This window comes from Vipera berus, assembly GCF_964194415.1.
Source record: "Vipera berus genome assembly, chromosome: 1".
In the NCBI taxonomy this organism is placed as follows: domain Eukaryota; kingdom Metazoa; phylum Chordata; class Lepidosauria; order Squamata; family Viperidae; genus Vipera; species Vipera berus.
Window position 1 is genome coordinate 103,167,166 of NC_138202.1, and position 72,089 is coordinate 103,239,254.

The window sequence follows — 72,089 nt, forward strand, 5'->3', positions numbered from 1 at the left end:
ATTTTATTAGGTTTTAAAGATGTATTTTAGTATGTGGGCATTTATTTAATCTTGTTTTAACTTTTGTAATTTGTATTTTTATTCTTTCCCTGTTCACCGCCCTGAGTCCTTCGGGAGAAGGGCGGTATAGAAATAGTATTAAATAAATAAAATAAATAAATAACTTTCATGAGTTGCATCAGATGCAAAGAGAAGGGAAGAAAGACACAACTCAGGGCAGTTTGTACCCACTCACTTGCCTTGTTTATTCCCAGGCAGGGATGAAATAATTGAAGATAATGTTCATTACAATAACTCTTTTGTCCTATTAATGGGTTGCCTGAGTAACCCAAGGTTTATTTTGAACACTAAAACAAAAAACAACTCTAATCCCTTGATAACCAGTGTGGGGATTAGAAAAGGTAGTGATTATAGATTTGGATTAATGGATTTTTCCATCACCAATTAAATTGTTTTTTGCTTTAAAAGTGTTTAAAGATATTTGAAAGTTAAGATACATCGGGTAGTAACTGATGATTCCCGACCCAGAGATGGAAGCATACAATTGCTTATTTTCAAGTCCAACACGTCCCAAGCCAAGAATCTGTTAATTCAGAAAATGAGAAAAAGCAGGCTTAAGTTTAAATTCCATGGCTGTGAATCTTTTGCCAAGTCAAGTCAAAAAGTCAAATTAAGCAATGAAATATTAGATCTGCCAAGCTCAGCTTGTAAATCATGACAAGCATCCCTTTGGTTAATTTTACTACTCATGAGAATATGGACTACCACATAGACATGTGGCCCAAGGTACAAAACAAGGATACAAGAGGTTTATATTTTATGACTAAATGGGAAAAATAAAGCACTGAAATTTAAAACATTTGAATTGTTTTTGAGTTTGTCCTAGTGGAATGCAGTTAGTATCCTGAGGGTTATTTCAAAGGCATATATTGTGTCCTAAATTTGAAACTCCTCTTTTTTGTTGTGCACAACAGGAAATGGATGGATGAAAAGCCATACAGGATGCAATCAAATCTTTTTTTAAGGATAAGGGTTGAATGAAAAATAATGCTTCTAATGTCACCAAACATACTGTTTGTATATTTCAGTTGACAGAATGTTGCTGTGAGAAAAGGTTATACTGCCAATGTTCCTGAGAACTACAATGGATACTTATCAGTGTGCTTTAAGCAACATGCCTCTTGTGAATTTTGATCACTGAACGAATCCCTCCAAATGAAATTGAGCACCAAATGCAGGTTGTGTTTTTTTGGTAATGACTATGTTGATATGAACATTGTGAATTGTTGGGCCAAAAATATAAAGATGGTGAATTATCTTTGTGTAATCAAGAATGAAATGGATGATCTGTGACAGCAACTGATATGGTTTGCAGGAAAAAGGTTGAACTGATAAGAACAATTAACAGGACACTCATAAGCAAATTGCTGTCAAGCTTGGTGTTTCACAGGAATGGGTCTTGAATACAGCCATGTTGTACAGTGGATCCTTTCAGAATAAAAGTAAGATAAGATCTTTTTTCACAGCCATGGCAGTGTAAGTCCATTGCTTGGGATACAGTAGATACATAAAACATTTGTTGCTGGTGTATGTAGGTTGTTGGTTTTTTTTTCTTACATAAAATAACATTTTAAATGTGCCCACTTTTCAGATAGAGGCACTCAGTTCAAGACAATGTGAGTTAGCTTAGGGCTAATGGAGGAAGGCAAGAAAGTAGAAATAAAAAGAATGCTGGGTAAATGTTCTTTAAAAGAGCAATATTTATCAAAATATCATCGTCTATTGCTCTAGATTTTTCTTTTGATGTTGCATTTAAAATAATCAAAGGCATTTTCTTTAATAGGGTAGCCAGTAGTAAATGGCCCCATGAAAATATTAAAAGCTTATCTTTGCAAAGTCATAGTTTGAAGAATAGACATTCTTCAAAAGTGAATTCAAAACACTTATTTGTAGTGTGTGGTTGTTGCAAGAAAAGAAAACAAATAAAGAATTCTTGGAGCAATCTGCTGTTTGTGTTTGAAGGTCTGTGGCAGAATGTGAAAGACAAAAAGGGAAATAATTGATTAGTGAGGTCTTTGATCTGTTCAGGGATCAAAGGGACAAATACTGTCTCCTAGGATGAAAGAAAGGGAAGTGCTCCCTGCGCTGATACAGTTATCTGCTTAATCATGCACTCTTTATTGTGCATTACAGAGTTGCTGCTTCCTGACCCTCTGTCAAACCTGTTTCAAATATAGTATCTAAACACATTTGCTGTAGCTCTACAATCATTTGTAAATTGGTGGCTCAAGTATATTGATGAGAAGTAGGTAGAAATCAGTTGCTTATTTTTCAAAATATAGAACAGCTGTGCCTGGCATTAACAGGTTCTTGTCTGAATATGAACTTCAATCTGAAAAAGAAGGGTTTACATCCCAGTTAACAAATGATATATGCATTCCAGAAGCTGGGGTCTTTTCCTAAAACCCAGAAAGCCATAGGGTAAGCAATGATAGGGGTATTCACAATATCAGAAATGTTGACATAATTTCACAGAGTGCGCACATAATTTAAAATTTTTGTAATCTATTCAATTTGATCTAAATAATGCTTGTTTCCATGAATGTAGTGGAACACAGGGGCATAGGGTGGAATATTGAAGATTTGCCCAGAAACCTGAAGGTCTTCATTCCTTGTTCCTTCTTCCTAGTTTAAAATAGGGACTTGGTAAGACTTTTGCATCCACTACCTAGAGTATCTTCTTTTTTTTTAACCCCAGGGTGCGAGAGAGTTAAGGCTCTCACCATCTGTGCACCTTTCTGGTGATAAAAGATTGAAATAATATCAATAATGCCAATTCCTAGCTATATGACATATACACCTTAATTGGAAAATTTAGCCATTCTGTATCTCACAAGATGTAAACAAAAGCAATATTTTTTTAAAGAAAGAAAATATAGACTATTTTTAACTTTAAATATTAAATGCAAACTTATATATGTTATGATTAAGGGACGTGGTGGCTCAGTGGGTTAGGACGCTGAGCTTGTCGATCAGAAGGTCGGCAGTTTGGCGGGTCGAATCCCGAGTGCTATGTAACAGAGTTGAGCGCCTGTTACTTGTCCCAGCTTCTGCCAACCTAGCAGTTCGAAAGCACGTAAAAATGCAAGTAGAAAAATAGGGACCAGTCCGGTGGGAAGGTAACAGCGTTCTGTGCACCTTTGGCGTCTAGTCATGCCGGCCACATGACCACGGAGACGTCCTCGGACAAGCGCTGGCTCTTCGGCTTTGAAACGGAGATGAGTACCGGCCCCTAGAGTTGGAAACGACTAGCACGCATGTGTGGGGGAACCTTTACCTTTTATTATATGTTATGAACTGTTCACAGCTATTTTAAATGAACTTAAAAAAAGAATAGAACAGTTTCAAAGGAAGGTATAATGCTCTTTGCACAATGCAAGATGGTACTAGTTTGCTACAATGAACACTCTCTACAGCCTTGGAAGAGACTCCCATGTTCAACAGATTTCAAGAGGTCCAGATGAGCAGTAGACCTACCTTCTCTTCATATGTGTGCTCTCGGGTGCACGTTCTAGAGAAAAGTGCTTTTTCTGAGCAAGCCAAGTCCTGAGTTAGCACCTTAACTTCCAACTTGGTTTCAGTTGGAGTTCTCAATATTTCCCTCTCTGTGTAGCTGTGGCTAGGTATGCAGTAAAACAGGGATTGCAGAATCCGAGCCCTGCCCATATTGCCCTCTTCCCTCAGAACTGGAAGAAGATAATAAATCTGCACGTTTGTAAAACTGTATGTACTTCATCATCCGAGCCTAGGGCAAGGTTATTTGAGGGACAGACTCTCTTTTTACTCAGTTGTTTCTAGCCATCTCATCAGATCTGGAAGGAGATCCGTTGCTACGGTTCTCGTCAATTAAAGGATGTCACCTTGCAGACCCAGAAAGGGGACCTTTTTTGTCTTAGTGCCTCCCCTTTGGAATGCCACACTCAGTAAAGTTAGGTTGGCCCCAAATCTGCTGTCCTTTCCTAAAGCACTAAAGACTTGCATATGTTTTTGAGCACAGGGGTGTGGATAGGTGGAGACCATAGGGCATCTTCAGGTTATTAGACCTGCTTTATCGGTTGTTTCCTGCTTAGATTTTCTGTGGTGAGTTGGTCAACCATGAAAAAAATAGATGATAGATAGATAGATAGATAGATAGATAGATAGATAGATAGATAGATAGATAGATAGATAGTATATCATTGGAGGCTTTCAAGAAAAGATTGGACAGTCATTTGTCTGGGACAGTCTGAGGATTCCTGTTCTAGGCAGGACATTAGATTAGAAGACTATGACTCTATGATTCTAAGTGTTTCTAGTAATAGAGCAGTGATGGCAAACCTTTTAGAGACCGAGTGCCCCAAAACTGGCCCCGGTCCCACCCCACCCCCTGCCCTGCCCCCCAGCCCACCCACTCCACCCCTAGCCCACCCCTGCCCTGCCCACTCTCAGAGCCACTCACTGCCTCTATAGCCCACAGCAGTCTTTGCTTCTTTCCCAGAATTTGGATAGTTTCATTTTTTTGAGACATAATGAAGGGTAAGTATTGTTTGGAATTAAGTTGGCCAGACTCATAACAATGCATCTAATAGTTTCCCCTTTTTTGTCTGTTTATAATTCTACCTCAGCCCTATCATGCTATATTCACAAAATGAAGGGTTCTAAGATTTATACTAACTTTAAAAAATGGGACTATTGGCTGGTGATAGCAAGGTTATTCTGGACTCTGAGAGACTTCAATTACTGATTTTCACAGCATTCTTAGAGTGCTGAAGGGTAAAATTCCATTTTGGCTGCTGAGGATTCTCTAGCTTTCCATCTCATAAGGGGATGAGGCCGATACAGTCTTTACCATTTTCAGACAGAGCTATATTAGAGGTTGAATGGACTGTTTAAGGTCCAAAGTTCAAAGGTCAGAGCAGCATGTTTTCATAGTGCTTTACAGCCCTCTCTTTAACTGGTTTACAGAGACAGCACTCTGGGTCCTCATTTTACTGACCTTGGAAGGATAGAAGGTTGAGTCAACCTCGAGCCCTGTCAGGATTGAACTCCAGGCTGTGGACAAAGTTTGCCTTCAATACTGCATTCTAACCTCTGCACCACCTTAACTCATAGAAGTATTTGCCCATAATGTTTTGAATCTGCTAAAGTGGCTAAATTTTAGAGAAGCTGAGAGGATATTTGGTAGAAATCGTATCAACAGCAAATTTCCATCTCACAATTCTCTAGTGAGACTATAATTTCCATTAGAGCACCATCATGTCAAAATTTCACAAATATTTGGGATTCCCATTGTTTCCAGAAATCTTCAGAGATGAACCAACTTAATTAGTCTGTCAGCTCACAAGTCCACCAGTTCTAGCTTCATCATAAAATGTGCTAACAATGGCAAAGGAGAGTTCAAACCTTTATCACCAAACCTATAGGTTACATTTCTCTCAGCTTATTTACCTAATTTGCAGGTGCATGCACAGGAATACAGACGCATGTTGGCTCTTTTGTGCACAATTAAACTATAGGAAAGAGAGATCTTATTAGAGCTTATCTTACACAAATAAGTAGCGCCTCACATCAAAGATCTGAAGAAATCGCTCTTAACTAAAATGAAAAAAAAAATTCAGTACCATCAGCATATTGATGATCCAGCACTTCAAAACACTAGACAACCTTCCCTCCAAGAGAAGACAGATTATATATTTATGTATAAATTCATTCCCTTGGGATATAGCATTCCAATTGTAACAACTGGCACAAAGCCACGATGTACTGTAGTTGCATTATATGTATTCATGTAATATATTAGAGATACTGCAGAATACCATAACACACATTTCCTTCTGGAATTTTGAGATCCAGCATAACTTATTTTGTTTCTGAAATGGAACTTGTCCTAATTTTTACTTTTAAATATTGTAAAACAGATTAGCTGAGTATAGTTCACTGAAGTTTACACTACTTCAGTTAAAATGTATGATTCCCCCCCCCGCAAGTATACTTTAGTAAAAAAAAATTAAAAAGCAATCTTAATGTCTTTGTAGAAACAATTACATTAATATTTATTTTTTATTGCTTTGTCAATATTTGTTTGTTTGTTTAAACCATTTATAAAGCCACGCTCTTCTAAACAACTCTGGCTGCCTCCCAACATATTTGTGCTTTACTAAAATAATACACAAACAATAATTTTGATGAAATACCTGAAGTCCACAGTGGGATCAGAATACTAAGGACTTCACATATATACTGATGAGAACATTTTAAGGGCTGATTGTGACAAAGATCCTTGTTAAAAGTGAAAGAAAAGAGAGCAAAAGACAAGCTGCCTGCTCAGTATTACAAAACAAACAAACACCCTCCAAGATAACTAACCTTAATGTCAACAGGCTATGTTAATGCAATGCAAATTTAGTGACAAACTTCATTTTTCAAGATTCAAAAATGTACACAGAACTCAGATTTTTAAAGTTGAGGTTTCAGGATCACACCAAGCTCTATTCCATAGCATGAAGTATGGCCTTGAAATATTCATATTAAGAATTGTCTTTATGAACAATTACCATGAAGGGGATGTTCTGCAAGGTAAGTATTCTTTTACTTTGCATATGTTTATACCCTTCACCACAAGACTGGGTAATCTTTTTTTTTCCCTATTATGGTAGCAACCCTCAGGAATAAGAAGTCAAGAGTTACATGTCAGTGATTGATGCCTCTTAAGTGGGGAGGACCAAGACCAACGTTATTGGTTTGAACACATCATTGCCTCTTTTTCAAACCTCCACCTTTTCTTTTTTCTAACATGCTCCCTCCCCTTTTTACTTTTCTTTCATTTTTGGTAACCAGTCTTCCCTATTTCTCTCCTTGTCTCACTGGAAAAAGGATCGAAATTCATAAAAATTAGGTTAATGGATGGATGTAGGCCATTCAACCTTAGGCTAACACTTATGTTACCTAAGGTTGGCTGATGGCTCAACTGGCAATCTGGTACCCAAGCCAGAATTCATAGTATCCCATGCATCTAGACCTTCCTTCCCTGCCTCCCTCCTTTTCATTTCCATCTCCTCCTTCCCTCCCTCCCTCCCTCCCTCCCTCCCTCCCTCCCTCCTTCCTTCCTTCCTTCCTTCCTTCCTTCCTTCCTTCCTTCCTGTTTCCCTCCCCTCCTTCCCAGTCTCTGTGCCCAGGAAGGGATAAGGGGAGGGGTAGAGGTTGGCAGCACTTCTCTCAAAGAATAACAGAGTTGAAAGAGACCTTTGAGGTCATCTAGTCCAATCCCCTGCTCAAGCAGGAGACCTATACCATTCCAGACAATGGAATATCCAATCTCTTTTTAAAAGCCTCCAGTGATGGAGTATCCACAACTTCTGAAGGAAAGCCTTTTCACTGGTTAGTTTTCACAAGTCCTTAGTTCTAGGCTGGTTTTCTTCTTGATTAGTTTCCATCTATTATTGCCTTCTGATGCTTTGGAAAATAGGTTGACCCCTTCTTCTCTGTGGCAGCCTGTCAAATATTGGAACACTGCTATCATGTACCACCCCTAGTCCTTTTCACTAGGCTAGATGTACCCATTTCCCACAAACATTTGTCATATGTTTTAGCCTCCAGCCCCCTAATCATGGGGGGGGTTACCATCCATTAAGACCAGATGGTCCCCCTGGTTTTGTTTATAGAACAGTGGCCATGAGCAGAGCCTTCTCAGAGACAGCAGCCCAATTATAGAACTTTCTATAGAACGGTGCATCCCTCACCCGTTTAGAGGAAACTCCAAACACACTGTTCAGCCAGGCATATGTAGAACAACACCACATTTTATGGTCAAAGAGCAAATTTCTACTAATATTTTTCTTTCATAAAATACACACTTTTAATATTGTTGTAAGCAGTGCTGGTGATGCTTTACAATAGCTGTCTTTGAGAGTTTTCTTGTAAACCACCTCTGAAATATTTAATTTTGAATTAATAAATTAGGCAGAATTAATAAACTAGGCAGAAGAAACAAATGTTTAAATACATCTAAATCCAGTGGTGGGATTCAAATAATTTAACAACTGGTTCTCCGCAGGGGGGGAGGTGGGAGGAGGCGCTGGCACCAGGCAGGTGGGGGAGGGGGGAGCTGCCCCATGCATCCCGCAACTGTTTACCATGCCGAAGGGCCCCCACAGCCAGGCTTATCACGCCCCAACACCTGTCACGTCTCACCTTGTCAGTAGTGACTTTTCCCACTTTCTCCTTCTTCCTCCTCCTTTGAACAGCCCTTCGCTCCTTGCTGCTTTTTCAGTCCCAGAGTTTTCTCTGGAGCCTGTGCAGAGGGTCTTTGGAAACAAAGCCCTGCAGCGATCAGGTGGGGTGGGAACCATTCCCTTTGCTTTGGACAAGCTCTGAAATAAGATGGAAGGAGCGGGCCGAGGACTCCAATCTGGCTTTGCAGCAAGCAAGGAATTGGAGGCACATGAATGCATGCCAGTCTGGTGTCTTAAAAAAACAGTTTTTTCCCTCGCTGCTGGATTTTCGCTGCCATACTGTTTAACTTTCTTTGACGATTACTTGATGCTGAAAGCGGATCCTTCCCATTCTGTAACAAGTAAATTTTAAAGAAAGTTAAACAGTATGGCAGCAAAAATCCAGCAGAGGGGGGAAAAAATCCTGGTCTCACATACGGGAAATCTGCACAGCCCGCCTCCCCTTCATGCCTCTGCCTCTGCCTGCACGCTCAGCCTGCTAAACCTTATTTCTAGCCAGTTGATCAATTTAGCAAAGGTACGGAGGGGGGGGCACGCCACCGAAAACAGCGGAGTCTGTGTGTGCACCTGCCTTGCCCGCATCAGCCATGGCGTGGTATTGCTGATCTGAGGTGGCCAGCCAGACACCGAAGTACTGACGAAAACAGCAGAGTCTGTGTCTGCGCCTGCTACGTACTCACCTGCCAGGCTGCCAGGCTTGTAGTGCCAATTGTGCCAGTTCTGCCACTCATGGCTGCAGGCCTTGAGGCCAATCCGGTGCCTGTCCCAGCAAAGTGGAGCCGGGTGTGGTGAGGTGACACCCAGAAAAGCAAAGCCAGATGAGGAGAGGCCCAGTAAAGCAGGGCATGGCCAGGCGTGATGGGGCAAGGCTGGGAGGGGTGGGATGGGGTGAGGCAAATGAGCTGCAGATGCTCCTCCACACCACCAGCCCCCGAGCGCTCGCTGTTTCCTGTGCATGCACCAGGAGGACGCCCAGCTGGGTTGGGATTAGCCAGTCCCTTGCCATTTCTGGAACAGCCTCAGGGGCCAAATCTAGGCCCTTTGCAGGCTGAACTCACCCCACAGGCCTTGTGTTTGACATGTCTGATCTAGACCCAAACAACTAGGCCCAGGTTCTCTTGAAGAAAGTAGGAAATACCTCAGGTTTCAGGAGAAATTTGACACCCTAACTGAATCTCCCATCTTTTTACAAAGATGAATCCTCTGGAAACCTACTTATTCCTGATAGATGGCCTTTCTACTTGTCCATAAAATAAAGGACAGCTCATCCATTTGCCAAACATACTGTACTACTCTAAGAAGTTTGCGATTTTTGTAAGTGCTTCTAAATGAAACTTCCCTTCCTTGGCATTTGATTCTATTGGCTCAGGATTAATCTCCGCAGTAACAGGCAACACACTTGCTCTTCTGTATGACAATCTTTAAATATTTTAAGCCAAGCTATCATGTTCTCTCTTTATTATATCTTCTCTAGGCAAAACACACTAGTCCTTCAAATAGTATTTCAATAATATCTACAATGTGAATGAACTGACTAATGGGCTTGACCAGAAGACAGCAGAGCCAGTCACAATTTGATTTTTAGTATATTTTGCAAGCCAACAGCAGGCACATTCTTTACCAGAAAAATCCAGCTCTACTATGTGAAAAACCATCAACTAGCTTATATTTACCTTGATTTGTTGTGCCTACTGCAAAAAGGAAGAAAACTTTCTCCTGATCTGCAAGAGTATGGCTGAAACCAGGAGATTCTTAGTATGGTTGCTAGAGTGGATTTTACTTGGAAGCGGTGGCATCTGCAGTGATGCTCAAACTGATCCATCTGATGAAGACATCATCATAGTAACATGATACAATTCCTGTCCCTTTTAAATGTCCATTATATGACACCATGCGCATGTTGAAAAGGAGGACAGTTTGTGGCACAAAACTACTATTATCATTTTAACAAAAAACAGTCACCATGTTTTATGGTCACCCATAAGGTAAAGGTAAAAGTAAAGGTTCCCCCGCACATGTGTGCTAGTCATTTCCAACTCTAGGGGCCGGTGCTCATCTCTGTTTCAATGCCAAAGAGCCAGTGTTTGTCCGAGGATGTCTCCGTGGTCATGTGGCCGGCATGACTAGATGCCAAAGGCGCACGGAACGCTGTTACCTTCCCACCGTAGTGGTCCCTATTTTTCTACTTGCATTTTTACATGGTTTCAAACTGCTAGGTTGGCAGAAGGTGGGACGAGTAACAGGCGCTCACTCTGCTACACGGCACTCGGGATTCGACCCACCAAACTGCCGATCTTCTGATCGACAAGCTCAGCGTCCTAACCCACTGAGCCACTGCGTCCCTCATGGTCACCCATAATGTTTGCTTATTAAGAAGAATAAAAATCCTAATAGGAAGTTAGATGCAGCATTCTTTTCCCTTTGCAATCAAATGTTGAAAGTAACAGTCATTTCTTAAGACTGTCAAAGAATTTTTTCCATCTCTGGCACTATGCAAGATGGAAAAAGATAAGTCCACTATCCACGGTTGCTGCCATCGCTACTTGTAGTAGATGTAAGGGTTGGAGGGAAGGAGAACAATCCCCCTGGAAAAGAAGAGTCCACAAAAACTTTAATAAATTACTGGAGAAATTCTTTCTCCCAAAAGAGAACTCCTGCAATCCCCAATTTCTCTGACTCAATATATATAGATAGGCAACTTTCCAAATTTTTACCTATTTACATGCATCAATGTTCATATTCAGATATGTTATTTTTTTGGATTCTTATGCATAATGTAAAAATCTAAGTAAATGACAATTCTTTTGAAACCTTTCTGTTCATGGTCAACATCAGCATCAACAACGACAACAGAAATTCCATTCCTGATATTTATTCTTTATAAGAGCTGCTTAAGCAGCTGTTAAGATACTGAATGCCAAATTCCCATATAAAGCTTCATGGTAGCAGGAAGTTGGAAGAATTTTGAAACTTATTCATCAGAAAAGATAAACTTCAGCTTATCTTCTCTCTTTTAAAAACAACTGACAGAGCCAAAAGATTTTCACAAAGTCATAAATGAACAAATATTTTTATAGCATTCTATTTTCTGTCTTCTGAGTTTTGGATAAGTCCTATTGATTCAGTGGTCATTCAGTGATTATGTTGTCTTGACTGATCAGAACTTGGCTGGTTTACCCTATTTTATGTCTTTTGTGAAACTTGGTAGCATCCTGGAGTGTTTCTGTTGAAGGTGTCCATTTAATTTCTTCCTTCTTCTGATTTTACATCTTCTTCAATAGTCAATCAGCAACCCATACTCACCAAGGATATTCAAACACCACTGGTTTCTTTTAATATGCCTTCACTTATTTATCACTTTTTTTCAGAATTCGGCAACTCCTGAGGATTCTCCCAAATCTTATAGTCTTTTGCATGTGGATGCTGCCATTTCACCTACCTAATAGTCACCCTGTGAAAATTACACACAACATTAGTTTATGTGCTTTAATGTATCATTTTGCTATGACAAAAGGGTGGGAAATAAAAAAACATAAATATGCCACAATGGTCTATTGTTTCATTATCCTACCATAGATACATCTTAGATTCAGTATGCCATGCTTTTCCAACTTGCTATATCTACATTTCTTCTCACAAACATATCCCAGGAAAGAATCTCCAAATAAGCATAATTTTGCACTTTTTCCAATTACTATAGTAGGCCAACAAACACCTACTGCTTTCCCAAAGCTGCTGTTCCAAAAGACAATTGGACTTCCTTGGTTTTTTTTTCCCTTGAAAGTGTTTCACTTCTCATCCAAGAAGCTTCTTCAGTTCACTTCTTAGATGAGAAGCGAAATGTTTTCAAGGACAAAATTAAAAACTAAGAAAGTCACTTGAATGAATGAGAATCTCCATAGATGCCTTCTGTTTTCAGTGAAGTTAGAACTGAAGAATTTTGATTATACTTTCTTTTAATAGCAATTATGCTATTAAATACTTTGAAATATTTTGTTACTTGAAGATATATTCTTAGAGAATCCATAACAGATGTCAAGATCTATAAGATGGTGGGTATGGCATTATTATTAAAGCTTCACTCCTTTTGCATGGGCAATGCACACATATGCAAAAAAGGGTCAAGGCTTGATTTGTGATGCTCCATCTACCATCCTGAAGATTTTGAAATCCCTACCTCCTCTGGATACCACTGTACTCCTAAAGAGTTTAATACAGTTTTATTTTAGAAAGCATCCTTAGTTTTATTCTATTTTGCCTTCTGTTTAATGTTAACCTGTGATATAGTGGGTCCGACGCAAGGAAGAGACGCCAGCCGGAGTACAGGTTAAGCTCTTTATTGAGGGGGGTTCTGTACTGGAGAACAAGGGCTACCTGGCCTCCTTATATACCTAGCCAGGTAGGTGGCTAGCCAATTGGGTTGGCCCTAGGTTTCCCGCCGAAACTAGGTTTTCCCGCCAAACCGTCCAGGCCAATGCCCCCTTGTGGCCGCTGCTATACAGGTGGCCTGCACCTGGATACATAACACCCCTGCCCCCTTAGAGAAGAACCTCCCTCACAACTATGCAACACAACACAACTATAAACAATGTGTAACTATATACATATTCAGCGAGGTTGATGGGTCACTTGCAAACATAGTCTGCTAGGTACGCTGGTGTCCTGTGGGGCCTGGTGGATCGCCTGAGTGGGGCTTTGCCCTGGCCCGGGTCGTGGCCCTGGTCATCTGGCTCCCGGTGTCCCTGGGCTGGGTTGGGTCTGGCCGCCGGCTCCCCGCCACCGATGATGCCTTGATGCTGCTGCAGGGCCGGCTGAAGGAGGCCAACCTCCACTAGTTCAGGGTACGTGCTGTTTCCAGTTGGTCTGGCCTCTTCTGGGGTGTGGTTGTCTGGTTGGGCGTGGGTGGTGCACTCAGGGGCCCTTCCTCTGAGCTGGTCGATGTGTCGCCTGATGTGTTGATCCCCTTCCACCCCCACGATGTAGGAGAGAGGCCCAGTTTTCTCAATCACGGTCCCCGGAATCCATGGGTGTCCTGCCCCATAGTTCCTTACCCAAACCAGGTCCCCCACGTTGAGCGCCCTAGGTGCCGAGGGCTTCTCAGTCTCTGCCGCCACTCGGTCAGGGTGCAGCCGGTCAAGCTTGGTGATGAGGCACCGTCCCCATCGTAGTTCTGCTGGGCTCTTTCCTGTGGCCACGCACGGTGTGGTGTGCTGGGCGAGCAAAAATTTAGCCAGCCAGTGATGCCAGTCCCCGCTGATGATGCGCTGCAGTGCGTCCTTGGTCGTCCTTTCCATCCGTTCGGCTTGCCCATTAGTCGACGGGTGGAAGGGCACGAGGGTGGCATGTCTAATCCAGTTCGCCTTCAAGAACGCCTGGAAATCATTAGCGGTAAACTGAGGCCCATTATCAGACACAATTACATCGGGGAGGCCGTGTGTGGCAAAGAGGGCCCTGAGCACCTGGATTGTCCTTGCTGAGGTCATGTTGGGAACAGGGACTACCTCCAGCCACTTAGAGTCGCTGTCTACTACTACTAGGAACAGTTGGCCCTGGAAGGGCCCCACATAGTATATGTGAACGTGGGACCAGGGTGTGTGTGTTGCCTCCCACCTGTGCACGGGGGCATGGGGCATCTCTGGCCTGGATCTCTGGCATGTGTAACAACCCTTGACCCATTCCTCAATGTCCTTGTCCAGCCCTGGCCACCAGAGGTAACTCCTGGCCAGTGCCTTCATCCTAACCACCCCCAGATGTCCCTCGTGCAGAGAATCCAACACTCTGCCCCAGAATGGTGTGGGAATGATGACCCTGCTTCCCCAAAGGAGGCAACCCCAGTGCGTGGAGAGCTCGTGCCGCCTGGTGAAGTATGCCTGGAATTCGGGTCCCGGAGACTTGTCCTGCCAGCCTGTGCAGACCCACGAGTGTACCCTACTCAGGATGTTGTCAGAGGCTGTCTGGGCTGCAATGTCCTTGGCATGTACTGGGCATTCTGGAAGTTCCTGCAAAGCTAGGGCCTGTGATGCTGGGGCCGGGTCTGGTTCTGCAGTGTCTATGGGTAGTCTACTTAGGCTGTCTGCGTGGCCCATCTCCTTCCCTGGCTTGTGCACCAGCTTGCAATTGTAAGCTGCAAGGAAGATGGACCACTGGAGCATTCTGGGAGATAGTATTTGTGGGGTCTGCTTCTCTGTTGTGAACAAGCCAAGCAGTGGTTTGTGGTCTGTGTAGATTGTGAACTCCCTGCCGTATAGATAATCATGGAACTTTTTTACCCCTGCCACTATTGCCAGGGCTTCTTTATCTATTTGTGCGTAGTTCCTCTCTGCTCCAGACAGCGTTCTTGAGTAGTAAGCAATTGGAATTTGTGCCCCATTAGGCTCAAGGTGGCTTAGTATAGCGCCCACACCGTAAGGGGATGCATCACACGTGATGCATATGGGCTTTGCTTCTATAAAGTGTGTCACTGTGGACTTGTCAGACAGTAGTGCTTTTAAGGCTCTGAAGCTTTGGTCGTGGACAGGAGTCCAGACCCATGCTGCCTTCTGGTCCAATAACCTGTGTAGTGGTTCTGTGATTGCTGCCTTGTGGGGAAGGAAGGTGTGGTAGAAATTGAGCAGGCCCAGGAATGCCTGCAGCTCTGCTTTGTTCCTTGGTGTGGGTGCCAGTTTGATAGCCCTTACCTTTGTCTCTGTGGGGTGGATTCCCTTGGCATCTATCTTGAACCCCAGGAACATTATGTGTTGTTTATAGTGTTTTAATTGCCCTGTACACCGCCCCAAGTCCCTTCGGAGAGGGGCAGTATATAAATCCAAATAAATAAAATAAATAAATAAATAAATAAATAAATAAATAAATAAATAAATAAAATTCTGTGGAAGGAACTCCAATGCTGCACTTCTTCCTCTTTAATTTGAGGCCAGCAGCACACAGCCTGTCTAGAACCTCCCTGAGCCTACCTGCCAGTTCCTCAGCTGATGCTCCTGCAATCAGGATGTCAGCAAAGTAAGGGCAGACTCCTGGGATGCCCTTAAGGGTTTTTCCCATGATTTCCTGGAAAATGCCAGGAGCTACGCTGATTCCAAACTGCAGCCTGTTCACCCTGAAGGCTCCCCTGTGTGTTACTATTGTCTGAGTGTCAGCCATTGCCCTGGTGACCGTGAGCTGCTGGTACGCCTGCGCGAGATCCAGCTTTGCAAAGATGGCGCCACCTTGGAGGGAAGCGAGAACGTGGCTGACCGTGGGGACCGGGTAAGTGTGCAGGTTGAGGGCGCGGTTCACCGAGCACTTGTAGTCGGTGCAGATCCTCACCTCCACGTTGGGCTTGAGTGGGGTGACTATTGGGGTTTCCCACTCTCCTCCATCTACGATTCCCTGGCCTACCAGCTTGTCCAGTTTGCTCTTGATTTTGTGCTTGAGCACGAAGGGGACTCGCCATGGCCTGACTCTGATGGGGGGGACGCTTGGGTTTAAATTAAATGCAATGGGGGCCCCTGTGTACTTTCCCAGCTTCCCATCGAAGACGTCTGCAAACTCCTTGCAGACGGCCTCGATGGATTCTCCCTGGACCCAGTGTATCCCTGTAACTGTGATTCCCAGGACCTCAAACCAGTCTAGGCTGACTAGACTGGCTCTCCGGCCCTCTACCACTACTACCTCCAGGTGCTCTACGTGACTCTTAAACCCCACGGAAATGGTGGCCTCCCCCCTAACCTTGACCGGTGTGTTTTGGAAGTTGGTCAGGGCTAAATTTGAGGGCCATAATTGAATCCGCTGCTTGCTTTAGCTGTTAATGTAGTTAAGGGTCTCGTCAGAAATGACCGAGACCGCAGAGCCAGAGTCAAGCTCCATGTTGCAGGGGATGCCCTGCAAGCGGATTGTTAATTTAATTTTGGGTTTGAGTAGCCGGTGGCTTCCAGTGTTGTGGATGCTCAGCCGGCTCTCAAAATATCCAATTCGTAATTGGGCCGGGGCCCTAGTACCTCTCAATGGCGACTCTTCCGGGCGCAGCTCGTGGATCTCTTCTCGGGGGCGGCGGCTATGACAGACCATGGCTATGTGGCCTGTCTTCTTGCAGGCCTGACACGTGGCCGACCGGAACTTACAGAGAGTGCGCACGTGGTTTCCGCCGCAGCCTGCGCACTTCTGTGAGCTATTAGTCGGCTTGGGCTTGTCCAGACATCTGTCTCGTCGGTCAGGGGTCGCCTTCCACCGGAGGAGGTCGATGCTTTGTTCGTCCTCTTCATCCTCGGCCGTGGTGACCTGCTGGTGGATGCTGCCTGTCTGGCTGCCAGCTCTGGATTCCTGGACGGCCTGGACAGCTCCGCAGGCCACTTTGTGGGCCAGGATGGCATCCTGGGCTTCCTGGAGCAAGACCTCATCCTTCGTGAACAGGCACTCCTGCAGCCTTGTGTCCCGTAGGCCGCAAACCAGCCTGTCGCGTAGCCACTCCTCCAGATTTGAGAATTTGCAGGGAACGGCAGCTTCTTGCAGGGCAGCGATGTAGTCAGCCCCAGACTCGCCACTTCGCTGGTCCCTCTTCTCAAACTGTGACCTCCAGGCCAGCGCGGACATGCGGGGTTGAAAGTTTGCGTTCAGCTTGGCGACGAGGTCCCGGTAGGAGATGGTCTCCATGGGCTCCGGGGAGAACAGGTTTGCAGCGACCTCAAGGAGTGCGGGCCCGCCGATACATAGCAGGGCCGCCACCTTCGAGCTGTCCTCCGAGATCTGATTAAATCTCATGTACAGCTCGGCGTGCGACAGGTATCGGGGCCATTTCTCTGGGTGGCAGGTGTCGAATTCGCAGGGTTGTCCCGTTCTCGCCATCGATCCCCTGGTGGTTGCTGCGGTGGCTGGTCTCGACTCGTGGTTGCAGTGGCCGGGGCCGGTCGCAGGTCGCTCACAGCGGCTGGGTTGCAGTTGCTGGCGGTCGCATTGAGGGGGGAGGAAAGATGCCTCTTTTCCTCCAGCACGCGGTGCGTTCCCCTAGTGACTTCAGCTCTTCTGTCGGCAGTATCCCACCTTCGTCGCCACTGTGATGTAGTGGGTCTGACGCAAGGAAGAGACACCAGCCAGAATACAGTTTCAGCTCTTTATTGAGGGAGGTTCCGTACTGGAGAACAAGGGCTACCTGGCCTCCTTATATACCTAGCCAAGTAGGTGGCTAGCCAATGGGGTTGGCCCTAGGTTTCCCGCCAAAACTAGGTTTTCCCGCCAAACCGTCCAGGCCAACGCCCCCTAGTGGCCACTGCTATGCAGGTGGCCTGCACCTGGATACATAACAAACCAATTCAGGATAAATATTTCTGGTTGCATACAATGGAAAGCAGCGTTTTGTCCATGTATGTTTGGATTTATTTTGCCAAGTTCAGTTAGTAACCTTTAAAAAAAAGCTCTCAAACAAACTAGCTGTTTTCAAGCATTACAAAAAGCATTTCTCAGAATTCCCATTAGGACAGTGGTCCCCAACCTTTCCACCTTGGTGGCCTGGCACGGGCAGAGCGTGTGAGTGGCAGGCGCATGCATGCACGCAGCTCCACTTGTGCTAGCGGTGCAAGGGTGTGTGCCCTCCAACTGCACGAATAGAGCTTTGTGCACAAGAAGAGGGTGTTAGCACTTGCATGCAAAGCTCTGCTCAGGGAAGCAAAGGGTGCTCTTGCATGAAGCTCCATTCTTGTAAATGGAGCTCTGTAAACCAGCACAAACACCCTCCACATGCTTGCCCATTTCTCCCACAACCTGTAGTGGGCCACGGTCCAGGGGCTGGGGACCCCTGCATTAGGATATGCAGAAAGTTATTGGGATTTCTGATAGAAATGTCAAAAGAAAGACATGTCTAATCTTACGCATAAAAGAAAATTAGCAATATGTCTAACTATGGCTTTCTGTTCCTAATAGTATTTTCTTTCTGATTTTGGAATCCAGATAACATAGGCTAAATCAGTTGTGAAAGAAATGTTGCTTTCTTGTAATCTTTATAAAAGAATTCAACAATCAAACCTAAAACAAATTTGTTCCTGTCCAAACATTATTTTTTATAATAATTGAGATTATTTTCTTCATCTAGTAAGTTGCTAGGTTATAAAAAATGTGATAATTATATTCATTTTTTTCTGTTCTCCCTGCTTTTTTCTGTAAAATGTGAAAAGGACTTCACGTGATAGACATATAACGCGTTCCAGTGCTTTTTTTTGTAAAAGAAAAAGGTGCCGGAACTCACACATGTGAGTTCTATCCTACAAGGTTCCATCCAAAAAAGGTGCCGGAACTCCGTTCCGAGCATTCTATGACAAAAAAAGCCCTGACTCGTTCTATGCATTATATTAATAGAGATGAATAATGAAAAATACAAATCTCCAAATTTCTGTGTGCCTTTATACATTTATAATTTTGAACTAGCTCCATGATTTGTGTGAACTAATCACAGAGAAGATAAGCAGGATGGAAGAGTATATGCTAAGTGGGTAACTTTATATTATTCATATTTATGTCTACTGTGGATGCTTTATGTTTTTTTAATCTATTGTACATCAGTGAGAGACAACTGGATTGCAGCAATTTAGAAATTAGATAAATAAATATAAACCTCATGTTTTATTTCTATCCCATTTTTGCATCAACCAGTAGCAAATAGATGATGGGATCCCAGAGGGACATTTTGTCAGGATCCCTTATTACCCGTCCCCTTTCATCTACCAGAACTTCCATCCATGCAGGTGAGGGATGGAGAAGACATGCTTAATAGCAAGTCTACTCCATTGAATTTAATTGGAGAAATTTAATAGTGAATTTCTGTGGATGGAGGGCTTCCCTCAGTAAATGAAAGGATTACCATGTCTTATTCAGCCTCTATATATTTGCTGAGATAGCTTTACAAGATTGCTCAACTTTCAGCTCGGATTTTGATGATATACAGAGGAAAGTATGAAGGAACAAATATTGTTATTGCAAAAAGCACGTACAATTCTGCAGCACTGAATTACATTCAATAGAATGAAACCTTTTTTGGCCTAAATATACATAAATCTTCACTTCACATCTCTTCTATTGAAGTGTGAGATGGAGATTATTACATAAGCATTTTTTGTAGGGTTATACCCCAAAGGTTTCGGATAATAAACTATGATGTGCTCTGTGTTTGAAGAGGAAAGAAAAGGAGAATGCACATATATAAACTTATCCTGTGGTCATTACAAGATGTTAATCATTAGTAAAAAGTATAGATCATTTTGTGTTTTACCCCGTTGATTAAATTGCTTGGGAAAACATTGCATTTCCTATACAAGTACAGTAACAGAAATAGGTTGTCTACAATTTGCCAGTTGTCTCTCGACAAAGAAAAAGTAAGCTGTTTTCTGCTATTTGTATACAATGAATCTATTTTTTTCCATTAGAAAAAAGGGAAGCCATTTAATGAACATTCAAATTTATTGCTCTTCTGGATACAAACATAAGCTTGGGCACTTCATATACTCTGCAAATAAACCTCATTTACTGCTCTGTGTCAGAGAACAAATGATTTTAGTTTTGCATGTAAATTTTAAGGGGAAAATATTTCAAATAGAAACAGGTAGTTTCATTTCACCTCCATAAACAAACATTTTCCAAATATTTAGACATCTGTATATAATAGACTTTGTAAATTGTTTGTTCTGAGCCATAAATAGACCTCTCTGTGTTTGAGTTACTACCTATGTTTCTCATTTTAAAACACACAGCAAAACAAAACAAAACAAAACAAAATCTGTGAATAGTAGGAACTCACATGTTGTTTTGTCTTTATATTAAATATGTTCACAGTGGATATTTATTAGTCAAGTAATCTACTTCTGCATAAGGCTTAATAAACACAAGTGGTATATATGCACTGGACTGCATGTAGAAGATCCACATGGATATGGAATATGTGAAGTAGCTCTCCTAAGAAAAGCCCTGGAATATCAAGCAATTAAAAGGGCTGATAGGTCTGGCTTCTCAAATACCCTGGCCATGCATACCACAAACAGAACAGAATAATAACTTTGTCACTTTAAATGTATACTGATCAGCATATATTAAAATGAGATTTCATTGCATATAGCTCTCAAAGGGTAACCACCTCCAATATACACTGCATAAACAGGACCAGAAAAAAATTTATGTGTATGCCCACAAACACTCACATATATGACCCAGAGAAACAACACAGTATAGTTCAGATGTATGATAAGCGTGGTAGTTCCCGTGCTTCTTGAGAGCTCTGAAAATCCACATCCAATTTAACCAGGTTTTTTAGCACCTGTTCTTCCAATGGGCACAGCAAAACAGGGTTCTCTTGTAGGGCTGCCATAAGACACAGGATCTCAGCCACCACCCCATTTTTTTGGGCAACCTGCTTAGAAAAATTAGAAGTTTTATCTGCGTGCTAAAGCACAACAACCTTTCTCTCTTTAGAAGTGCCTAAAAGTGATTCCCATGTACTTTAGGACAGATTCAGTTGCAAATTTATTTTTATAACTGCAAGCAGCAGAAAGCAGAGATAAGTTACTTTTGGTACAGACCTTTTGGAATTTCAGAATTATAAAAAGAAGCCAAGAAGCAGAGCAAATACATCTCAACCCCTCTGAACGCACAAGGCGCCTTCTTCAGGTTTTACCAAAAGACCTGAATTAGGGAATCGTAATAAGTTCTAAGACTTTTTTCTTTCCTACTTAATTTTACGTTTCTTAAAAGGAATATATTTTATTCATTGGCATATCGCTGGGATATCAGGCTTCATCCTTTTGTGAATCATTAAGATTAAGCCTTTTGTGAAATAATGTAAGATCAACCCTGGGAGAAAAGGACATTAACCAACCACTTGTGCTTTTGAGCCAAAACTTATCTAAAGAGTTGTTCTGTGAATCTAACTCGCCCCCGCCCCTTATTTTGCTTTGATATGGAGGGTGCAAGCATTCCATCTGCAGCCTACAGAAGAAGGGGGGGGGTCGTTTTCTTAGCTGCCTGAGAATTAGTTACTTTTTAACAAAGTTCACTACTTAAAGACTTCACATGGTACAATCTTGCTGGGAGCAGGAACCTGACACCTCCTTCCCCTCCCCTGCCTTTTCTTTCTTCACATATTTGCTTTTATCATGTCAGTTTTACTCAAGTGACATTGACATATGGAGATTTTTCTGATTCTTCCTTTTTCCGAGAAGGAGCTTATCAGTTGTAAAGCCTACATTTTTGAATCTGGCTTTGATGTTAATGGCACCGGTGCTTTTCTTTCTTATTTGGGGCATTAAGTTTAATTACATATTCCAACTATCTTTCAACACTTTTCCTAGATTTTTCAATAATTAAAATGGCTTAAGATTTTTTTTATTATTATTGGTAATTCATACGTTTCACAGATCTCAGGTCCGGTCCATTATCTTCTATCAGTTTCTCTGGTTTAATATGTTTTCCTGACCAATGTGGAATGTTTCTTTTTATTTATTTATTTATTTGTATTTATTTATTAAATTTCTACACCACCCATCTCACCTAACTGACTCTGGGCAATTTACAATATCATAAAAGTCACATCGACCCATTAATAAAAGCATAGATTAGAAAAAAAATTAAGAAGTTAGTACGTAGAAACGGTTTAACCAGTTAAGACTTACGAGTAAAAATAAACATCATAGTTAAAAATTCAAAAAGCTAAAAGATTGACAAGGCAGCAGAGATTCCTCAACTCACCAGCCATTCCCAGGGCTGCATAATACCCCCATTCTAATCTGCAAAGCTGTATTTTCTAGAAAACTGGAAGAGAGGAGTCTCACCTCACCAGTGGGTTGAGATATTCCAAAGGGTGGGGGCAGCAGCTGAGAAGGCCTGCCTACTAAATCCCACCAGTCACAATTCCTTGACCAACTCGATACGCAGCATGCCCCTCCCTGCTTCACTGAGAGAGAGAGACAGGTGAGTGTAATTAATAGAATTAATGGAATAACGGAAGGGACCTTGGAGGTCTTCTAGCTCAACCCCCTGCTCAGGCAGGAAACCTATACCACGGGTCTGCAACCCGCGGCTCTGGAGCCGCATGCGGCTCTTTTAGCCGTCTCCTGCGGCTCCCAGTTCTCTGCCATGTGCAGTCCAAAAAAAAAAGTGGGACTAAAAAAGTTTAACCAATCAATTCAAATATGCTGGGTAGGTGCATATCTCGCCTTGGCTCCACTCTTCAGTCAAACCCTGTTCTGCGCATGCACGCATGTACGCGCAGGCGCACACATTTTTTTGCGGCTCCGAGTTTTTCCTTTTGTGAGGGAACTGGTTCTGAGTGGCTCTTTCACTGTTTCAGGTTGCTGACCCCTGCCCTATACCATTTCCAACAAATGGTTGTCCAGTCTCTTCTTAAAAACTTCCAGTGTTGGAGCATTCACCGCTTCTGGAGGCAGGTTGTTCCACTGATTAATTGGTCTAACTGTCAGGAAATTTCTCCTTAGTTCTAGGTTGCTTCTCTCTTTGATTAGTTTTCATCCATTGCTTCTTGTCCTGCCTTCAGGTGCTTTGGAGAATAGCTTGACTTCCGCTTCTTCGTGGCAGCCCTGAGATACTGGAACAATGCTATCATGTCACCCTTACTCCTTATTTTCATTAAACTACTAGACCTATCCAATTCCAGCAACCGTTCTTCACATGTTTTAGCTTCCAGTTGCCTGATCATCTTTATTACTCTTATCTGCACTCTTTCTATAGAGAGAGTCTCAACATCTTTTTTACATCATGGTGACCAAAACTGGATGCAGTATTCCAAGTGTGGCCTTACCAAGGCATTGTAAAGTGGTATTAATACTTCACATGATCTTGATTCTTAATTAGGATGATTCTTAATTTGGATGGGGCCCGTGCCTTAAAAGAATAGCTTTAGTGCATGCAGAATACAAAACAAAACTAAACTCTGGGGAGATGATTTAAGTGCCTTCCTTCTCCAAATATTAGAATCTGAATCTAAACCTTGGATACATTGTTAATAGAGTTCAATAAATTCCAAAGCAATCCCAAAGAAGCCTACCTGTTTATAGTCTGATGCAGATTAAGAGCTCTGTACTTTGCAACAAGGAGAAATTCTTTAAACTTTCTCATGGTCATGCCCTGACCATAATCTCAGTGATTTGGGCTTTCTTCAACTATCATCTAGGCCAGGGGTGTCAAACTCAATTTCATTGAGGGCAGCATCAGCATTGCGGTTGCTCTCAGGGGGCCGGGTGGGTGTGGCCTGGGTGGGTGTGGCCTATTGGGTAGGCGTGGCTAAAGTGCATATGGCCTGCTGGGTGGGCGTGGCCAGCTCTACATCGTTCGCATCAAGGGTGCCTATGGGGGCCTGGGCAGGAGTGGGACAGATCTGAGGGTCTCTGGCAGGAGGAGGGTCTCTGGGCCAGGGCCAAGGCAGTGGGGGCCGCTCCCTCACTGTTTCCAGGATGGCTTCACGGGCCGCATGAAACCACTTCGCGGGCCGGATCTGGCCCCCGGGCCTTGTGTTTGACGTGTCTGATCTAGGCGCATAGAGGCACAGTGGTTCAGTGGCTCAATCCTGCTGGAGATGTCTCGGCTCTGGTGGTTTGAGTCCATGCATGGCAGGGTGAACTCCTGCCACTCACCTTAGCTTCTGTCCACCTAACAGTTCAAAAGTATGTTCTATCCAAGTAGAAGGGGACGCGGTGGCTCAGTGGGTTAGGACGCTGAGCTTGTCGATCGGAAGGTCGGCAGTTTGGCGGGTCGAATCCCGAGTGCCGCGTAACAGAGTGAGCGCCTGTTACTCGCCCCAGCTTCTGCCAACCTAGCAGTTCGAAAGCACGTCAAAATGCAAGTAGAAAAATAGGGACCACTACGGTGGGAAGGTAACAGCGTTCCGTGCGCCTTTGGCGTCTAGTCATGCCGGCCACATGACCACGGAGACATCCTCGGACAAGCGCTGGCTCTTCGGCTTTGAAACGGAGATGAGCACCGGCCCCTAGAGTCGGAAACGACTAGCACGCATGTGCGGGGGAACCTTTACCTTTACCTTTACCTTATCCAAGTAGATGGATAGGTACCACTTCAGCGGGGAGACAACTTGGTGCTCTGTGCAGGCTCTGAGCCTTCCTGTTTGCAGCACCCATTTGCAAGGCAGTTCCAGGAAGGAAGGGGGCCTTGGGTGATGCTGCAAGAAGAGCTACTTGTCTTTCTCTCTGATGCAAATCCAGCTTACTCTCCTCTGGCTCACTTTGGGTAGCAATCAAGTGTGTCCAAGATACAGGGCTGGTTCCTTGGTAAGCCAAACTACTACTCTGCAACTTTGCTTAAGAATGAATTAGTAGGATCTATATTACACATTCAATTGTGTTTCATGTAAGGTTTCTGTCCCTTCACTGTCTGTTGATTCTTCTTCTTCCCATCCCTTTGGTGTGTGGGATGGGAATTTTCAATGTATTTTAAGTGTGCCTCAGTTTGTGGGTATTGTTTTTGTATTGAATGAGCTGCCTCAGGAGTTTCTAGAAAGATAATGTGTAAAATCTTTAAAATTTAAACCATATGAACAATTCATATGTTTGATATAACAGCAATACAAAAATATTTAATGGAATGCATTTTTGGTGTACTAGGGGAAGAGGTTTAACTTCCACTTCCTTTCTGAAAATTAAAACCAAAAAAGATGTTTCTTTCTTGATGATTTCCTTAATCAAGTACTGGGAAGGAAATTTTTCCTTCTACTATAGTTGGGATTGTCTTGTGACTGCCAACTCAATGCCTTTTACAAAAGTCTTTTAGCCCAGAACAGCATAAAATAGAAGACAACTAATACAATAACCTAATCACCCAGCTGCAGATTTACTTGTAACAAACATGCTGTCATGTTACCATTTATTCTGTTGAAGGGAGAAAAAGGACTACAAAACTGACCGTTCTTTAGTATGAAATATTACATGCTGAAAACTCTCTAATGCTAGAAGTTTCTTTCACATTCCCAGTGCCATGTTGCTTATTTGTTCTTCCGTGACTAATATGGACTTTTCTCTGGTTTGATCAAAAATGCACATGCATAATAAGAAGGAAGTGGGATTGGCTTGGGCAGTGTAGTATTGCCCAAACTTGTCTTCCATAAAAAATATGTTCTTGGCAATTCTATTTTATCTTCCATCTTCTCATATGTTTTTCAAACTTCCCAATCTAACCAACTGCTCTGGATTTTCTAGTACACCTATATACCAAAGAGGTCTAATCCTGCCTTTTTGAAATCACCTAAATGGTCATGCTGCTGCCATGAAATTGGGCATAGATAACAAAGTCAATGCATGAATCCCTAGTTCCATTCATGAAACCATATTGTTCATTATTCTCAGTCCATTCAACATGACTCCACTGAAAATGAATTCTTGATGTGAATCTCCAATTGTAACATAAAGAAGACCAGTTTTAATGCATGAAAGGGATACAATTGTTCTGATATCCAAATTTGTCAAATATTTCATGTAGCATTGATGATGAATTAGATATTTTGCTAAACACAGATAAAACTTCGTAGCTATCCAAGGAATACAGGTTGTCCTCGGACTTACAACCACATTTGAGCCTAATATTTATGTTGTTGTGAGAATTTGCTAAGTGAGTGTTGCCCCATTTTATAACCTTTCTTGCACAGTTGTTAAATGACTCACTGCAGTTGATAAGTTAGTAACCTGGTTGTTAAGTGAATCTCGCTTCTCCATTGACTTTGCTTGTCAGAAGGTCGCAAAAAGTGATCACATGACCCCAGGATGCTACAATGTTCATAACTAAGAATTAGTTGCCAAGCATCTGAATTTTGATCACATGATCATGGAGATGCTGCAAAGGTGTAACTGTGAAAAATGTTCATAAGTCACTTTTTTAATGTTGTTGTAACTTTGCATGGCCACTAAATGAACTGTCGTAAGTCGAGGACTACCTGTACTTAATTTAGCCAATATGGCATGAAATGCAGAACATTCCTATAGGCCAGAGACAAATTCATAGAAAATCTGGCTAACGTGAACATTGTGACAAGAAGTAATTGTTATGCTGAAATCATAATTGTGCACATCTGCTATATTTTTATGTAGTAACAATTCACATCTGTTTGTTACTTAATTTTCTAATGAAAAACTGACTTGGCCTGTGGAAAAATCTAAAGCAAAGGACCTATTTCTTTTAGGGAAAAATGAGCTTTCTATGTTATATATATATACTGATCAAAAAAATAAAGGGAACACTTAAACAACACAATGTACTGTATTTAATAGTAGGATGTCTTATCTTGTGTTCCCTTTATTTTTTTGAGCAATATATATATATATATATATATATATATATATATATATATATATATATATATATATATATATATATATATATATATATATATATATATATATATATATATATATATATATATATATATATACTGTATGTACTGTATGTACTGTATGTACTGTGTATACTGTGTATACTGTGTATACTGTATATATATGCGGTGGCTCAGTGGGTTAGGACGCTGAGCTTGTCGATCAGAAGATCGGCAGTTTGGCGGGTCGAATCCTGAGTGCCGCATAGCAGAGTGAGCGTGCCTCTTACTCATCCCAGCTTCTGCCAACTTAGCAGTTCGAAAGCACATAAAAATGCAAGTAGAAAAATAGGGACCACTACGGTGGGAAGGTAACAGCATTCTGTGCGCCTTTGGCATCTAGTCATCGAGACATCCTCGGACAAACGCTGGCTCTTTGGCTTTGAAATGGAGATGAGCACCGGCCCCTAAAGTTGGAAACGACTAACACGCATGTGCAGGGGAACCTTTACCTTTACATACATACATACATACATACAGACAGACAGACAGACAGACAGACAGACAGACAGATAGATAGATAGATAGATAGATAGATAGATAGATAGATAGATAGATAGATAGATAGATCTTACATTTCTTGTTAATGCACTGAGTTTTCTTTCTAAAATCCATAAAATCTCATTCAAGCAGTTGACTTGATTGAAAAATGGATTCTTTTCAACAGCAGCCTTTAGAACCTAAAAAAAAGCACCACACTAAAAGAAGAGCAGGATTGTTGTATGGTCTTGCATCTGAATGCTAGTCTGGTTTAAGTCCAGGAGTAGTTCTGTACTGTACCAAAACTTCCTTTGCTGAGATTAATATTCCTTTCACAATTTGTTTGAAAAGTGTAAAAGGGAGATGGGAAGTTAACAGTGAACATTAGTGTTAATGATACAAGGAAACTATTCATAAAGTACCTGAATGTGGGTCATAATTCAAGTGAGAACCTAGCAGAGACCTACTTAGAAACCTACAGACTGAGTCATTACCAAAAGTCCATTTCTGGGTCAAATGAAAACATTTGTTGGGTGTAGGAGTTCACATTTGCCTTTCCTTAGTCTGCGGTAAAAATTGTTTCCACATCTTATCTAATTCCATGAAGAATGCTTCAGATGCATGAATACTTCTCCATCCAAAGTTATGGACTGCTACCGGGTTGACTTTTGCATTACTTGCATAAACGGTATATACTGTTTCGACTTCCGCTGGCGGCGCGGCGCTGAAGACAGCCTCCCCTGGCTGCCCGCGGCTCAGCTGTTTGTTTTTTTGCCCGAAACAGCGCCGATCAGCTGTTCGGGCGAAATTGAAGCCCCCTCCTCGGGAGAAGAGGAGGGGGTGAGGCCCCAGGTAGGGGTAGAGTTCTCCGAGGCCGCCTGAGCTTTGAGCTTGGGCGGCTGAAGGATTGAACTCCCCCGAAGCCTGGGTTGCTCCCAGCTGGCCGTCGTCTCTGCTCCGAACTTCCTGGAGCAGAGCCAGGCGTCTGCGAACCAGCCCTGCCTGAAGAAAGGACTATGATTTAAAGGAGCAGGCAGAGCGGTACAAGAGGAAAAGGTGAAGAGGACTATTTTACTGTACTCTCTAACTTGTTGGACTTTTTAAACTTTAATTGAAAGTGCGTCATAATTGAGGATTAAAAGATGGCGGCTAAACCTCCCTCTAAAACTCTTCGGAGTGGAGGATCCTCGCCGGTGCAACAATCATCACTACAGGCATTGCACCCTCCTGAAGTGCTGACATCGAAGGATTTGCGAGATGCCTTGGATAAATATGCCCAGGTACTTTTGGAATCAATTAATCAATCAATTGCTGATAAATTTGCACAGATGGAGGAGAAATTGGAGAAATTTGAGGAAAGAATGGAAGAGAGGATGGAACAGAAGTACAGCGTGATGAAGGTAGACATTTTGACTTCAGTGCATAAAGTGGCGGAATGTGTGGAAGATTTAGATGAAAAAGTGGATGATTTGGCTCAAAGGAATGCTATACTAGAAGTAAAAGCACGGGAGAATGAAATTGAAAGAGGCAAGTTGGAAAGGGAGTTAAGCCATGCCCAATATTACCAGATGCAGTTTGCTGTCAGAATTAGAGGCTTAAAAGAGAATGTTAAAGAAGATTTAAAGCAGCTGATCTCTGAGGCTCTCGAAGGGGTATTGAACCAGCCAGCATCTGAAATAAGAGCAGCTATGGATAAAGTGTTTCGGGTGAATTCATGGATTGCCAGACAGAGAAAGTTGCCTAGAGATGTGGTGGTTTATTTTGCAAAAAGAGAAATTAGAGATCAAGTTATACAAGCTGCCTATGATGCTAAGGTTGTGATTGCTGAACAAGAAGTCTTGGTTTTAAAAGAAATTCCTCCAAGGATTTTAAGGGGAAGAAAGGACTATACATTTCTTGTGCAAGAGCTCAAGCAAAGAGATATAAGGTTCAGATGGGAGATTCCAGAGGGGCTGATGGTGATGTATGAAGGTAAAAGGTATAGGCTGACTACTGTGAAACAAGCACGTGATTTCTACAATAATGTCTTAAAAGCAACCCCATTAACGCTCCTGGAAGCTGGAAAGGGATCTGGAGAAGAAGAACAACAAGAGGAGGAAACAGAGGAAAATGGTGCTGGAGGAGATCAAGCTACAATCTCTTTGGATGATCCTAGAGAGCAAAGAGTGACGCGTGCTGCTTTAAAACGAGCAAAGAAAATAAAAGAACAAGATCAGCAAAAGTCTTCAGATTCTTCACATCGCATTCATAGCCAAGCTGTGGGAGGAGCACGGCCTAAAGTAACCAGTCCTATCAAAGCTGTGGTCCAAGAGCTTCTCGAGGATATACATGGCAACTAAATTTTTAACCTGGAATGTTAATGGACTAAACTCACCGCAGAAGAGGAAGAAAGTTTTTCAATATTTAAAACAATTTAAGATAGATGTTATATGCCTGCAAGAAACGCATATTAGAGTTTTGGATCAAAAGTATTTATTGAACTCGAGGCTGGGTACGCAATTTGTTGCTTCTGCAGAGAATAAGAAAAATGGAGTGGTTGTTTATGTTAAAAGTGCCTTAACAGCGGACCTAATTGAAGCAGATAAGCATGGAAGATATGTTATGATCGAGCTGTTGTTTGAAGGTAAAAAGACGCTTTTAGTTGGATTATATGCTCCAAATCAACAACAAGCTGACTTTTTTAGTTTACTTCATACAAAGCTTACCCAGTTGGATTATAAATCCTTTATTTTTATGGGGGACTGGAATGGAGTTATGGATGTACAGTTGGATAAGGCTGGAGCCTTTAAACGCATTCCAAGTCACGCTAGACTGCCTAAATCTTTTTTTGAAATGAAGGATGACCTGGAATTGCGAGATATTTGGCGTGAGAGACATTTGCGGGAGAAGGATTATACATTTTATTCTGATAGACACCAATCTTTTTCGAGGATTGATTTTATTTTGTTGACTAATGATCTTCTTTTGAGAACTAAAAAGGTGAAAATCTGCGCAAGAATTATCTCTGATCACAGTCCAGTGTGGTTGGAGATTGATAAGGAAAGAGGAGATAGACGCTCATGGCGCGTAAATGAGAATTTGTTTAGAAATCAGAGAAATGTGGAAGAATGCAAACAGCGGATGAAGGATTTTTTTGAGATGAATATGAATAAGGGTACCTCTATGGATATGGTTTGGGATGCTAGCAAGGCCTATATGAGAGGGGTGTTGATATATATGAATAATAGACATAGACGTGCAGTGGAAACTAGAAGGAAAGAACTGGAGAATGAAATAAAGGAAAAAGAAAAGGCTTTGATTTTGAACCCAGAGGAGGTGAAGATCAAGGAGGCTATTAGACTGTTACGAGGACAATTTGATAAATTAATGGCTGATCAAGTGGCGACCAATCTGCGGTTTGCTAGGCATAATACTTTTTGCAATGCTAATAAGCCAGGCAGATGGTTGGCTTATAGACTGAGGAAAAAACAAAGGGCATCTAATATAGATAAGATTGAGCATAAAGGAAGGGTTGTGTATCAACAGAATCTTATTAAGGATGCCTTTGTGGATTTTTATTCGAAATTATATACTAAAGAGGACATTAATGCAAAAGATATTGATACGTATTTGGAGAAGGCTAGCATCCCGGTTCTTACGCAAGTACAAAAAGAGGGGATTAACCAACTGATTACAGAAGAAGAAATTTTTATAGCTATTAAGGAACTGAAGGTGGATAAAGCACCAGGCACTGATGGCTTGACTGCGGCCTATTATAAAAACTTACAATTAGAGATGATAAAACCGTTAAAGGAACTGTTCCAGACAATCCAGAGGGGGGGAAAGGTGCCCCCGTCTTGGAGAACAGCTTTTATCTCTTTGATTCCGAAGGAAGACCAGGATGCTACTTTAGTTAAAAATTACAGACCGATATCGCTTTTAAATACAGATTATAAGATATTTGCTAAGGTTTTGGCTAATAGACTGATGAGGGTTCTGCAACAGGTGATTCATGGGGACCAAACGGGGTTTATTAGTGGAAGACAAATGAAAACCAATGTGAGACATATAGTTGATGTGTTAGAGTTTTTGGAAAGGCACAACCAGATCTCTGCTGCGCTAATCTTTTTAGATGCTGAAAAGGCTTTTGATCAATTGAACTGGCAATTTTTGTTGAAAGTTTTAGACAAAATGGATTTTGGGGAAAAATTTTTACAATCGATTAGGGCATTATACCAAAAACAAACTGCCCGAATTATAGTTAACAATAGTTTGACAACAGTATGTAATATTGAGAAGGGCACAAGGCAAGGCTGTCCGCTATCGCCCTTGTTATTTATATTAACATTAGAGATATTATTGGTTAAGATTCGGAATTCGGAAAAAATTAAGGGGATACAAGTTGGAGATCAGGATTACAGATTGAGAGCATTTGCAGATGATCTGGTTGTTACAGTGACCCAGCCAGAGAACTCTGTTGTGGACCTGATGGAGATAATAACACAATATGGGAAGGTTTCTGGATTTAAAGTAAATATACAGAAAACTAAAATTTTGGCTAGAAATATGACAGTTTCGCAGAAGGCTCTCCTAGAAGGATTAACTGGATTTGAGATTGTTAAAAGGGTTAAATATTTGGGGGTGATTTTGTCGCCCTCTAATACAAAGCTATATAAAAATAATTATGAAAAGTTATGGGGGAAAATTCAAAAAGAACTGGAGAGTTGGGAAAAATTGCAATTGTCTTTGTTGGGACGGATTGCAGCAGTGAAAATGAATGTCCTGCCCAAATTTTTATTCTTATTTCAAATGATACCGATTCTTAAGAAAGACTCTAACTTGGAGGAATGGCAGCGTGGTATCAATAAATTTGTGTGGGCAGGGAAAAAGCCACGAGTTAAACTTAAGATTATGCAGGATACTCGTGAGAGAGGTGGCCTTAAAATGCCTAATTTTAAATTATATTATGAAGCTGCTGCACTAGTAGGAATAAGTGATTGGATTAATTTGAGACAATCGAGGTTATTAAATCTTGAGGGCCATGATCTGTTGTTTGGCTGGCATGCATATTTGTTGTATGATAAGAAGGTAGATACTGTGTTTAGGATGCATATTTTAAGACAGGCATTGCTGAGAGTTTGGAAGAAGTATAGACATAAGTTAAGCAGCAAGATACCATTGTGGGCAATCCCAAAACACGCAATAGAAAATATACATGCTGGTTTCAAACATGATGAGACTACTTACAAGGAAATTTTAAGTTTGGAAAGGAATATTTGGTGCTTGAAATCATATAGTTTCTTGCGAGAAGAGAAGGTTGTTCAGACTTGGTTTCAATATATTCAGTTACAGGCCAGGTGGAAAGAAGATCAAAAAAATGGATTTGCAACGACTGATGAAAATTTGATAAAGCAAATTAGAAATCAAGGACCAGCACATATTAAACGGATATATCTTGCATTGATAGAGATCGATTCAGAAACAGAGCTTGTTAAGGATTGTATGATAAAATGGGCCCAAAACATTCAGGAAGTTATTACAATGGACACGTGGGAAAAGATCTGGGTGAGGAATGTAAAATTCACTCAAGCTCAAAGTTTAAGAGAGAACTTTTACAAAATGTTTTATAGATGGCATCTAGATCCTAAAAAGCTTGCAAGTATGTATCCGAATTATCAGCCTAAATGTTGGAGGTGTGGCGATGAAGAGGCAACATATTTTCACATATGGTGGACATGTAAAAAGGTCAAGGCTTTTTGGATAAAAGTCTGGTGGAATATGCAGAAGATTTTTAAACGGAGGATAAAGTTTTGTCCGCAATTTTTTTTGTTGGGAATAATTGTTGACGCTACAGTTGTGGACTCTAAGTTGATGTTGAATTTAGTTACGGCAGCAAGACTTTTGATAGGTCAATATTGGAAGAAAGAGGAACTGCCGACTATACAAGAGTGGATTTTAAAGGTTTCCGACTTGGCAGAGATGGCGAAGATTTCGGCCTATTTGAAAGATTACTCGCAAGAACATTATATTATGGAATGGAGAAAATGGATTGAGTTTATCCAGAATAAGTATAGGGTCAAGAAGTTTTATCTAGCATTTGAATAAGTCTTCTTTCGTTTTCTTTTTTCTTTTTTTATTTTGTCTTCTATATATATTTAATAATGCTAAGTTTTGTTTGATCCTATATAAGTTAGAGAGTGATGGATTTTAGAATTTATAGTTGTTAGTATATGGTTGTTTATGATTGCTTTTTTATATATATATACCTTGTATTTAGCTCTGGGAAGTCCGGGGGGGGAGGGGGGTTAGGGGGAGGTGGGGGGGGAGGAGGGAGGGGGGGAGGGGGGGAAGGGGGGAGGTAGGGAGGGGAGGAGGGAGGGGGAAGGGGGTTTTTTAAAGGAAAACTGTATTTTTAAAACTTTTCAATTAAAAAAAAAAAAAACGGTATATACTGTTTCTAATATATCAAATGCCTAAGAATGGTTCTAACACAGTGGTGGGATTCAAATATGTGAACAACCGGGATGCCACTTCTGGAAGTCCATTCTGGGCTGGGGCAACAAAAAATTAGTTACTGGTTCTGCTGAAGTGGTGCGAACCGGCTGAATCCCACCACTGTTCTAACATACTGAATGCCTAAGAATGGTTAAGAATCCCTCCCCCTCTAGATTTTACACAGACTGATCATATCAATTTATAAAGCTGAAGGCAGCTTTTTTTACTATCCATTTTGGAGACATTGCTTTGGCAATAGCATATATTTTATCCTTATCATTATATTTCCTATTATGGAAAACAAATAAAACAAATATTAAGGAATAATATTTTGTGGGAAGGAAGGAAGGAAGGAAGGAAGGAAGGAAGGAAGGAAGGAAGGAAGGAAGGAAGGAGTGACAAAGGCTGGGACAGAGAAAACATATCACTAGTCAGTGACAAAAAATAAAAGGATTATAGATTGAAATACTTTTGATGTAATAGTGGCTTCTAGTCAGGATAAATGTTTTCTCCAATATAAAAGTTAGAACATTTCTAATCACTAAAAGCATAAACCACAATGGGACAAGGGCTGTTGTTTTTTTCCCCTCCTTTCCCAGGGATAACTGGTCACTAAGGGAAACAGGATGATGGTGAAAACATTTCTTTGATCTGGTTCAGCAGATTCTTTGTCCCTGTAGCCCAAATAATAGCATCCCCAGCACTGAGTTTACCATACATCTTTCATCTGAGTTCGTTAATCTCAAACAGGCAATTAGTACTTCTAGTATATCAAATGCCTAAGAATGGTTAAGAATCCCCTGCCCCCCACCCCCCTCTCTCTCTCTCTCACACACACACACACTTACACTATTCTATTGTGGTGAAAGATTCAGGGTGCAGAAGATAAGTAAAAAATAGTGAGGAAAATAAAATAAAACATAAGATCAGAAAAAAGAAAACTATACAGCTAAAACTAGTTTGCACCCACACCATTCCCATACCTTTGCACTCTTGCAAAACCATGCTTGTTTCTACCTCATCCATGTAGCCAATCATACATTGTCTGTTGTTTTTGGAACTTCTCTCTTTTTTCAGGATTTCATGAACTCCATTCAACCACAGCTTTGTGGTTCTTCCCCTTCCTCTCAACCCATTCAGTCCCCTTTCAGTGTATTTGCTTACCATTTGATCTTCATTAATTCTCTACCTCAATGTTTTTTTCTTTTAACCTGGTCATTCATTTTCATCTTCAAATCCACATTTATTCAACTCATTTATTTTTAACCTTTCTTGCTTTACCATACATACTTCTTAAGTAACCCCTTCCCATTGCATTCAATTTAATGTTTCTTCTGATGTATCTAATTTTTATCTCATTGTAACAAAAGAAGATCATTTAAACTTCTTTTTGACAACCATTCCATCCTTATAACAGACTACATATTACTACTTTTCTACTCACATTTGCTTTTATCAAAGTTTCCTCATCATTTTTCACATCTTTAGCAAACATGCTACCAAGATACTGTACACAAATTCATCCACATAATAATAATAATAATAATAATAATAATAATAATAATAATAATAATAATAATAATAATAATAATAATAAGAAGAAGAAGAAGAAGAAGAAGAAGAAGAAGAAGAAGAAGAAGAAGAAGAAGAAGAAGAAGAAGAAGAAGAAGAAGAAGAAGAAGAAGAAGAAAGGGACCTTGGAGGTCATCTAGTCCAACCCCCTGCTCAGGCAGGAAACCCTATACCATTTCAGACAAATGGCTGGCCAGTCTCTTCTTAAAAACTTCCAGTGTTGGAGCATTCACCACTTCTGGAGGCAGGTTGTTCTACTGGTTAATTGTTCTAACTGTCAGGAAGTTTCTCCTTAGTTCTAGGTTGCTTCTCTCCTTGACTAGTTTCCATCCGTTGCTTCTTGTCCTGCTTTCAGGTGCTTTGGAGAATAGCTTGACTCCCTCTTCTTTGTGGCAGCCCCTGAGATATTGGAACACTGCTATCATGTCAGCCCTCACCCTTCTCTTCGTTAAACTACACATACCCAATTCCAGCAACTGTTCCCTATATGTTTTAGCCTCCAGTCCCCCAATCATCTTTGTTGCTCTTATGTATAACTTGCAATCATTTACTCATTTACTCTGTCAATTGCTTTGATCTTTGATATATTAATATATAAATCCATGCTCCTTATGACTTCATAAAATGTATTTATCATTCATTGCAAAACATTTGGATCTTGGTCAAACACAACAATCAGCATGTAAAACCACATGTATATTCCTGTCACCAAAAAATACACCTCCAACATCAGCACAAATATTCCATGAATATATTAAGCAACAAGGGGAATGACACATCCTTGGCTTACTTCCTGCGCAGAGCTAAAGCCAGGGGTGTTAACCAGTCCATTTATTGTCACTCAGGTTTTATTTCTATATATTATCTCATTCAATAACCAATACTATATTTCAACTCCTTATTTGTGCAAAATATTCTATAATTCAAGACCTATGTTTCAGTTTATTATGTTTTTTATAAATTTATTTGGTTATACATATTTTTATATACCACTTACAGAATAGAATAGAATAGAATAGAATAGAATAGAATAGAATAGAATAGAATAGAATAGAATAGAATAGAATAGAATAGAATAGAAGTATTAAATTACTGAGTTATAGTAATTTTAGAGTGACAGTTCTGTTATCAGCTAATTTCTATTTCCACTTGACAGTTACTATGTCAGTCTTGAAAACTCTTCTTTCCTTGTCAAATGTCTAGGGAGCACATCCCTCCATAGAAACCCATAATCAAGGTTTTCCCTGCACAACATATTTGTTGATCAGAGACTGGTTTCTGTGAGGATCAGGGCTTTTTCTTTCATGACTTGAAAATGTTTGGAAAAGTTTCTTTACTTTGCTTTCTGTGACAGTAACTCTTTTGTTGTATTGGAGAAGCAAACAGCTTCAGCCCTGTGCATTTGAGAGTCAAGATGCTTATAATGGGTGGATAAACGTTTTTGCTAGAAGCCACTGCTTGGCACTTGAAAAATATTTCTGGAAATATTTATGCAAAAAAGTGGTTTATATAGAAAATAATTTATACAGAAAATAATTCTAAACTGAAAATAATTACATAATGACATCTTGTCGCTAAATTTAAAAAAAAAATACATGACAAAGGCTTTATTAAGTGTCAGAAACTATTTATTTATTTTCCATCATTCATTCTATAATAAAAAATGCACAGCAATTATGCAAGGCCAATTTCAATTCATATGGCATGTTGCACCTTTCCCCAGTCATTCTTATGAAAGATTTAGTGACCCAACAAACCTGATGTGTACAATTCTCTTCTGCATCCCTCCTTGTCATCAACAAAAATTACTGTATTTTTCATTGCTCTGGCACCTTTCCAGTTAGGAAAATAGAAGTCTAAAGTGACTTCTTTATTGGCCCATAAATGCCGCCAAAATGATTATACATGAGACCTCTCATTTCACACGTTAACCCTAATCACATTCTTATATTTTAGTAATTATTATGGGTCAGCAAGAATTGACCAGAGATTGTGGTTTTCTATTGTGATGCCTGTGCTTTTGTGATCAAAATGTTTTGATATGGTTAGCCACTATTATAAGCAAATCAGCTATTGATATTCTATAACTGTATTTTACTCTCCTGCAAAGGAAATAAGACCATTTTTGTCCATCATTATTTGCAGGGCAAAACGTTCCATGAGCCTTTCTGCTAAGCCTTTCCAAGCTCTGTTGTTCACCTGTTTACAGCTTTTTCCATCCCTCGGTTGCAATTTAGGTACCATTAAAAATATATAAACAAAACCCCAGGCTTCATCCTAAGGTTATTCCAGCCAAGCGGACAGAACACAAGCAGCCAAACTGACGAATAATTATATTGACAAGATGAGTGATGGGCAAGCTTCACCCAGCAAATTTTTCCACAGATCACAGCCTTCATTTTAGCCGAAGCCTGTTTGATGTCCATATTTAATCATGCTGAGGGTAAAACCTTAAATTTGTTTTGATTAATGAGGGTGCATACCTTGATCAGATGTATAAATTCCCTGTCTTCCAAAAGGGACAGTCAATAACATGCCACAAAAAAGGTTAAATTATAGATTTGTGAAATGACATTTTATGCAAACGATGAACAAATGGAGTCTGAACATAAAAGCAGAGCGCAATGTAACCCTGTAGATAAAGATACCATTTATGTCCTTCTCTTTTTTCTCCCTCCCCTTACAGCACTCTCTGCGTTTTCATTGCATTTTCATAAATGAGGCCACTGCAAGTGAGAGGGGGAAAAAGCAAATAAAAATATGCCTTCCGACGATCATGTGAAATCAGAATACCATTCCCAGTTCTTCACAGGCCTTAGCCGTTGCTTAGGAATGATTATAGATTTGCCCTCTGAAACAAAGGAGCATTGCAGCAAGTTTAATGTGCTGATTGATTGGCCGTGGTGAGGAATTCATCATGGCTCCTCTGCTGCTTCCTGAAAGTGTTGCAAAGGAAGCTGGTGAATATGTCATGTGACCTGGCTTGTATTTGTTGTTTGCAAATGCCTGTGAATATACATGAAAGAACTTGCTTCCTATTGACCATTTGGAATTGTTTTGACTACCATGCTAAGGAACTCAATAATGAAATCTGGAAAGCAAAGTCTGTCCCAGCTATTAGAAAGTCATCTGGACAACAGCTACAAAAGAATATTGGCCAATAGTGGGTAGTTTCAGCTGTATTCAAGTTAAGTGGGTAATACAACTATCTGATAAATAAATTCTCTTGGGACAGTTTTTATATAATACAGTGCCATGGGTCAAGGCCTGAAGAAGTGGGTTAAGTCATTTTCTTTTTCATTCCAAGGCCAGGGAGAAAGAGTTAACAGTTCATAGGAAGACATCAGATCTTGAATTCCATATACCTGAGTCAAGATAAATTGTAACAAAGTCCAACATTTCTTATCATCTTACATCAATACAAGAAAGTTGATGTGACTTCAAACTACTGCTTTTTAATAATTTTAATACAGTAATTAATAATTTTAATACAGTAATTACTGTCCATTTTGTCTTGTATCCCTTATTTCTTTCTTTTATTCATTTTCTCCAACCCAAGAATAGCTGTGTATGTGTGTGTGTGTGTGTGTATTTATGTATATATGTATGCATATACGTATATATGTTTATATACATTCATATACATATACATATAAACAGCTCTGTGTGTCTATGCATATGCGTGTGTGTGTGTGTGTGTATTACTCCTTTTCTAGCAATATATTCCATGCATATAATGAATTGGATGGTGATCCGTGAAAGCTAATGTAACAGATTAATGTAAGGTGTCAAAAGATTTTTGTAGTGAAAAAATAAATCAGTAAAAGAGTACAGCAAGAACCACCTTTTCCTATTGTCCACTTTGCTGTTCTGTTATGAATGTGAGGTTCTGATGTTAAAAAATTATTCTGCTGAACATGAAGCCAACAATAGAAAAAAGGGGATGAGACCTGATTTAATATGCAATGCCCCCTAGGACCCAATTGAAAACCAGTTTGGTGTAGTGGTTAAGGCATCAATTAAAAATCAGGAGACTGTGAGTTCTAGTCCCACGAGTTTAGGTATAAAGCCAACTAAGCCCTCAGCCCTAGGAAGGAGGCATGGGCAAACCACTTCTGAAAAACCTTGCCAAGAAAACTGCAGCAACTTGTCCACGCAGTTGCCAAGAGTCAACACTGACTCAAAGGTGCGAAACAAAAACAAAACAAAAAAAGGCCAAATTAGAGATACTGTTATATCAAACCATTTGGCACAATATGCAATAGTATTGGTTTTCATAGTATTGAAATTGCAACAGTATTGGCTTTCATAGTTAAAATATTCATTTTCAAGAGCTTCTGAGTCAAGATTGTGGTGGACATGAGTAACCTTATCTAGAATACAAAAAAAAAGCAAATCTTCAGTGTGAAAATGCAGTATAAACTGTATATTTCCACGAGAAGCTTTAATACTGTAATAGGATTCTCTGTATCTAAATATAAAGAGGGAGGGGAAGAATTATGAAGTTACAGATGAGCAAAAATAGGAAATGGTAAATAAAGATTCCAGAAACTATGTCCTTAGTATATTCACTATGTCCCCTGTATTATAGCGAAAACATACAATATTTGGTTGCCTACAGAATGAGATAATCATATAGAACAGTTTTAGTGGATGACTCCAAGAGCAATCTTAACTTAAACAGGTTGTGCATGTGTGACATAGAACATTTATTTTAAAACTTTTTTCTACGTTAAAAAGTTGTTATAAACTGGTGAAAGATTAAAGAGCAGCACCTTTGGAAGAATTCCACATTAACCTAGGTGAGATCCATTTGTACTGGTATAACCAAGGGAATTACAACTGACAGCAAGCAATGGCTTTCCTTCTTTTCTTTTCTTTTTTTTTTTTGGCAAGGCCGCAAATGAATTCATGATGCTTCTTCTAAGTGAAAACATATTCTGCAGTTTCACTACTGTCAAGAATCTTTAAAAACAAGCTCATTTTTTCCTCATTTTACTGCAAAGAGCAAACAATTGAGTGTGGGTATACACTCAATTCTTAATTATACACAGGAAGACAGAACTCCTGTCATCTTCTAGAAAGTGCCAAAGTTTTCACTGGTATATGAATAGAACGCACTGTGAAGTAACGAAATAAAAGTACAGTATATGAATGAAGTCAGGCTTCATCTATCAAATTTGCCTACAAAAAGTTAATGTAGTACGTCAAGATTGAGGGTATAATACTGAGGTGGGTTTTAAACTATGTTCAAGTAACTATGGTAACAGCTTTTAGCTTTTGATGGATTGTCTGCTACTATTGGTCTTCTCAAATGAGAAATAGTAGAGAGGACTTCTTTGAGTCATATTTTTTTTGCTCCTTTGTCTCAATCTTCCATCTTGATCACACCTTTCTCATCAGAACAGGTGAAAAACAGCATTTGAAACTATTTTCCCCTGTTAGGAACATATTCTGGGTTCCATCTGGAAGAAGTCAACTCCATTTTGGATTCCAACCAGAACCAGCCATCAAGAATATTTTGTCCTGTACAGAAACCATCCCAAATTGGTTGTGCCATCAGTGGAAAGATTCATACACCAAATGTTTTGTATGTCTCTTTTTCAGAAAGACTAAAAGAATGGAATTATACCTCCTCATTCCATCGATGTGGGTATGTGTTTGTGTGTGCATTATTATGTACATAGTCATAATATATGAAGAAACATAGATTAATTGAAACAACTGAAAACTGTGACACACTGCATATCTAATTTCATAATTTATTGAAGGATTTCTTCTAATTAAGCCAGAAATGGAATGAACTCTAGTAACAAGAAGCCAGAATGCTGGTGTAGCTTGCATCCCTACAAAATCATAGGAAAGTAAGTAACAGTGGATAAATTTTACAATTTCCCTCCACTCAATCTAGGGTCACAAATATTTTCTGAGAAAATTAAGTGTATGATTTCAGGACTAATCATTTATCTTTCTTTTCTATCTTAGTATAGACATATACATAACAAATCTTTTGAGAAAGCTCACAGCATAATGAGAAAATTCTGGAAATAATTAAGTGAATGGTAGTATCTATTCTCCAGCAAATGAAATACATCTTTTTATTTCATGCAACATTTTTTACCACCAACTTGCTGCAATTAGGAGGTTGTTGGAAAGATATCAGTTGAGATTTGAAGCCTTATTTCCAAAGATGTTTTGAATTAACAACTAATTGGTAGCTTTCTTTGATAACTATTTTATTGCAGGGTGCAGCTAAGATGAAAATCAACCACAAAGGGAACTCAGTTTTGTTTGTCATTAATTTAAACAGATGATTTACATAGGTCCATTTCCCCACCCCCATTTTTGTGTGCTTTACAATTCCTCACTGCTAACTAGCAGCAGTTGGATTTGATGTTGTGTCATTTCCTATTTATTTATGTTACAGAAAATATCCTGTCATAGATTAGCAGGGGGGCATGCAGAAAAAAAAATGAAAAGCAGGAAAAGGATCAAAATGGGAGCTCTTGCATTTTTAAGAGTATTAAACAATGGGCCCCGGAGTAGAGTGCATATGTAATTTCACTTCCTTCTTAGATGTCCACAAGTACTGAAATCAAAGGTAAGTCAGAAAATATTAAAAGGACATAGCTGTGATTTTAGTTAATGAAGTCTTCCAGCAGTCCAGCAAGAGAATTCTCTCTCCAGGAATGTATGCTCAGCATTCTGCAGGGGGCTTCTCATCTAAAGAAATCCAATATAAAATATACTCTCATACTTTGCATTGTATTTATTTGCTTTTCATTGACAAAACTCTCCCCCCAAACAATTAAAAGGGGCAATTAACTCTTGCTATTAAAAGATAACCTCCCAAAAGCTCACATTTTTTAAACCCACAAAATGGGAAGATATAACTAAGGCGTCTATATAGGAATGGAAGGAATACAAATTAATCAAAAGGATACTTCTCTGTTTCTGTCAAAGAGCTACAAAGCTCAGTATGTATAGACACTCTGAGCTTTAGATAATATCACTATTTTATTATAATAATGAATTGATGTAATATATATATATATATATATATATATATATATATATATATATATATATATATATATATATATATATATATATATATATGTGTATATATATATATATATATATATATATATATATATATATATATATATATATATATATGGGACGCGGTGGCTCAGTGGGTTAGGACGCTGAGCTTGTCGATCGGAAGGTCGGCAGTTTGGCGGGTCGAATCCCGAGTGCCGTGTAGCAGAGTGAGCGCCTGTTACTCGTCCCAGCTTCTGCCAACCTAGCAGTTCGAAAGCACGTAAAAATGCAAGTAGAAAAATAGGGACCACTACGGTGGGAAGGTAACAGCGTTCCGTGCGCCTTTGGCGTCTAGTCATGCCGGCCACATGACCACGGAGACGTCCTCGGACAAGCGCTGGCTCTTCGGCTTTGAAACGGAGATGAGCACCGGCCCCTAGAGTCGGAAACGACTAGCATGCATGTGCGGGGGAACCTTTACCTTTACCTTTATATATATACACACACACACACACACAATATATATATGTTGTTGTTAGTTGCGAAGTTGTGTCCGACCCATCGCGACCCCTTGGACAATGTTCCTCCAGGCCTTCCTGTCCTCTACCATCTTCTGGAGTTCATTTAAGCTCACTCCTACTGCTTCAGTGACTCCATCCAGCCACCTCATTTTCTATCGTCCCCTTCTTCGCCCTCAACCTTTCCTAGCATTAGGCTCTTCTCCAGTGAGTCCTTTCTTCTCATTAGGTAGCCACAGTATTTGAGTTTCAGCTTCAGGATCTGGCCTTCTAAAGAGCAGTCAGGGTTGATCTCCTCTAGGACTGACCAGTTTGATCTCCTTGCAGTCCAAGGGACTCGCAGGAGTCTTATCCAGCACCATAGTTCAAAGGCCTCAATTCTTTGGTGCTCAGCCTTTCTTATGGTCCAACTTTCACAGCCGTGTATATATATTTATTTATTTATTATTTAAACTTGTATACTGCCCTATTCCCGTAGGACTCAGGGCGGTTTACAGGGAAAAATTAAAAATACATAACATACAAAGTTAAAATCGATTAAAACTAAGATTAAATTAAGTCCCTGAATTTAAACTAAAACCCCATTAATAAATAATTAAAACCCGTCAGTCTGGGCCAGACAGCTCAAAAAACCAAGTTTTCAAGTCCCTGCGAAATGATCGAAGGTTGGGGGCAGTCCTAAGCTCCGTGGGAAGTTGGTTCCAAAGGGCCGGCATGCCCACAGAGAACGCCCTTCCCCTGGGGATAACCCGCCGGCATTCCTTGACCGGCGGTACCCTAAGAAGGCCCTCCCTGTGGGAGCGCACAGGACAATGGGAAGTTGATGCCGGCAGCAGGTGTTCCCTTAGATAATCCAGACTCAAGCCATTTAGAGCTCTATAGGTCATTACCAGCACCTTGAATCTCACCCGGAGGGCAACCGGAAGCCAATGCAGCTCACAGAGAAGAGGTGTTACATGGGAGTATCAGGAAACTCCCATAACAACTCGTGCAGCTGCATTCTGCACCAGTTGAAGCCTCTGAGCGGTCCTCAATATATATATTGGATTGCTAACAAAGACTGATGAGAACAAATAAGTTTGACATATATATCAGTCTCCCTTTAATTCTTTGTTAGCAATCCAAAAAATTTACATATATATATATTGGAAAGACTTTGTTTCATAGCTCTTTAAGTGTCAATGATTTGGCCATTGAGCGCATAATAGGTCCGTCAGTCCACCACCCACATGTGATTGGATGTGTTGATCTCAGTTCAGTTGTGTTGGCCGGCATTCACCTGGCTCTCACTACTCTGCCTCCCGCTGCTTGTACCACTGGCCGAACATGCCTGTCATATAGCATCAGACCATCTGATGTTCCCACATGGTCACTCCCCCCACCATCACAGTCCAACATGCTTCAACACTTCATGTGTTTGCTCCAGTAGGTGGTTCTCCATCATGCTTGCCTCATCAATCGGACCATTTTGCTGTCTCATCCTCAATCTCGTAATTGGTCTGGTCCATTCTCCCATCTCCTCAATCATCATGGCTTCCAGTTGTACTGGCATATCAATTGATGTGTAGTCAGGATCCCAAGTAATCACTTGAGTGATTACATGGCCGGCAGTGGTGGTTGTCGATTTGCCCCTTCTGACCCCTGCGCAATTGCTCATGATGTCTTACCATTTAGGTAGTGGACTGATGGACCTATTACACGCTCACTTGAACACCATTGGCACTGACAAATTAGTGATTAGTCAATTGCAAAAGGCGGCCTTACTAGGAACTGCTTCCTGCGACGATATCTGTAATACCATCAAACATGTACATACATACATACATACATACATACATACATATGTACACACACACACACACACACACACACACACACACACACACACACACATATATATATATATATATATATATATATATATATATATATATGGGACGCGGTGGCTCAGTGGGTTAGGACGCTCAGCTTGTCGATCAGAAGGTCGGCAGTTTGGCGGGTCGAATCCCGAGTGCCGCGTAGCAGAGTGAGCACCTGTTACTCGTCCCAGCTTCTGCCAACCTAGCAGTTCGAAAGCATGTAAAAATGCAAGTAGAAAAATAGGGATCACTACGGTGGGAAGGTAACAGCGTTCCGTGCGCCTTTGGCGTCTAGTCATGCCGGCCACATGACCATGGAGATGTCCTCGGACAAGCGCTAGCTCTTCGGCTTTGAAACGGAGATGAGCACCGGCCCCTAGAGTATATATATAATTGGATTTATATACCGCCCTTTCCCGAATGACTCAGGGCAGTTTACAGGGTATTTAAAACAAGAAATACAAAAGTTAAAAACAATTTAAAATAATTACAAAAGTCCCTGAAAAAGTAAAAAAAACCCAATTAAAATTAAAATTAAAATTAAAATTAAAATTAAAATTAAAATTAAAATTAAAATTAAAATTAAAATTAAAATTAAAATTAAAATTAAAATTAAAATTAAAATTAAAATTAAAATTATTAAAATTAAAATTAAAATAATTAAAATTAAAATTCTCAGCCTGGGCCAGAGAGCTCGAAGAGCCAGGTCTTCAGGTCCCGGCGGAATGAACAGAGGTCGGGGGCAGTCCTAAGCTCCACAGGCAGCTGGTTCCAGAGGGCAGGCGCACCCACTGAGAAGGCCCTCCCCCTGAGTGTTACCCGCTGGCAATCTTTTACCCTGAGAAGACCCTCCCTGTGGGAGCGCACTGGACGAAGGGAACTTGATGCTGGCAGCAGGTGTTCCCTCAGATATCCCAGACCCAAGCCATTTAGGGCTTTATAGGTCATCACCAGCACCTTGAATCTCACCCGGAGGGCAACCGGAAGCAAATGCAGCTCGCGGAGTCTGTGTTATATGAGAGTATTGGGAAACCCCCATCACAACTCGCGCGGTCGCATTCTGCACCAGCTGAAGCCTCTGAGTGGTCCTCAAGGGCAGCCCCATGTAGAGAGCATTGCAGTAATCAAAATGGGAGGTCACGAGCGCATGAGTGACTGTGCATAGGGCATCTCGGTCCAGGTAGGGTTGCAACTGGTGCACCAGGCGAACTTGGGCAAAAGCCCCCCTGGTCACGGCTCCTATATGATCTTCAAAATTGAGCCGGGAGTCAAGGAGGATGCCCAAGTTGCGAGCCCTATCAACGGGGGGTAACACCTCACCCCCCATCGTTAAAGGTGGAGTGGTCTGTTTAACCCGAGATGCCGATATGCACAGCCACTCAGTCTTGGCAGGATTGAGACGAAGCCTGTTTCTCCCCATCCAGACCTGGACCGCCTCCAGGCAACGGGACATCACGGCGAGGGCATCGCTGGGTTGGTTCGGGGTGGAAAGAAAAAGTTGGGTATCATCAGCGTACTGATGATACCCCACCCCGAAACCGATCTCACCCAGCGGCTTCATGTAGATGTTGAACAGGAGGGGCGAGAGAACCGACCCCTGAGGAACTCCACAAACAAGAGGCCTCGGGGTGGATCTCTGCCCTCCCATCAACACCGACTGCAAGCGGCCCAGGAGATAGGAGGAGAACCACCGTAAAATGGTGCCTCCCACTCCCAACCCCCTGAGACGCCACAGTAGGATACCATGGTCGATGGTATCAAAAGCCGCTGAGAGATCTAATAGGACCAGGACAGAGGAACAACCCCTGTCCCGAGCCTGCCAGAGATCATTCACCAGCGCGACCAATGCCGTCTCCGTGCTGTGTCCGGGCCTGAAACCCGATTGGTATGGGTCCAGATAATCAGTTTCCTCCAGGAACAGAGGAAGCTGATGCGCCACCACACTCTCAACAACCTTCGCCAAAAAGCGAAGGTTGGAGGCTGGACGATAATTATTTAAAACAGCCAGGTCCAAGGCAGGCATTTTGAGGAGGGGTCTCACCACCACCTCCTTCAAGGCAGCGGGGAAGACACCCTCCTTCAAAGAAGCAGTTATTACTGCCTGGAACCAGCCTTGTGTCTCCTCCCGGGCCACATAAACCACTCCCGGGCCACATAAACCAGCCAGGAGGGGCACGGATCCAACAAACAGGTGGTGAAGCTCAGCCTCCTCATGATCCTGTCCACATCATCAGGGGAAACAGGATCGAACTCAGTCCAGATAACATGCTCAAGACCGTCCGATTCCTCCACATCAGACTCTGCCCAGTCAGAGTCCAGGCTGGCCCGGATCTGAGCGATTTGGTCCATCAGATGATGACTAAACTCCTTGGCCCGTCCCTGTAGTTAAGGAGGGAGCGAGTCACCCTAAACAGGGCAGCCGGGCGATTATCTGCGGACGCGAAGAGGGCAGCAAAGTAATTAGACTTCGCTGTCCTCATCGCCGCAAGATAAGACCTTATAAAGGTTCTTAGCTGCAATCGGTCAGATTCGGATCGGCTGGACCTCCAACCGCTCTGTAGACCCCGTCTCCGACGCTTCATCTCCTGGAGCTCCGCAGAAAACCATGGAGCCCAGTGGGATCTGCGCAGGGTCAGAGGTTGTGAGGGTATCACACAGTCAAGTGCCCTGGTGGCCGCCCTTTCCCAGGCATCCACCAAGGCATCGACTGGGCTGTGGGTGAGGGTGATGGGTATAGAACCAAGTGCCATCTGGAACCGTTCGGGGTCCATTAGGCACCTGGGGCAGGACCACCTGGTCGGTTCCACCACCCAGCGGTGGGGGGTGGCATAACGGAAGACCAGCCGTAGGAGGTGATGATCTGACCATGACAGGGGAACAATGGTTGGAGAACCCCCTCCCAGATCATCCAACCACTGTCCAGACAGGAACACCAGGTTGAGGGTGTGACCCCCCACATGAGTCGGGCCCTGAATTACTTGGGTCAGGCCCATAGCCGTCATGGAAGCCATGAGCTCCCGAGCTAACTCAGACGACCCTCCCAGTGAAGGCAATTTGAAGTCCCCCAGAACTATAAGCCTGGGGAACTCCACCGCCAACCCTGAGAGGGTGTCGAGCAGCTCGGGCAGAGCTGTTGCCACACAGCTGGGTGCCAGGTATGTGAGCAACAAGCCCAACTGATCCCGAGGGCCACATCTCAGGAGGAGGGACTCACTCCCGGCCATCTGGACAATGGTGGTCTCCCGTGGGCATAAAGTCTCCCAGACAACCACCGCCACCCCACCACCCATACCCTGAGCCCATGGCTGGTGTAGCACACGGAAACCTGGAGGGCATAACTCGGTCAGAGGAACCCCTCTTTCCGAGCCCAGCCAAGTCTCCGTGATGCACGCCAGATACGCACATTCCTCCTCAATCAAATCCTGAATGAGGGGAGCCTTGTTAACGATGGATCTGGTGTTAAAATAAGCCAGCCTAAGCTCAGGGGCCTGATCACCCTCATCCCCGGGCAAAAGGGTGCTAACCAGAGGGTCGGAGCGCACCACCACACGCAGACAGCGGGGGCGCGATCCCAGATGTTGATGCGGCCCTCCGTGCAACCACCTGCTGCCATTCCCTATCATCGTGGGGATTTGAAGCCCCACCCCAACATTCAAAGAACCAAGAACCACCTCCCCCAACCCCGTCTCGTCAGGACCCCTGACAGGCCCAGACTGAGCGCCGGTTAATAATTCCCTCCCCACCCTACTATCCCTCCCCCTCCCTAACCTCTTAAAATAACTGGCTAAAAATGTATCAGGGGCCTCTTAACATGTCTCAACTCGAGGCCCCTATCTAAGCCTGGCCACCTCTTGGAGTCCCAACAATTGGGCTCGTCATTAAGGGGAGTGTGGAAACAGGCAGCTGGCCATGCCCAGGAGGGAGGAACCCCCCTGAGGGCATACAGATCAGCTCCAGAGTAATGGAAACAATCCATGCAGCGCTAAAATGTCCACATAGGGCAGTTATTACAAATATTACAATGGGTGGTTCGATGGAATGATGGTATTCAGATGGAATAATATTGAGTCCGGTAGGTATGTCTCTCAGTCCACTAGTCCAACTCAGCTCTCACCTGAGCTGGCGATCAGAAAGGAAGCCCCAGCCGTTCTCTCACTCCAGCTGAGGAGTCCAACTTGGGGTGGAGAGAGCAAAGAGTCCCAGGACAAGCCTACCCCAACTGGTCTCTCACACCAGTGGGGTGGTTGATAACCAATCCAAGACCGTCCTCCCACCACGGTCAAGTCCCAGGGCCAAACCGGACTGTCAATGGGGAGGTCTTGATTCCAGCCAGGCATTAAAACGGTCATAGTACCTGCCTGCCAGCACAGGAAGTAAGGCAGGCTGCGGCCGATCTTCGGGCCGCCAGCCACTGCTGCCATTCTGGAGGAGGGGGTAGAAACAACCTCTCTCACAAGCGTCCGCCCGCTGGTCCAGATGATATTCCAGCGGAAAGCAAAAGGCATTCCCGGCAGTAATTTAGTAATCCAGGCATTAATATATATATATGTTTTCTGAGGTTTTCGCGGGTGTTTGTATGTGGATCTTTGGTCATTCGGGTTTTTTCCCACGTAGAATTGAAGGTGTAAGAGCTCTTACACCTTCAATTCTACGTGGGGAAAAACCTGAATGACCAAAGATCCATATATATATATATATATATATATATATATATATATATATATATATATATATATATATATATATATATATATATATATATATATATATATATATATTTGAACCTGGGCTGATTGCATATTAGGCAGTGTTTTTACCTCTTGAGCCACAGATTCTCTCTCGCTCTCTGTTAGCTTTCTGCAAGGGGAGATATGAGATATGGCTCAAGAGGTAAAAACACTGCCTAATATGCAATCAGCCCAGGTTCGAATCTCAGAAGGGTATGACTGACTGATGAAGACTAAAGAGTCAGAAATGCATCTTAGTCTCCCTTAATTCTTTGTTAGTAATTTACACAAATATATGAACTGTCCGGTGTGACTACAGCCTGTTCGATGGCCTTTGAGATAAGGCTGAAAACAGGAAATAAATATTTGCCCCATGTTTGGGGCCTAGCAAGGTAATCTAAATAGTTAACATTTGACTCATATATAGAGCCTTGGTGGAGCAGTGGGCTAATGCCTCCTTAAGTAACACCAGCTGCCTGCAATTAGTGCAGGTTCGAGTCCCACCAGGCTCAAGGTTGACTCAGCCTTCCATCCTTCCGAGGTAGGTAAAATGAGGACCCAGATTGTTGGGGGCAATAAGCTGACTGTGTAATAATGCTGCTTGGGGGAGGGGTGAAAGCCCTAATAAGCAGGCATATACATAGAATGAAGGCTATTGCTAAGCACATTGATTTGTGCTTTAGATTGTAAGCTGCCCTGAGTCTTCGGAGAAGGGCGGGATATAAATGGGATTTTAAAAAAAGTTCAGGATCCAAAAAGAACTTGACAAACTTGAACAATGGACCCTATCCCGCAAAATGAAATTTAATGTGGAGAAAAGCAAAGTTGTACATTTAGGCAGGAAAAATCAAAGGTCTAAGTACAGTATAAGCCATGTCTCACCTAATCTGTACTTATACCTTTGATATAACGTATAGGTGTGGTACCCCACTTACTTCCCTCCATGTAGATGTAGTACCATTAAAGACTACTCATTGAGTACAGTTTGTCAGCCAGTTACAAATCCATTTGGTGGTGATGCTGTCTATCTCACATTTTTTCTAGCTTACCAAGATGTAAGTTGTAGTCTACTTTGTTGAATGCTTTGCTGAAGTCTAAGTATACTATGTCCACAGCATTTTGCTGGTCTACTAATTTAGTCACTTTGTCAAAGAATGAAATAAGATTGGTTTGGCATGATCTGTTTTTAACAAAGCCGTGCTGGTTTTTAGTTGTAACTTTATTTGTTTCTAGATGTTTGAAGATCTGTTTTTTGATTATCTTTTCCAGTATCTTCCCAGGTGTTAGACTGATTGGTCTTGGGTTTCCTGGGTCTAGGTCTGGGTTTTTTGTTTTTGTTTTTTTGAAGATGGGAACCATCTTTCCCATTCCTCAGGTAGTTCCCTGGTGTTCCAGGATTTTTGAAAGATATGATACAATGGTTCTGAGATAACATCTGCCAGCTCCTTCAGAACTTTGGAGTGTAATCTATCATCTCCATGTGATTTATATTCATCAGGATCAGATACGTGTTCTCTAACCATTTTCTTGCTTCTTTTAATTTTTATTTCTAGTCTGTCTTTTACAGTTACCGTAGTTTCCGGCGTATAAGATGACTTTTTAACCCATGAAAATCTTCTCAAAAGTCAGGGATCGTCTTATATATATATATTTGAACCTGGGCTGATTGCATATTAGGCAGTGTTTTTACCTCTTGAGCCACAGATTCTCTCTCGCTCTCTGTTAGCTTTCTGCAAGGGGAGATATGAGATATGGCTCAAGAGGTAAAAACACTGCCTAATATGCAATCAGCCCAGGTTCGAATCTCAGAAGGGTATGACTGACTGATGAAGACTAAAGAGTCAGAAATGCATCTTAGTCTCCCTTAATTCTTTGTTAGTAATTTACACAAATATATGAACTGTCCGGTGTGACTACAGCCTGTTCGATGGCCTTTGAGATAAGGCTGAAAACAGGAAATAAATATTTGCCCCATGTTTGGGGCCTAGCAAGGTAATCTAAATAGTTAACATTTGACTCATATATAGAGCCTTGGTGGAGCAGTGGGCTAATGCCTCCTTAAGTAACACCAGCTGCCTGCAATTAGTGCAGGTTCGAGTCCCACCAGGCTCAAGGTTGACTCAGCCTTCCATCCTTCCGAGGTAGGTAAAATGAGGACCCAGATTGTTGGGGGCAATTAAGCTGACTTTGTAATAATGCCGCTTGGGGTGTGTGTGAAAGCCCTAATAAGCAGGCATACACATAGAATGAAGGCTACTGCTAAGCTTGTAAGCCGCCCTGAGTCTTCGGAGAAGGGCGGGATATAAATGGAATTAAAATAAAATAAATAAAAATTATATATATATATATATATATATATATATATATATATATATATATATATATATATATATATATATATATATATATATATATATATATATATATATATATATATATATATATATATATATAAACATCTTTTTTACATATATATATAGCTTTTTACATATATATATAACTTTTTACATCTTTTTAAAATATATATACAGCTTTTTACATATATAGATATATCTATATCTATACATATATATCTATATATCTATATATCTATATCTATATATCTATATATCTATATCTATATCTATATCTATATCTATATCTATATCTATATCTATATCTATATATCTATATATCTATATCTATATATCTATATCTATATATATCTATATATCTATATCTATATCTATATCTATATCTATATCTATATCTATATCTATATCTATATCTATATCTATATCTATATCTATATCTATATCTATATATATATATATATATATATATATCTATATCTATATCTATATCTATATCTATATCTATATCTATATCTATATCTATATCTATATCTATATCTATATCTATCTATCTATCTATCTATCTATCTATCTATCTATCTATCTATCTATCTATATATATATATATATATATTCCTTGATAAGATTAAAAATGCGAATCCCAGGCATATTAAAATTAACAAACTAAGCAAACACTGGGATGAAATAAGAAAAACTAAAACAATTTTTATTGCTAAAAGATCAAGCTTTCATTGGGTAACTGCCAACATCATCAGGATGGAAACGCTGGTGTGGGGAGATCGCGTTTATACTGTTGGTGTCTGCACTCTGCTCTTGGAGCGTGTCACCAGTCTGTTTGTTGAGGTCAGCCGTATTTCTTTGAGTTGTCGCGCATCCACTTTTGGGGGATGTAGTTGTCTCTGAGTGTCTGTCGTCAAAAGTGGATTGCTGATAGTTCCATGTGTTATAGCCATAGCTCTAGTCATTGCCCGTGTTCTCATACCAGAGGTTCTAAAGAGCAACAAGTGTAAAAAAAAAGGATTATTATTCCCCTTGAAAATACAGAATTATAGTTTAGGGGTCACAGTGACAGCCAGGTAGGACTTTTGTGGCTTTGCCCAGGTTGTGCAGTTTTCGCCTGAAGCTGTTTCACTGAACATCTTTTCAGAAAACGATAAATCTTTTTTTTATGAAACCTATCAGTATATACGTCCCTTTTGTTTTTATCAATGTTTCAAATAGTGTTGGTGTGTTTTTGCATGTGTTTTATACTAATTTTGAACCATCTCGAACAGAATATAAAGCTTTTAGGTTTAAGAGATAGATGTGTAATGCTGAACAGGATGACATTAAGGAGGGGAAATTTCTGAGCAATTGTTTTATATGGAAAATTTTAATTGCTACTTTCCCCCATCTATTGTATTTACCCAGAATGACCTCCTAATTGAATCTTCTTGTAAATACTCCACTCCTGCTGAGGATATTTTCTTCTAATTATATTAATCACAAATTCACCATGTGCTTAGTGTAACACATCCTTGTTCAGCTTCAGAAAAGACATAAAACTATTATATTTACACAGAATATTATCCAGTATCTTGATAGTACAAGCCAGAGGATGTTTTCTAAATATTCTTGGCAAAAGATAATATCGCTGCTGTGTCTATTCCTTTTAATGGATGAGTCTGTAGGGTGATGGGATCCATTTGGAGAGCCCTTTGCAGATGTCCAATCGATCCAGTTGGTTTCCAAAGAGTACTTAGGGAGTTTTCCACTTCTCTCACAGGTAACCAAATGCTCACCTTCTCATATTTTCATGCTAAAATATGAAATCACTCATGTTAAGGGTTTTTACGTTGTCTTTTTTTAGGTCAAATATACTGCCTGAAATTTTTATCTGCTAGTTTGAATCCTGCTCTCTGACATGAGACAACCTGACTCTATAGCCTGCATTATTCCTTTTTGATACCACAGAATAATCACATCTCTCCAAGATCTTTTTGTCTCTAGCTAAATATTCCGGCCTTTTCAATTATTTCTCAAAGGATTTGGGGTTCTGTACAACTTGTTTTCCTAGTTTCCTTTTTCTGAACATATTAAAGTTTGTTTTTAAAATGTGGTCTGATAATTCTACAGTACTAATGCGGTATAAGAAGGCCAATTAAAGTGAAATGTTATTGGATGCTCTGCTATTGTTTGTGCAGCAGAATGTTTTGCTTGTAGAGTTTGTTCATTTTCAGTATCACCCATTATCTCAAGCAGGGAGGTACACGTGATCAAAAAGGTAAAATAAACCTCTGCAACTTTGTTCAATTCATATATTTTATGTGTTGTGCATATAAAAAAACAGATGGAACTTCAATCTCACTGCAGTAATTGGTAACTTGATTTTTTTTTTACCACATTCTGTGCACACACCAACCTCAAATTCAATTAGTGTCAAACTTAGCTAAACATAATCAATCGATAATGCTGCCAAGTCTGGTCTTGCTTATCCTATAATAGCGACCATGAAATTTTGTTACTTAAATGGTCATCATAGGATTCTGCCCTTTTTTATTTTAATTGTCATTATTCTGTAATTTTATTTTTTTAACTCCAATTTAATTTTTATTTTTAATGTTAATTTTATATGTTTTGTTCATCAGTTATATTTTATTGGATACCACCCAGAGCCCCTCTTTTGAGGGAGAGGGGCAGTTTAGAAATACAAAATATGAGAGAGAGAGAGAGAGAGAGAGAGAGAGAGAGAGAGAGAGAGAGAGAGAGAGAGAGAGAGAGAGAGAGAGAGAGATGATAGACAGACAGACAGATGATAGAAGATAGATAGATAGATGATAGATAGATAGATAGATAGATAGATAGATAGATAGATAGATAGATAGATAGATAGATAGATAGATAGATAGATAGATAGATAGATAGATAGATAGAAGACTATATTTCAGCTTTCATTCTCTCCTGTATATTAGGTTTCTCCTTGGCTGATCTTAAAACCAAAAACTTTGTGGGCAGGAATTATTCAACAATCTGATCTTGAAAAGTTAAGCTTATTTCAGGTACTAAAATAGTCTTAATGAAAAAATCCAGCAATAGACTACAACAGCAGTCCCCAACAAACATCAACATATGTATTAAATCTGCTGGAGTTGATCTTCACTTGAAGAAGAGTTTACTGAGGAATAAGAGGTCATTAAAATGACAATAACAACTTCTAAGTATGATGTACTTTGCCAGGGGCTGCCACATTTCCTTTCCCTTTTCCTGAAGTGCCTTGTGGTGCTCAGATCTATTCAGGAAGATTGATGGATTTCCTGCAACAGATATGAGGGCAGGGATATGGCAAGTCATAAGAGGATGAGGATTAAAAAAAAATTGTGAATCTTTGTGCAAGCCTATACAGTATAGTATCTCAGTCACACAGAGTCAGAAGCAAAGAATTTTATTATCTGTTATAGCATCAATTCCACAGGTATCAAACTGTTCTCCCATCCAGATATGAAAAGCTTTTAGCCGGCAATGCTGCAGTAGTAAGGGACAGATATGCATAACTGGAACTTTTACCCCACACGTGATTTACATCTTGTAGTCCAAAGATTCCCAATCCCCAGCCCCTGGACCAGTCCTGGTTTGTGGCCTGTTGGGAACCGGTCCACACAAGTGGTGGGGGAGTACGCAAAGTGTTGTGATTCAGGGTCAGCCTGTGGGTTCGGCAGTTGGGTCGGACGACTCAGAGGAGGAGGAGGAGGGGGGTGTTGAAGAGCTTGCTGAGGGGGTTGGACAGCTTGATGAGAGCCCTCAGCCAGGCCCCTCTCATCTGGTCACGACGCAGATCCAGCTGTGTGAGCCTGACAGCGTGGATGAAGATGACCCACAGCTGGCCCTGTTCAAGGACGCCCGACGCAGGAGGCAGTCAATCAGGAGTAAACAGAGGAAGGCAATGGGGTTCCTCGGAAGGAGGCAGAGAGAAGCCACGCCCTGAACTGTATTTAAGGGGGAATGCGTGGGAGGGCTGGTTTGCTGAAGGCAACCGCTTGAAAAGCTCCTGTTTCTTGGTTCGTGTCTTGTTCTATTTGTTTTTGTAGCAATAAATTTGGCAGGCGTAATTCCAGCCTCTTGCCTTCCTGTAAAAGGGGTCGTCCCTGCCTTTTCTGCAGGGCCGGTAGCAGGCTGGTACAGAACACAAAGCTCCATTTGTGTAAGTGACAAGCATGTGTATAAAACCATTCCCTCTTCCCACTGCTGCTGCTTCTGGTTTGTGGCTCCCTCCCTCTTTCTTCCCTCTTTTCAGGACCCAGCTATTTTCAGCAACAATCACAATTGTGGTTCAGCAACATCAGAAAGTATGTGAGTTCACCCATTTTTGTTACGATTGCAAAATCTCAGTTAATATAAAACTGTCAAATTCAAAAGTTTCTTTTTCTTCTAAAAATAGTACAACAGTTAATCTAAAAGTTAAATCTAAAAAAAAGAATTAAATTTATTTTCAGATTTATGTCAGCTTTAGGTGTTAACATTTATGGATGCCACTATCAAAGTCCTATTTAGCAGCAGAACATTAAAAATGAAATGATCACTCTGAACACGTTTTTCCCCCTAGTATTAAATATATTTTAACATGCTGACTTTTTAGAAAATCTGAGTCCTACATTCTTTTCATATCCTTTGACAAAAATGTCCAGATGTTTTCTTAAACATTTTAAACTTTACTTGAAAAACATTTTTTCTTTTCAAATGAGGATATATGCAATATGCAATTAAGCATGTTTTTATAACTAAGCATACCAGTTTATATCTTGTGGAAAAAGATAAAATAAATAAGCAGAAATAAAAAGTGATCATAATGTAATATCTTCTGGTTCACACCAGTTCTTTAATCCATTTCTGGGAGCTATAACAGCAAAAGACAATTTCTGTGAATGTTAGTGATGTGTATTCTTGCTTACATAAAATGGTATTTAATTGTCAGAAATTATTTAGATACTTATTCTTTGTTTTAGTCAAAAGATGTTTTATCTTCAAAATGTTACTGTACTGCTGTGTTGAAATAGAAGTCCAAGCAAAAATATTGTGAAATTGTGTTCAGTTCTTCACATTGTGCAAGGAGCAGGGGATTTATAAAGCCACCTGGAGAAATGAAATATAGTTTTTACATCATGATCAGATTCATGATGAAAATATAGGTAAAGGTATAGGTTTCCCCGCACATGCGTGCTAGTCGTTTCCAACTCTAGGGGCCGGTGCTCATCTCCATTTCAAAGCCGAAGAGCCAGCACTTGTCCGAGGACGTCTCCGTGGTCATGTGGCCAGCATGACTAGACACCAAAGGCGCACAGAACGCTGTTACCTTCCCACCGTAGTGGTCCCTATTTTTCTACTTGCATTTTTACGTGCTTTTGAACTGCTAGGTTGGCAGAAGCTAGGACGAGTAACAGGCGCTCACTTGATGAAAATATACAACATATAAATACCATCAAGTATAGGACAAATACGGAAAGTCACAAATTGCAGTTAGTGTTGTTGTTGTTTTTTAAAAAAAGAGCATAGCTACTATCCAAAAACAGTAATCATAAAGGTCTGTTGATTAAAAAGGACACCAGTTTTCATTGAGTACAGATGACAAGTCTGGAAAGAATGACTAGTTGTTGTTGTTCCGACAGATGAAACTCTTTAAAAGAACTTCAAGGCATTGTTTACCTTAAAGAATCTTTTATTCGAGAAACAAAATATCGGCACTACATAATTGAAACCAAAAACTAAATTCTCCTCCCCTGGATACAAAGTAACAAAGCACAATTCCCTCCTCCAATAAACAGTCATAAATCACATTCCCCAATTAGCTTAAAGCACGGGCTTTTTCCCCAGCTCTCCAGCCCACCAAAACTCTATCGACTCTGGGCCCAATGACCTTGGGTTCCCATGGCTGAGTTATTATTGTTATGACTAGCTGGACTGTCATCCACATTCCCCCTCCCAGCATCAACTAACTCTAAAAGCAATAGAGGAAAATGGCTGCATTTCCATCTGTTGTCAAAGCAAGAACATCTGATGTTAGCAGCGTTGACACTAGTTCCTCCCAGGACTTGTTACTTTAATACTCTCAAGATGAATTTAGGACTTACTAAATTAAATAAATAAACTGGGGGAACTGAAAAATCTTACAAAAGTCACTGAAAAATATCTGTCTGATTCTGGATCTAGTCAAGAACAGGAATGAACAAGTCAAATCTCTCTCTTGCAACCTCTGGCATGGTCTCTGACCAGAGTGGCTGAAAACTGATGACATGGTTTCTAGACATTTTGAGGCTGGAAAAATAAAAAAATAAAAATAGAATGCATGTCTTGAAATAGAATGAAACATTTTAAAAATGAAATTTAAAACTTCTTCCAAGAAACAAAAATCCTCAGGATATCTTGCTTCTATCTTCAACTGAACTGAATTCTGTACAGCCTAGCAGATCATGCTCAGCTCCTAGCCTAGAGAATTGTGTAGTTTTTGTGTCAGAAAATACCTCTGAGTATGCTATGGTCCTAACAGTTGATCAGAAATCTGGATAGGGTCAGTTAAAATTACAGAGTTTGTACTGAAAGGAAAAAGGCTTCTAGTGGAATACCCTGATATATGGGTCCTCTGTTGAAAAAGCCATGCTTGGTGGCTCTTTGTTCTCTATGTCTAACCTCTCTTTTTTTAATCTAATAGATAATCCTTCTCTCATTTTTTTTCCTCCATCTGAATTCTAATGGCATTCTCAGTTCATATCAGTCAGAATTTTGAAGCACATCTTTCAAATGAAATGGAATTTTCTCAAATTTTGAATGGGATTCTGATGCCAAAGTCCCAATTCCTTACATCAGACATGTCAAACTAATGACATCACATGTCATCATGCAACGTATCGGGACAGTTTTGCCATTGCCGGCAATGGGATGGGCGCAGCTTCCGCATGAAGCATCCAGCCCGAGGGCCAGCAGTTTGACTTACATCAAATTTGGTCCTTTTGATCTTGAGGGCAGAATTCAATACTCTTTAACTCCTGAACATTATTGACTGTTACTCAAAGCTGATTGTTTGAAATTTTTTTTCATTCTGACTATTCCTGGATGTCCTTCATGTAATGACTTAATGACCGTGTTTCTCAGTGTTTGGGGAATGATGACCCTACTTCCCCATAAGAGGCAGCCCTTGTGTGCCGACAACTCATGCCTCCTGTTGAAGTAAGGTTGGAATTCGGTTCCTGGAGACCTTTCTTGCCACCCCGTGACTACCCAAGACTGAACTCTGCTTAGGACTCTGTCTGCTGCTGTTTCAGTGGCTATGTCTTTTGCCTGCAGGGGGCACTCTGGTAGATCTTGAATGGACAGTATCTGGGCTGCTGGTGCTGGATCGGGTTCAGCCTTGTCTAAGGGCAACCTGCTTAACCCATCCACATGGCCCATCTCTTTACCTGGCTTGTGAACTAACTTGCAAGAGTATGCAGATAGGAAGATGGACCACCTAAGCATTCTGGTTGATAAAATTTGAGGTGTCTGTTTGTCTGTTGTGAACAAACCCAGTAGAGGCTTATGATCTGTGAATATGGTGAATTCCCTGCCATAGAGGTAGTCATGGAATTTCTTGACCCCGGCCACTATGGCCAGAGCTTCCTTATCGATTTGAGTGTAGTTCCTTTCTGCCCTAGACAATGTGCATGAGTAATAGGCAATGGGCACTTGGTCTCTATTGTCTTCAAGATGGCTCAGTACAGCACCCACTCCGTATGGGGAAGCATCACATGCGGTGCATATAGGTTTTGACTCTATGAAGTGGGTGACAGTGGAGTTACTAGACAGTAGTTCTTTCAGTTGTCTAAAACTTTTTTCATGCTGCTTATTCCAATTCCACACAGCTTGCTTGTCTAGGAGCCTGTGCAGAGGCTCAGCTATTGCAGCTTTGTGTGGAAGAAATGAGTGGTAAAAATTTAGGAGCCCCAGGAATGCTTGTACTTCCCCCTTGTTCTTTGAAGTGGTGGCCATTTTTATTGCCCTCACCTTGGGTTCAGAAGGATGCACCCCCTTGGCATCTATTCTGAAAACTAGAAACTCAGTAGATGTTACCCCTATGCTGCACTTGTCTTTCTTGAGTTTGAGCCCTGTAGAGCGAAATCTGTTTAAAACAGCCTGCAGTCTCTCAGCTAATACTTCCTCAGAGCTTCCAGTGATGAGGACATCATCAAAGTAAGGGCATACTCCTGGAATGCCCTTCAGTGTTTTCTCCATCACTTCTTGAAAGATCCCTGGTGCTGAAGAGATACCGAACTGCAAATGGTTAACTCTGAAAGCTCCTCTGTGCGTTACTATGGTCTGCACGTCAGCAGTCTCTGGGGCACCCCGGAGCTGCTGATACACTTGCGCCAAATCTAGCTTTGCAAAAATGGCGCCACCCTGAAGAGAGGCAAGGATGTGGCTGACCGTCAGGACCGGGTAAGCATGCGAATTGAAGGCCCAGTTTACAGTACAGCGCAGATCCTCACCTCCCCATTAGTTTTTAGTGGGGTGACTGTAGGGGTTTCCCACTCACCCCCCTTCCATGGGCTCTAACACCCCCTGGTCCACTAGCCTGTCCAACTCCCTCTCTATTTTACTTTTAAGGGCGAAAGGAACCCTGTGGGGTTTGATTCTAATGAGCATAACATTGGGGTTTAACTTTAACTTGATGGGTGGCCCCGTGTATGTGCCTAGCTTGTCTCCGAATATGTCTTCAAATGCTTTGCAGACCGATTTGAGGCTTGTGGCCTGGACCCTATGGATCCCTGAGATGCCTATGCCCATCGGGCCGAACCAGTCCAGACCCACTAGGCTAGTCCTGCAGCCATCAACTACCAACACATCCAAGTCCCCATGGAACCTTCTGAACCCCACCAACAGCACGGCCTCCCCCTTGATTTTTACGGGAGCATGCTGGAGGTCAGTTAGTCTTAGGTTAGTTGGTCTTAACGTAGCCCACCGGTTGCTCCAGCCGCACACTAGTTTAAAAGTGTCCTCCGAAATTGATTGGACTTCCGGTGGCTCCGCGGCGACGGAGACAGCCTTCCCGGGCTGCCCGCGGCTCAGCTGTTGTTTTTTCGCCCGAAACAGCGCTGATCAGCTGTTCGGGCGAATTTGAAGCCCCCTCCTTGGGAGAAGAGGAGGGGGTGAGGCCCCAGGTAGGGGTAGAGTTCTCCGGGGCCGCCTGAGCTTGGAGCTTGGGCGGCTGAAGGATTGAACTCCCCCGAAGCCTGGGTTGCTCCCAGCTGGCTGGCGTCTCTGCTCCGGACTTCTTGGAGCAGAGCCAGGCATCTGCGACCACCCCTGCCTGAAGAAAGGACTATGGATTAAAGGAGCAGGCAGAGCGGTACAAGAGGAAAAGGTGAAGAGGATTATTTTATTATACTCTCGAGCTTGATGGACTTTTTAAACTTTTAGTGAAAGTGCGTCACAATTGAAAAGTAAAAGATGGCGGCTAAACCTCCCCCTAAAACTCTTCGGAGTGGTGGATCTTCTCCGGTGCAACAATCATTATTACAGGCGTTGCACCCTCCTGATGTACTGACATCGAAGGACTTACGAGATGCTTTGGATAAACATGCCCAGGTACTTTTGGAGTCAATTAATCAATCAATGGCTGATAAATTTGCACAGATGGAGGAGAAATTGGAGAAACTGGAGGAGAGAATGGAAGAGAGGATGGAACAGAAGCTCAGCGTGATGAAGGTAGACATTTTGTCTTCAGTGCATAAAGTGGCGGAATGTGTGGAAGATTTAGATGAAAAATTGGATGATTTGACTCAAAAGAATGAAATATTAGAAGTTAAAGTACGGGAGAATGAAAATTTAAGAGACAAAATGGAAAGGGAGTTAAGCCTTGCCCAATATTACCAGATGCAGTTTGCTGTTAGAATCAGAGGTTTAAAAGAGAACATTAAGGAAGATTTAAAGCAGCTGGTCTCTGAGGCTTTTGAAGTGGTATTGAATCAGCCAGCATCTGAAATAAGAGCAGCTATGGATAAAGTGTTCCGTGTAAACTCATGGATTGCCAGACAGAGAAAGTTGCCTAGAGATGTGGTGGTTTACTTCACAAAAAGAGAAATCAGAGATGAAGTTATACAAGCTGCCTATGATGCTAAAGTTGTGATTGCTGATCAAGAAGTCTTGGTTTTAAAAGAGATCCCTCCAAAGATTTTGAGGAGAAGGAAGGATTTTACATTTCTTGTGCAAGAGCTCAAGCAACGAGATATAAGGTTCAGATGGGAGATTCCAGACGGGCTGATGGTGATGTATGAAGGCAAAAGGTACCGGTTGATTACTGTGAAGCAAGCGCGTGATTTCTACAATACTGTTTTAAAAGCAACTCCATTAACACTTCTGGAAGCTGCAAAGGGATCTGGAGAAGGAGAAGGAGAACATAAAGAGGATGAAACTGAGGAAAATGGTGCTGGAGGAGATCAAGCTACAACCTCTTTGGATGATCCTAGAGAGCAAAGGGTAACGCGTGCTGCTTTAAAAAGAGCAAAGAAAATAAAAGAACAAGATCAGCAAAAGTCTTCAGAATCTTCACAACGTACTCATAGCCAAGCAGTGGGAGGAGCACGGCCTAAAGAAGATAGTCCTATCAAAGCAGTGCTTCAAGAGCTTTGGGAGGATATGCATGGCAACTAAATTTTTGACTTGGAACGTTAATGGACTAAATTCACCACAGAAGAGAAAGAAGGTTTTTCAATATTTAAAACAATTTAAGATAGATGTTATATGTTTGCAAGAAACGCATATTAGGGCTATGGACCAAAAGTTTTTATTGAACTCAAGACTGGGTACGCATTTTGTTGCCTCTGCAATGAATAAGAAAAATGGAGTGGTTGTTTATATTAAAAGTGCCATAACAGCGGATTTAATTGAAGCAGATAAGCATGGAAGATACGTACTGATAGACTTGTTGCTAGAAGGCAAAAAGACGCTTCTAGTTGGACTGTATGCCCCTAATCAACAACAACAACAGGCTGACTTTTTTAGTTTACTTTATACAAAGCTTACCCAGTTGGATTATAAATCTTTTATTTTTATGGGGGACTGGAATGGTGTTATGGATGAACAGATGGATAAGGCTGGAGCTTTTAAGCGCATTCCAAGTCATGCTAGAATGCCTAAATCTTTTTTTGAAATGAAGGATGACTTGGAATTGCGAGATATCTGGCGTGAGAGACACCTGCAGGAAAAGGATTATACTTTTTATTCTGATAGACATAAATCTTTTTCGAGGATTGATTTTATTTTGGTGACTAATGACTTTTTTTTGAGGACTAAAAAGGTGAAGATTTGTGCAAGAACTATTTCTGATCATAGTCCAGTGTGGTTAGAGATTGGTAAGGAGAAAAGAGACAGGCGCTCTTGGCGCGTAAATGAGAATTTGTTTAGAAATCAGAGAAATGTGGAAGAATGCAAACAGCGGATGAAGGATTTTTTTGAAATTAATATGAACAAAGGTACTTCTATGGACATGGTGTGGGATGCTAGCAAGGCATACATGAGAGGGGTGTTGATATATATGAACAACAAACATAGACGTGCTGTGGAAGCTAGGAGGAAAGAACTGGAGAATGAAATAAAGGAAAAAGAAAAGGCTTTGATTTTGAATTCAGAGGATGTGAAGACTAAGGAGGCTATTAAATTGTTAAGAGGACAATTTGATAAATTAATGGCTGACCAAGTGGCAACCAATCTGCGGTTTGCCAGGCATAACACTTTTTGTAACGCCAACAAACCAGGCAGATGGTTAGCTTATAGATTGAGGAAAAAACAAAGGGCTTCTAATATAGACAAGATTGAGCATAAAGGAAGGGTTGTGTTTCAACAGGATCTTATTAAGGACGCTTTTGTGGATTTTTACTCTAAATTATATGCTAAGGAGAAAATTAATGAAAAGGACATTGATATATATTTGGAAAATGCTAGCATCCCGGTTCTTACGCAAGTACAAAAAGAAGGGATTAATCAACTGATCACAGAAGAAGAAATTTTTATAGCAATTAAGGAATTGAAGGTGGATAAAGCACCAGGTACGGATGGCTTGACAGCGGCCTATTATAAAAATTTACAATTAGAAATGATAAAACCGTTAAAGGAACTGTTCCAGACAATCCAGAGGGGGGGAAAGGTGCCACCGTCTTGGAGAACAGCTTTTATCTCTTTGATTCCGAAGGAAGACCAAGATGCTACTCAAGTTAAAAATTATAGACCGATATCGCTTTTAAACACAGATTACAAGATATTTGCTAAGGTTTTGGCTAATAGACTGATGAGGGTTCTGCAACAGGTGATTCATGGGGATCAAACAGGGTTTATTAGTGGTAGGCAAATGAAAAATAATGTGAGGCATATAGTTGATGTGTTAGAGTTTTTGGAAAGGAACAACCAGATTGCTGCGGTGCTAATTTTTTTAGATGCTGAAAAAGCTTTTGATCAATTGAATTGGAAATTTTTGTTGAAAGTTTTAGATAAAATGGATTTTGGGGAAATTTTTTTACAACCGATTAGGGCATTATATCAAAAACAAACTGCCCGAATTATAGTTAATAATAGCTTGACAGAAGCATGTAATATTGAGAAGGGCACAAGGCAAGGGTGTCCGTTATCACCCTTGTTATTTGTGTTAACATTAGAGATATTATTGGTTAAAATTCAGAATTCGGAAAAAATTAAGGGGATTCAAATTGGAGATCAGGACTACAGATTGAGAGCATTCGCAGACGATCTGGTTGTTACAGTGACCCAGCCAGAGAACTCTGTTGTGGACCTGATGGAGATAATAACGCAATATGGGAAGGTTTCTGGATTTAAGGTTAATGTACAAAAAACAAAAATTTTGGCCAAAAATATGACAACATCGCAAAAGGCCCTTTTAGAAGGATTAACTGGATTTGAGATTGTTAAAAGGGTTAAATATTTGGGGGTGATTTTGTCGCCCTCTAATACAAAGCTATATAAAAATAATTATGAAAAATTATGGGGGAAAATTCAAAAAGAATTGGAGAGTTGGAAAAAATTGCAATTGTCTTTGTTGGGACGGATTGCAGCAGTAAAAATGAATGTCCTGCCTAAATTTTTATTTTTATTTCAAATGATACCGATTCATAAGAAAGATTCTAATCTGGAGGAATGGCAGCGAGGTATCAATAAATTTGTGTGGGCAGGGAAAAAACCACGAGTTAAACTTAAGATTATGCAGGATACTCGTGAGAGAGGGGGCCTTAAATTGCCTAATCTTAAATTATATTATGAAGCTGCTGCATTAGTAGGAATAAGTGATTGGATTAATTTGACGCAAGGGAGGTTATTAAATCTTGAGGGCCACGATTTGTTGTTTGGCTGGCATGCATATTTGTTGTATGATAAGAAGGTAGACAACGTGTTTAGGGTGCATATTTTAAGACAGGCACTGTTGAGAGTTTGGAAGAAGTACAGACATAAGATAAGTTGCAAGATACCATTGTGGGCAATTCCAAAACACGCAATAGAAAATATACATGCTGGCTTTAAACATGATTTGACTACGTACAAGGAGATTCTCAGTTTGGAAAGAAATGTTTGGTGTTTGAAATCATATAGCCTCTTGCGAGAAGAGAAGGTTGTTCAAAATTGGTTTCAATATACTCAGTTACGGGCCAGGTGGAAAGAAGACCAGAAAAATGGATTTACAATGACTGATGAAAATTTGATAAAGCAAATTAGGAATCAGGGACCAGCACATATCAAACGGATATATCTTGCATTGATAGAGATTGACTCAGAAACAGAGCTTGTTAAGGATTGTATGATAAAATGGGCCCAAAATATCCAGGAAGTCATCACAATGGATACGTGGGAAAAGATTTGGGTGAGGAACGTAAAATTTACACAAGCTCAAAATTTAAGAGAGAATTTTTACAAAATGTTTTATAGATGGCATTTAGATCCTAAAAAGCTTGCAAGTATGTATCCGAATTATCAGCCTAAATGTTGGAGGTGCGGTGATGAAGATGCAACATATTTTCACATATGGTGGACTTGTAAAAAGGTTAAGGCTTTTTGGATAAAAGTCTGGTGGAACATGCAGAAGATTTTTAAACAGAGATTAAAGTTTTGTCCGCAATTTTTTTTGTTGGGAATAATTACAGATGCCACAGTTGTGGACACCAAGTTGATGTTGAATTTAATTACGGCGGCAAGACTTTTGATAGGCCAATACTGGAAGAAAGAGGAACTGCCGACCATAGAGGAGTGGACTTTAAAGGTTTCCGACCTGGCAGAGATGGCGAAGATTTCGGCCTATTTGAAAGATCATTCGCAAGAACGCTATATTATGGAATGGAGAAAATGGATTGATTTTATCCAGAACAAGTATAGGGTTAAGAAGTTTTATGTAGCATTTGAATAAGTCTTCTTTCGTTTTTTTTTTCTTTTATTATCTTAGTTTCTTTTTATACATATTCAATATTATTATTATTTGTTTTATCTTATATAAGCTAGAGAGTGATGGATTTTAGAGTTTATAATTGTTAGTATATGATTGTTTATGATTGCTTTTTATATATATACCTTGTATTTAGCTCTGGGAAGTCGGGGGGGGAGGGGGGGAGGGGGGAGGTAGGGAGGGGGGAGGAGGGAGGGGGAAGGGGGGATTCTTAAAGGAAAACTGTATTTTAAAACTCTTCAATAAAAAAAAAAAGTGTCCTCCGAAATTATTGAGACCGTAGCGCCAGAGTCTAACTCCATCTTACAGGGTAGCATAATTTTGGGGGTGAGTAACTGATGGACCCCCAAATGGGAAAAGGCCTTAAGGTTGACTATGACATTGGAGGTCGCATTTTGGGGTGTCCCAGTACCTTTTGACGATGCGTCCTCGTTCCTCTGATGGCTCCGGCAGACCACAGCGATGTGGCCTGTTTTCCTGAAGATTCGGCACTTAGCCAAGTGAAATCTGCAGGTCACTCTTGCATGGTTTCCCCTGCAGCCGACACACTTTGGACTGGTCGCTCCAGCTCCCGGAATGGCGTCAGTACCGGGCCCACCGGCAGCTCTCTGCGCCACCATCGGTCTCTGCTGAGGCCCCTGGTCTACCCGCGGTCGCGTTGATTGTTGTTGCACTGCCCTCCAGTCTACAGCATCAATCTCTGCCACCTCATCGTCATCTGTTCCGCTGTATGCAGCACTCTCCTGGTGCGCTGATCCCCCGGATCTGCTGCAGGGTCGGTGGGTTGTTTGACCACCACCGCTGGCTGCCTCATGTGCTTGGACCTCATCCAGGACCTTTTGCAGGCTCATTTTCGGCTTCGCGAGCAGTTTCTGCCGTAGCCACTTATCACTCAGGCCGAAGGTGATACGATCTCGCAGGCGGTCCTCTAGATCAGGGAACTTGCAGAGACGAGCGGCTTGTCACACGTCCACAATGAAGTCAGTTGTTTACTCGCCCAGCCTCTGGATCCGCTGGACAAACTGGAATCTCCAAGACATCTCTGACCTCTTAGGCATAAAATGCCCATTCAGCTTGCTTAGGAGGTCGCGGTAGGGAACAGATGCGATAGGCATGGGTGTGAACAAACCCACAGCCACATCGTAGATGGCAGACCCACTGATGTACAGTAGCACCGCCGCCTTCATGCAATCCTCCATGATCTGGTTGTCCAGGAGGTAGCCTTCAACCTGGCCCAAGTGCGATTCCCATCGCTCAGCCCGGTGAATATCAAACTTGCGGATCTGCATTATTTTTGCCATGGTATAACTGGTCCAAGGATGCTGCTTCGGCAAGGATCGAGAAAAAGAATTCTTTTCCTCCGATCCAGTGATTTCAGCTAGTGACTTCAGCTAGTGATTCAGCTCTGCACGAAACAGCAATCCCACCTTCGTCGCCACTATTGTGTAGTGGGTTGTGGACCACACGGCAATGAAGAGGCAGATGAGTACCGCATGTCAGCTCTTTATTGGTGGTAGGCGTGTACTGAACAAAGGGGGTTACCTGGACCCCTTATATACCTAGCCAGGTGACACTCTGGCCAACCCATCCATCCGAATCTCCCGCCGAAACCCTTTCAGCCAATCCAGCCACAGCACAGCGCCACCTGGTGGTACCTGCAGAGCTGCTGTTCACACTCCATACATAACATTAACAATATGAAATAACAATAGCAATAGCACTTAGACTTATATACCACTTCATACAGCACTCTGAGCAGTTTACAGAGTCAGTATATTGCCCCCAACAATCTGTCCTCATTATCGATCTTGGAAGGATAAAATGCCGAGTCAACCTTGAACCAGTCAGGATCAAACTCCTGGCAGTGGACAGAATAAGAATAGTAATAGATTACTAAAAACCTAAATTTCACCTTGGTGTTAACTTGATTTATCTGTTGCAAAGAGGAACACAAATCTGAGGACCCAGATTGTTGGGGGCAATAAGGTGACTTTGTAAAAATGCCGCTTGGGGGGGGGGCGAAAGCCCTAATAAGCAGGCATATACATAGAATGAAGGCTATTGCTAAGCACATTGATTTGTGCTTCTTAGATTGTAAGCCGCCCTGAGTCTTCGGAGAAGGTCGGGATATAAATGGGATTTTTTAAAAAAATCAACAGATACAGATACAATATGTTGTTTTACTGTTGTCAAGAAGACATCTTTATCTTAGCTTGCCTCACATTGTTTTCTTTCCTGACCAGTATTCTTAATGGAATGTTAACTTCTTCTTTTATATTTTATTGTGCTGTCAGTTCTAGCTTGCCTTATAGTCTGATCATAATGTTATGATTGTATATAGCGTGTAAGTGTTCAGAAGTGTCTTAAACATGGGCAAATACCAAATTAGCTACTGATCTCAACAATCTGCATTTGGAGTAAATAGTCTTCTTTGGGGAGTGAGAAAGATGCTTTACAATCGGGAGTTGTTATGGAAGCACTATGTCATGTTAATGAAGCTCTGTGTCACTTTTACAGCATGATATGTCATGATAAGTTATCCAAAGTGCCTGTCAGCTTTGCTCGCAAGATAAGCTTTCATTTTAAGACAAGACTGAGTAAACATTTTTTTTTCATCCATTCAGAAAGTATTTGAAACTTAAAAGAAAAATCCCTCTTTTTATACATAGTAGAGTTCTAATTAGAGATATGTTTTAAATATCAAAATGTTTTGTAGTGTAAGGTTGTAATCATGCCTTTCTTTCAAACTATTTAAACCTATATGCTTGCAAACTGAGCCAGATTTTAATGTACAAGTTTCCTTACTGACTATATTATCTCAGTCAGGTGTAGACAGCATTTTGACCCCATTGGTTTTGGCAGACTTGAACCATTTGGAAACGGGATTGCTGAGTTTAGAAGTTAGAATTGCTCTGGGGCATTCCCTTTTTACTTGCCCAAGGATGATTGTTATGGTGCCTCATTGCTAGTGCTTTGCTGGAAACTAATCAAGGAGAGAAGCAACCTGAAACTAAGCAGAAATTTCCTGACAGTTACAACAATTAATCAATGGAATGACTTGCCTCCAGAAGTTGTGAGTACTCCAACAATGGAAGTGTTTAAGAAGATGTCTGAAATGAAATAAGGGTTTCCTGCCTGAGCAGGGGGTTGGACTAGAAGACCTCCAAGGTCCCTTCCAACTTTGTTATTTTGTTATTCTTTTCACAGTTGCTTCAAACTAAAAGCAAAATCTCACAAACTCTTTATTAACAAGGATCAGGTTACAGGAAATTTAGCAAATAAATTGTTGTTTATTTATACTCTGAAATGTCCTAAGATGGAGACTGATTCTGTTTCCTCTTAATGATCTTCCTTTCTTGTTGTTAGCTGCGAAGTCGTGTCTGACCCATCGCGACCCTATGGACAACATTCCTCCAGGCCTTCCTGTCCTCTACCATCTTCTGGAGTCCATTTAAGCTCACGCCTACTGCTTCAGTGACTCCATCCAGCCACCTCATTCTCTGTCATCCCCTTCTTCTATTGCCCTCAATCTTTCCCAGCATTAGGCTCTTCTCCAGTGAGTCCTTCCTTCTCATTAGGTGGCCAAAGTATTTGAGTTTTAGCTTCAGGATCTGGCCTTCTAAAGAGCAGTCAGGGTTGATCTCCTCTAGGACTGACCGGTTTCATTGCCTTGCAGTCCAAGGAACTCGCAGGAGTCTTCTCCAGCACCAGAGTTCAAAGGCTTCAATTCTTTGGCACTCAGCCTTTCTTATGGTCCAGCTTTCACTGCCATACATTGCAACTGGGAAGACCATAGACTTGACTATACGCACTTTTGTTGACAGGGTGATGTCTCTGCTTTTTAGTGTGGTGTCTAGATTTGCCATGGCTTTCCTCCCCAGGAGCAAGCGTCTTTTAATTTCTTGGCTACAGTCCCCATCTGCAGTGATCTTGGAGCTCAGGAAAATAAAATCTGTCACTACCTCCATTTCTTCCCCATCTATTTGCCAGGAATTGAGAGGGCCGGATGCCATGATCTTGGTTTTCTTAATGTTAAGTTTCAACCCAAGTTTTGCACTCTCCTTCTTCACCCGCAACAAGAGGCTCTTTAGTTCTTCTTCACTTTCTGCCATTAGAGTGGTATCATCTGCATATCTTAGGTTGTTGATATTTCTTCCGGCAATCTTAATTCCAACTTTTGATTCATCTAGCCCTGCCTTTCTCATGATGTGCTCTGCATATAAGTTAAATAGGTAGGGCGACAGTATACAGCCTTGCTGGACTCCTTTCCCAATTTTGAACCAATCAGTGGTTCTGTGTCCAGTTCTCACTGTTGCTTCTTGGCCCACATATAGGTTTCTCAAGAGACAAATAAGATGGTCTGGTACTCCCATCTCTTTAAGAACTTGCCACAGTTTGTTATGATCCACACAATCAAAGGCTTTAGCATAGTCAATGAAGCAGAAGTAGATGTTTTTATGGAACTTCCTAGCTTTCTCCATGATCCAGCGTATGTTGGCAATTTGATCTTTAGTTCCTCTGCCTCTTCGAAATCCTGCCTGTACTTCTGGTAGTTCTCGATCCACATACTGCTGAAGTCTAGCTTGTAGGATTTTAAGCATGACTTTACTAGCATGAGAAATGAGTGCAATGGTGCGATAGTTTGAACATTCTTTGGCACTGCCTTTCTTTGGAATTGGAATGTAAACTGATCATTTCCAATCCTGTGGCCACTGTTGAGTTTTCCAAATTTGCTGGCAAATTGAGTGTAGCACTTTTACTGCATTGTCTTTTAAGATTTTGAATAGCTCAGCTGGAATACTATCACCTCCACTAGCTTTGTTGTTGCTCAGCTTTTCTAAGGCCCACTTCACTTCACATTCTAGGATGTCTGGCTCGAGGTCAGTGACCACCTCATTGTGATTATCAGGGACATAAAGCTCATTCTTGTATAGTTCCTCTGTGTAATTTTGCCACCTCTTCTTAATCTCTTCTGCCTCTGTTAGGTCCCTGCCATTTTGGTCCTTTATCATGCCCATTTTTGCATGAAACGTTCCTTTCATCTCTCCAATTTTCTTGAAAAGATCTCTGGTCCTCCCTATTCTATTGTTTTCTTCTATTTCTTTGCACTGTTCATTTAAGAAGGCATTCTTATCTCTTCTAGCTATTCTCTGGAATTCTGCATTCAATTGGGCGTATCTTTCTTTTTCTCCCTTGCCTTTCGCTTCCCTCCTTTCCTCAGCTATTTGCAAAGCTTCCTCAGACAGCCATTTTGCTTTCTTGCATTTCTTTTTCTTTGGGATGGTTTTAGTTGCTACCTCTTGTACAATGTTGTGAACCTCTGTCCATAGTTCTTCAGGCACTCTGTCTATCAGATCTAATTCCTTAAATCTATTTGTCACCTCTACTGTATATTCAACAGGGATATGATTTAATTCATACCTGAGTGACCTAGCGCTTTTCCTTACTTTCTTCAGTTTAAGCCTAAACTTTGCAACAAGAAGCTCATGGTCTGAGCCACAGACAGCTCCTGGTCTTGTTTTTACTGACTGTATAGAGCTTCTCCATCTTTGGCTGCAGAGCACATAGTCAATCTGATTTCTGTGTTGACCGTCTGGTGATGTCCATGTGTAGAGCCGTCTCTTGGGTTGTTGGAAAAGAGTGTTTGCTATGACCATCGTATTCTTTTGACAAAATTCTATCAGCCTGTGCCCTGCTTCATTTTGTACTCCAAGGCCAAACTTGCCTGTTATTCCGGTTATCTTTTGGCTTCCTACTTTAGCATTCCAATCCCCCATGATGATAAGGACATCATTTTTTGGTGTTAGTTCTATAAGGTGCTGTAGGGCTTCATAGAACCGGTCAATTTCATCCTCTTCAGCACTGGTGGTTGGGGCATAGACTTGGACTACTGTGATATTGAATGGTTTGCCTTGGATTCGAACTGAGATCATTCTGTCATTTTGAGGATTGTATCCCAGTATTGCTTTTCCTACTCTTTTATTGACTGTGAAGGCTACTCCATTTCTTCT